A 72,089-nucleotide genomic window follows, 5' to 3' on the forward strand; every position below is an offset into this window, starting at 1 on the left:
TACTGGAGATCAAGCCTGCAGCAACCCGGGCATGTGCCCTGACCAGGAATCGAATCATGACCTCCACTGAGTCACACTGGCTGGCACATTGGCTATATTTTTAAAATACCTCCTTGTCTGGAAAACTCTCGTATATCCATTAAAACCTTTTTGGTTACAAGTAAACCACTTTCCTTCTGTCTCCATTGAAAATAAAATATAAAGATGACCCACCATCTTTTTCATGGCTCTCCCATCTTCCCCAAGCTCTACAATCCCTGTTTTGTTACTATTTCCTGAAAGGAGCTATTTTTCAAGTGTGTAATCACCTGTCTCCCACAAGTGGATTCGCCCCATGTTTCACTCCCTTTCATATTGAGGATCGCCTACCAGGGCCAGGGGATTCTAGGAAAGTGCTAATAACTACCAAGAGCTGGATGTCCATCCAATCCATGGCTCTAAGTTCTCAGTTTTGCTCATCTGTGTTTTATCTATCCTGATATACTAGCATGAGATCATTACCATGATCTCCTTGGTTCTTTCCTAGGTTCAAACCCATATTCTTTTCATGAGTGGACACTGGTTTCCAGTCTGAACCTTTTCTTCACAGGGAGAGTGCTCACCATAATGGGAATGGCATGTCATGGTTCCTCCTGAGACCTCGGCACACCCACCCAACAGGTTTGGGACCTGGTGGGGAGGATGCAAAGAGCTACTCCTGGTCCCTTAAAGACGAGTTCCTCTTCTGTGCCTTGTGTGTGCTATTTCTTTGCTCTGGGCTTTCACCCACAGCCCCTTCTTCTCAATGGGAATCTTCTATTCTTTCTTGGGGACCCAGCTCAAGTGGCATCTCATTAAACCTCTGTGAGGGATGACATACTGCTCTGCACTTTCTATTCCTGCAGATGCCCCAAGTGGAGGTCTGAGAGGGCAAGACAAGGGCTTTATTTAATGTTTTTGTATTTCTACGAGTTAACAGAATACTTGGCTTATAGTAGAATTTCTTAAATGTTTACCGAATTAATTCATTAACCAATTAATTAAATACTGGAGTTTGGAGAGGAGCCAAAATTGAAAGTCACTAACATAGAGTCATTTTATACTGCAAGATGCCACAAGAGTGGCTCAGAGGAGAGAGAGAGAGAGAGAGAGAGAGAGAGAGAGAGAGAGAGAGAGCGCACAAATGGCCAAGAATCCAACCACAACAAACCCACAGTGATGTGTGTGTGCGCATGTGTGTGTGCAGGAAGATGAGCTGGCAAAGGAAGCCATGCCTGGTCAGAGTGCTCAGAGAAGCACCATGATATTGTTATTTTACAGAGGTGAAGAAAGATTTAAAAAATAAAATCCATATCCCATAACAGGTATCTGTGTATGTGAGTCCCTGCCTATTCCTACAACTTAATACCATGCCCCTCTTCCTCACTCACTGGCCTTTTCTTTTCACTCCCAGAAGTATCTGGAGTTCTCTCCAGCCTCACATATTGGGCACGCACTGCACCCCTGCCAGGCCCGACCCCTCCTGCTTCTCTCAGTGACCTCAGTTCTGTCTTCTGAGGCCGTCCCGGAAATGTGCCCCCTCAGAGGCTGTCCTCACCACCCTCCCCAGCATAAGGTCCCACTTTACTCTCCTTTGCAGCCTCCTGCTTATTTCCTTCACAGAACTGACCAGATTCTTAATTATTGTAGTCATGCATACAAATATTTCTTTTTTTTCCTGTCTGCCCCTTGCTTGGAGGCTGAAACCTGGTGAGAGAAAAAGATAGGAAGTAATAATAAAAGAAGGCAGATTTGCATCTAGTTCCCCACCAACGCTGTGTACTTGTTGGCAAGAGGATGTTTCCCTGCTCACTCCACCACCCCTGCCTGTCTCTTGCAGGCCAGGAACTGGTCCCCCTACAGTTCCCGTGATCAGTGGTTTGCACAGGCCACAGTCACCACTTCTCTGACAGGGCAGGGCTCTTCAAATCTGTTAAACAGCGAGAGATGAGGGCTCCTTCCCCAGGTACATGGTTTAACTGTCCCTTTTATATCCAGCTCTTGCTCTTTCAATAAAGCCAAGTGCAGTGCAAAGATCTCAAGGAAGGTCCAGACCCTGGAGATCCCTGTGTGGAGGCGTGGGGGTGGCTCCATTGCTGTTGTGAACTCTGGAAATGGAATCGTGGGTCATGGTGCTCCCCTCAGCTGGTCCGTGGGGGCGCCTGTAAAATCTCTGCGAACAGTCCCTGCGCACTTATAAAACCTCAGATCGCTGACAGTCGCACTGCTCATTTGCTGTGGCCAATTGAGTGCTAATGAGCTGCAACTGGGCCTCGGGGATTTGTCTCCATGGCATGTAAATCCCTGTAGAAAAAAAACGCTCCCCCAAAAGAGACTGCAGCCTAATCGATTTTTTTTCCTTCTCCATTTTTGTACACTGACTTGGAGCCCGTTTTGGAAGCTCTTCCCCATTAGATGAACCACAGCTTCTTTCTTTGTTGGTGTCTGTGTTCCATCTGGGGCTGCCCTCTACCAGGGGCTGCCCTCCCAGGCCCCAGGGGACAGGATGGCCTTTTCAAGAAGCCCCAGAGCCCCAGGTTTCACACTGTCTGGGGAGTGTGGGGCCACCAGTTCTTGCTTTCACATCTGTGCAGCAGATCTGCTGCATGCAGAGAGCTCCGATGGCTGAGGACAGGCCCGGGGCCAGGGTACCCAGGTGGGCCTTCTGCTCCGGTCTCTGAGGCCCGCTGTGGGGCTGCCCCTTGGAGAAGCCCAGCTGAGGCACGCCCACCGCCTCACAGATGGCGGACAGCCGCCCCGACCCCACCCATGCAGGGACGGAGCCTCTGGAAAGCCTGCTCCCTTCCCGTGGCCTCGGTCAGAAGCCACTCCATTTGTGTCTTGATTCCCAGTGACTGGGAGGCAGGCGCCAGGCCCGCGCATCTTCACGCTCACTTCTTCCTCGTGGATCAACCACCAGGCCTAACAGCTCCCCCAGATTTGGAACCAAAAGAAAGGGGCTCTTTTCCTACAAGCATGACTGCCCCTCTCCAGACAGACAATTCCGGTGGATTTAGGGGGCCTCCTAGACGTACTGTGGCTGCAGCTTGCAGCTCCTCTGTAAACAGTGACGTGTCAGTTTGCCCAGAATAAGAAGTCCTGACATTCTGTCCAGCCTCATCAAGGTCCGGGAACACCGAAGAAAAAGCAACATTATACCAGAAATCTGGCCGGTGTCCCCATGGGTGGCTTATGGGGTACAGTCTGCCAAACCCCGTTAGGAATTTGCTCGTACCTTGGAAGTTCTGCCAAGATATCTCTCTAGTTCTGGGCAGAGACACCTTTGGGGCTAAACTGTCCTGAGAGAGAGCAGAGAGTGACTGGGGAGGTGGCTGGGTGGGGAAGGGTGGTGAGGGGTATTGGCCACAGGGTAAGTTACAGCTGCGAGCCCAGCTCCATTTTCTCAGCTCCTCTGTGAGAAATCACCACTTTGCAGCCTGTACTTCATTGTCCAGAAGAGGCGGCTATGGGCCCAAGGGGAGGCCAGTCACTCAGTGGCCAGCAGCTGTGGGCACAGAGGCCAGTCACCCAGGCCCCAGGGTGGCATCTGATATCTGCCCTTCCCGGGTCATGCTGTTCCTCTAATGGGAGGCTGCCAGGAGAATGAAAACAGAATTTTCCTCCTAGAAGGAAAGTTTCATTGTATACATTGTGTGTGTGTGTGTGTGTGTGTGTGTGTGTGTGTGTGTGTGTGTGTGTGTATGTGTTATATGTGTGAAAGAGACAGAGATAGACAAAGAGAAAATGATGGTGTGAGGGTTGCTGGGATTTTTAAACTCAAGCATTTCCCAACCCCCTAAATTTGATGTAAAATATACAGAGTAGGCTGCAATCAAACCATTGGCACTGGACTAACCCTGCCAGGTTCTGGTCTCTGTCTGGCCTGGCTTCAGGCCCTCTCTCACTGCTCACAGTTCTTACCCTCACCCATCGGGCATTACCCCACCCCCCTCCACCTGCTTTCCAAGGCACAAGCTGCCTCCTTCTTCCCTAATGAAAGATAGCATGTACCGTATCCATTTATGCCCATCAAGGGCATGGCTCACATCCTGGCTGCTGCTGAAAGGGAACTGGCAAATAAAACCCACACCTGGTGGCCAGATTCCCCTGGCCGGGTTGCTCTCTCTCTGACCCAGCTGGGAGGCAGGCCCTCGATTGTTGCTAGGTGAATGGAGAGAGCCTGCATGGAGAGGAAGGCGCAGGCCTCCTAGGGGTTCAGGAAACGTTCAGGCTCTGTCCCTCCGGTCTCCAATTGCCAGACTATCTCCACAGGCAGCATGGTCTTGTTTAAGGAGAAACACACGTCCCCTTGGGCAAGAGGTTGGGAGGACTGCATGTTAATTATTAATTCCTTGGCCATTGGCGAGCAGTGGCAGCCAGGTAAACTATTTTCCACATTTATGTTTCAATTTTTCTCCAATTTCTGCTCCGTTCGATCCCCACTCACCCCAGAAAAGTGGTGGCAGCAAACGCTTCCTAATGAGAATGTGATGAAATGGGTTCTGTGGTTGGTGCATTTGGCTTCCCATAAAGGAAATGTGCTGCAAATTCAGATCTCATCACTGGGAGACCATGGCGACAGGTCAATTCTACTGCTGAAAGGGGACACACTTAACAATGCTCACGAGGTGAGGCTTGGCTTCATGAAGGCCCATACTTTTGGACATCCTTGTGGGACACCTGTTTAAAGGGACCACTGACCCACCATGGCAGCCCAGTGTGCAGACACAAAAGAAATGAGGGTGTTTGTTCTGGGAGAGATGAGAGTAAGGCAAGGACTTGTATGTAGGTATATAAGCATTTGAGGGGCTGCTTCTTAGAAGAAAGATTAGCATTGTTCTCAAGTAATCATTGATGAGGAAAAGCTGAAAGAAGCCAAATTAAAAAAAAAATAAAGGAAGACATTTCTAACAATTAGAATTATTCTAGTGTCCAATTCAATTCAAATGAATATGAATTAAACACTGACTAATCAAAGATGAATAAAATCTTGATATCCATGAGTCATAATTCTATGGTTTTCTGTGTGAAACCTAAACCTCACAATAACTATATTTAAATTGCTATCCATCTAACAAGTAGTCTCCATCTTTATTCCTCAAGACACTCTGCTGTCTCCTCTGCCAAAGTTTAATCATTCCCGACTCTCCGTCCATTCCTGTACTCTTGACCAGGAATGCCTGTGCACCTCTGAAATGTGATTTGTAGATTCTGCTTTAAAACTTTGCTTTAACCCTAGTGATGTCCACTTGCTTAATTTCCCTGCGTCACCTCCACAGCCATTCAGTTTGGTGTTGCGTGTACCTGCTTGCCACGTGGGCTGGTTGGCTCCGTTTACTGCATTGAGTGCTGCTGTGGATAGGACATCTGCTCACCCCACCCCGACTCCTCCAGATGTGGCCGGGGCTAAATCCTGTAGGAACTCTGATATCTGAGGTAGAATCTTCAGCCTTCTAGCCGTCAAAGCCATTGCAATATTGTTAGTTTCAGATTTCACAGAGGAAGGTAGGCAACACCAAGACCCCATGCTGGATTTCACCAATTTTGACTAAAACTGTAGAACACTCAGCTACCATTGCAACTTAGAATATTGGCCAAATGAACGGATCGATTTGTATAATACATTTATTACACAAATGACAAAATTGTGTGTAAATAAGTAATTGATGGTATGGTTTTATCCATTTTGATCATTCATTCCACAAATATTAACAGAGTGCTGCTTGTGTCCAATGATCTGGGGCAGATTGAGAGCAACATGAAATGTGGCAGCTGTCTCAAAGAAGGGTGTGTGGTCTTGAGCACTACTGGGATTATTTTGAAGGCAAGATAACCAGGGATATGAAAGCATTTTTAAACTGTGAAGCATCATAAGATACAGCTTTTATTGGTCACTAGGAAATCTAAATAGAAAAGTGTGGTGTTTGTAAGATGTCTGTGTTTCATTAATGGTCATTTAAAGTGGCCTTTGTTTATTCACACATATTTATTGTATATACCACAACCAGGGGCTGGGGCTCCCATTTTTCCTTTCCTAATATCACCAGACCACCTAGAGCATTTAATCTTACCCCTGAGTCTCTCTGAAACTTCTCTCCCATCAGCCTCCCTGTCCCTGCTTATGCAGGTGCAGGCCCAGGTCCCAATCCCTTTCTGCTTTGTGGATTATCATTTTAGACTCTCTTTCTATGTCATTGAAAACTTGGTGTCATTATCCTGTTCCTCTTCCACACACTGTACTTCCACTTACTTCTCTACCTGGAGGGTGTGAGCCGGGTCTCTCCACACAGAATTTAGGGAAAGAAAACTCTGTAAGTAGAACATTAATCAAATTGTTGCCGTGTAGCTCTTAATGGACAATACAGAATAATAACATTAAAACGAAGCTCTACCATAAGATGTTCTGCTATTTTAGCTATAGTGCTGCAATTCATTTTAGGAGTCAGGCCTGGGGTCAGTAAGAATTCCGTCTGTCCTTGAGTGACCTCTGCTGGTGATTCTAGGTTGAAGTTGAGTCTAAACCTTCAGATTGAGAAATAGAAAAATACTAGGGAATTTTGAAATGATGGCCAAAGACACTGGAGGAGGAGCACACGTGTTTGGCCCTGAGTGTGTGTGTGCTCAGGCATCTCACAAATCGTTACTTCTCACACAACGCTGTGCGGGGTTATTGTGAGCCTCTTACAGTGGAGGGAACTGAGGTTGCACAACTTACCTGGGTCACACAGCTATTAATTAGAGGCAGGATTCCAACTTAGGGCCATCCCATCCACAGCCCAGGCTTCCCTGAGCTGGTCTCCTCTACCACCACAGAGAGATGCTGGGATGGTATGGCTGTGCAAACTGGTCCTTCCATGGAGGCTGCTCGTGGAAAAGAGGTTCTGATGGGCATGAGATGTAACTAGCATCTTATTATCTCCACAGTAAAACAGCTCCAATCTCCCCTTGTCTTTCTTCCAGTGTGGCCCAGGAGCTAAGCCCTCCTGTGTGCTAAGTTGTGAACGGTTGTTCTCTTAATTTAGGTCAGGGATTGGGGTTTTATTTCCATGACCAATTTGGCTCAAATTGTTGGCGGATCATGTTGACTGTGAAGCTGTGGGTCTGGAAATGTATTTTCATCCTGGAGATTAACCTCATAAAGACAAATATCCAGCTGCTTTTCTGGGTACAATGATGTTTAGCATCTTGTGCCTGCCTGTCGGGTTTTACAGCTTATGAAGTTAAGTTACAAACAGGGGGGAAGGAGTAGCCCAACCCTAACACTTTCCAGGTGTGGGACAGGTGGTGGGGAAGAGAGGAGATAGAGTCACAAGAAAGGTGGAACTTAAGCCTCCAAGGAGGGGAGTGCTAAGTAAGCAAAGAGGTGGAATGTGCACACAGAGGGGGTGAGATGAGGAAATAGAAGACACCAGCGGCCAGCGGCCCACCTGGGGAGCTGGAAGTAGACCTGGGGGTGCAGGTCATGGAGGCTGGGTGGGGAGGCTGAGTCTGGACTGTAAGGGGGGGTTACTTCACTAAGAGGATGGTAATCCTTTTTCTCATGAATTTAAAGGAAAGGGTGGAAGCATTCTTTCTGGGACAGGATCTGGACCTGACAATATCTTATGGTCCTTGACACCACGATGGGTGTTCATTCGGATGTTCAGAAGGAAGGGAAATAACTCTCAGCTTTCGTAACATCTCCCATTACTGCTTGCTGGGATGTGCCAAGCACTGCGCTAAGCACTTTGCAGGCATTATGTCATGTTACACCTCCAGCTTTCCGGGAAGTAGATACTGTGATCACCCTCATTGTACAGATGAGGAATTTTAAGGTCCCGGAACACACACACGTGCATTAAGCATATAGGTGTCTGCATTGAAAGTCTAAAATGTGGGAGCCCAGCTTCCCTTCACCGCACCCTCTGTGCTTTATGCCTTGGTCATTCACTTCAGACGTGTAGAAAAGCATCGTCTCCAATGTGAGATGAATCTTTATTTTCTCCATTGAGGCAATAGTGCAGGAATTGGGTTAAGTGTCACACTGAGTATTCTTGGGACACTTAGGTAAACCGAACAAGTTCATGTCCAAAGATTAGTGAGCAGTGGGAAAGAGCTCACCTTTGTAAGGAAAAGGAACTGTGACTGCCATTCTGAAAATTTCCAGAGGGTGGCGCTACTTCATCAGTAATTCTACACCCTTTGCTAGTGGTTTTAGGTGGGTTTGGGTGAAATTGAAAGTTCAGGAAACCTTAACAGGCACATATTTTCTAATCTATGATTTCATCAGGATCTATGATTTTTTCATGACTGGATTTCATGAAATGGGAAAAATTAGAATAAATTGGGAACTTTAAAAAATTAAACCCATTTTCAACAATATTCAGATAATTGTTCAGAACTGTACTGAAGCTACTGTTACAATTTAAAAACATCACGGTTCGGGGTGGATTTTCTCTTATTAGAATGAAGTTTCATGTAGAACAAAATTATAATGTTGGAACATAAGAAACAATGCCAAACAAATGACATAAATTAAAGAGGGAGGATATCAACTCCCTCAGGCTAAGTATAAAATAAATTCTAATCTTTTAAAGAGATGAAAACTTTCTTGACAAAATGAAAGCTTTCTCCTCAGATATGCAGCCACAGACTTCACCAAGAGATTCTTCTCTTTGATTTTAGCCTTATCTTTCCCTTGAAAAGACTTCAAAATGGATATTTCAGTAGTTGTATTAGTGAAAGGACCTGATTTTAGTCCCTGCACACGTTTCCAGGCCAAATGGTTAAATATTTGATGTTTTTGTATCACCCTCCTCTGAGGCCCGCATCTCTCCTTTGTTTTATTAGTAATACTAAAGCCAGCATGCCCACTGCCTGGAGAAGGGCAATTGCATTATTTATTCTCTTGGAAGTAGCATTAAAGCTTTATTTCCCTCCTCAAGCAATATTTTCTAAATGTTCTCTCCGATTACGCAAAATTTTTAGTCTGTCCAGCTAAACCGTATATTTTAAGAGACACTTTCAAACAAGTGTGTTCAGGAACCGAAGTGTCCAGCGACAAAATACAGCCCTCCACGCAGCATCTAGAAGTGAAGTTGCCCCCCTAATAAATATACAGTGTGTGTAACGGCAGGCCTGGGAGGTCTGTTCGTATTCATGGGAGTTAACAGCATAAATTCCAAGGGAATTCAGGGAACAGACACTTAAAATAACACCAGTAAAGCCACACTAACTGCAGCTTACTCAACACGGCCTGTTTAATGTGGTGTGACTTTTATTAGGGAATGTGTTGTACGTTATGCCAGAAAACAAAAACAACTAAATAGGCAGAACGTGGGATAATCCTTTTCTAAATGTCTAATGAGAAACAAAGCTGAGAAAACCACTCTTCCGAATTGGATAACAAAGAGATTTTGTGTAGGGCTTCCCCCAGCTGTGCTTGGCGGTCAGATAACTGTTATCAGCAGCCAGGTTTCCAGAATTCCTGTCCACGCTCTAGCCGATGCTCTCTCTTCACGTTCATGAGGGTGGCAGCTGATGCTAGCGGGGCGTTTGCTCTCTTTGCCAGGATCCCCCAGTGGCCCCCTGGGAGCGGTTTATGTTTCGTGGTGAAGGTCATCTTTATTTACCCATGTCGCGGGTCAGCAGAAGAAAACCGAGTGCATGAACATGTCACAGGGCCATGGGCCTCTGTGGTCCTGCAGTGGATCTCATTGAAATCAAATTCAACAGCTGCCAGGCTTCTGGTGAAAGTCGGGGGTGGGCGTGGTGGGCTATTTTGTACTTCCGTCTCTATCAGGAAGATAATTAAACACGGGGACGTGGCCACCTCACTTGCTTTATCAACTAAGTGAAGAAATCCAAAGTGGGTCCGTGAGGAACGTCTGCGGGTATTCTTCTCTTCTACATTCTCCCCATCCCATTCCCCTTCATTAAAAGCAATAGGTAGGCTGAAAATTCCCTTTTATTTATCAGTGAGCATGTGAAACTTTTCCTCTATGAATATTCTGCAGCACAACCATTTATTTCAATGTCCGTTCTGGGATAAACCCTTGTAAGCCTACCTCCCACGTAGAACGTAGACTTAGGACATTGGGATTCGAGCAAAAAAATAAAGATGGCTAACTCTATTTAGGGAGATCCTTATTTGACAATGAAGGACTTGGATATGAGTAAAATATAGCATTTTGTATTCTATTTTTTTTCCCTTTTGGGAAAATACATTCTAGCAGACAGAAAGTACTTCCTGTTCTATCTTCCAGTTAACGCACATTTTCCATAAGTGGAAAGAAGTAATTATTAATGATTTCGTTATGAGCAGTGATGGTGGCAGATACGCTTAGCTGCATTGAATGGAATTTATGATTAGTGAGGTCATTATTTTGTCCTTTCAAAGTGATCATAATAATCTGGTATAATTGCTTAATATGACATTTAAACATGCAACCATGAATTAACTCTGTGTCATCAAAAATATCCATGGTCCCAAAGTATAAAATTAGCGAAATCTCAAGCTTTCTCTTCGTTGTCTGCACTTAAAGTTTACATCAGCTCTCTTAACTGCTGCTGTATTTTTCTCTCCCAGCTTTCACTAAATAACTAGGGGTGGTCATCAGACAATAAATTCTCTTTGAAATCCCTTCCAATTTCCTTCATGCTGGAATGCAGCTTGCCCCTGAGAAATTTAAATGCCTTTGTTTGTTGTGGCTTAAATTACCTCCTGACTTTTTTTTTTCTATGTAGTTGTAGCTGATAATAGTAAGAAAAAAAATGAGATTGCTATAGAGAACATACCATATAATAATATATTTTTACCACCTTAATTCCCTTTCAAAATTATGTTCCTGTTAGTGATTAGAAGAGGAGTTTAAGAGTGGGTGTCATAGTGTCTATAAATAAAGTCGAGAACATGCGTTATAAAGAGCCATATTTTTACAATCTCATCTCCACTAAACAAAACAATATTTTCTGGCACCTGTACACTCAGCGTCTCATGTAGTTCTTATTATGGAATTTCCTTTCTCCTTTTCAGATTGAAGATAATTACTGAATATGATAGAAACTTTATAGCCATTAAAAATAGAACAGAAAAATGTTACCAGACGGCAAGTTGTTAAAAATAAATAGGAAACAGGACTTGAGTCCTATCTCGAACACTGGGTTTGCTTGATTCCAATAGGACATGGGTTTCTTTCTTCTTGATCCTTTTCTTTTTTTAAAAAAAGCCTTTTTAAGAGGTTAGGAAAATGTTACCAAATCATCGCTTACATTATAATTTAGTAGACCATCTGGCTATGTGTAATTGCTGTTTTTTGCTTAAAATGGCCAAATATTAGAATTTTTAAATGGCTTATCCTCTAATTGCCCTTCTCCAATCAGCTTTGGCAGGACTGTTTTGAGATCTGGGTTGGGTTAAGTAGAGAGAATGGCATCCAAAAATATAACGGTAAAAACAGCAGTCCACCGGCCCCTCTGCACCTCCCCATTCATCAAGACGTACTGACTCCTTTATTTTGGGGTGAGAAGAATGAGATTGGAAATGAAATCAGACGCATGGGGGTGCTTGTTCCACTTAAGTTTGCGAACTCTTTCAAAAGTCCTGATCCTCGCGTGTTTGTTACCTTGATTTTGGTGATCGTAACACAAGTGTATACATACATATGTGCAACTGCACAACTTTGCTTACATTATGTGCAGTTTTCTGTATACCAATTAATTATACCTCAATAAAGTTGAAACAAATTCCCCATCCCATTTTCTTAAGGTTACCAAAATGTTCAAATCTTAAAAACGAAACAAAAAGCTGATGGAATATGGTCAATCTTCAGAGATCTTTTGCAATTTTAATCTGAATTTGATCAGCTTTGATCATTTCCAAATTAATTCTTTTTCAGAAATAAGGTCTTTCTTTAAGATCATAATAACACTCATTTTATTTTATTTTATTTTATTTTATTTTATTTTATTTTATTTTATTTTAGTTTAGTTTAGTTTGTTTTATTTTACCAGACTAAATATAGCATAAATCTGCACCCCCCTCTGTGGGATGATAGTTGTCAATTTTAGAATTGCTCTATGAAAATAGAGGCCAGCTTCTGGTCAAGTTTCAGAATGTAAACTGTTCCTTTCCCCAGAGTCAGAAAGACAGTCTGTGAAGTTTCAGATTCATGGAAGGACAAGCTGCCCTTCCCTAGACATGGCGATGTTTTTCTTTTTCTGCTTTTCTTTGCTGGCAGGGTTTGAGCACTTGCTATAGGCTAAAAGTTTGCGGAGCAATTTAAATGCAGTGTGTCAATGTAATCGTTAGAAACTCGGAGTTAGAAACGAGTTGTAACTGTATTTTACACACGAATAAACCGAGGCTTCGGGTGCCCAAGGAACGTGTTCAATATTGCACAGCTAATAAGCAGCTGAAATTTGAACTCAGATCAGGGGCAACATTTCTACCAAATTCTGTTCTAAGTGATTTACAGAAATGACCCTGATGATCCCATTTTACAGATGAGGAAACCTAAGCATATACAGGCGCCACTGTGCAGTTCTAAGCCATGATTTACCAACACATATTCTGCAATAAAAAGAATTTCATGGTCAAATGAACTTAGCAATGCTGCTTATTCTAGCTCCTTAGTGAATATTCACCCTGCTCAGTCGTTCTGAGAAATCCTATAACAATCCTGCTTAATTTCGTTTCACTCAGTGTTCCTCAGATTTACATATCACGGAAACCCTCTCACGTATAAGTGTTCTTCATATGTTGCAGAAACCACTTTGGGAAATAGTCATAAGTCCTCTGCCTCTGCCCTCAGCAGCTAGGCTCCGGGAGGAAGCACACCTCTGTTGGGTTACATGCTGCCTGTTGGCGTGACCTCTCCTGGAACAGGAGGCTCCGCATGGAATCGGGTGAGGCAGGAACCCCGGAGCCTCAGGGGCAACTCGCTGGCCTCCCAGTCAGGTCTCAACTTCCTCAGTCTGGTGGCCAAGGAACAGGAGCTCAGGTTGGGAACAGTGTGAGGATGGATCTAATGCAAGTGTGTTCTTGAGAGTCTGGGCCTGATTTTGCCTGCTGAGAAAGCTCACGGGTCACCCCCCTCCCCCCCCCCCCCCCCCACGGTGGCGGTGGCACCCACAAGGTTGTGAAATTAAAAATGGCCCTGGGAGTTTTGCCGAATGACAGTAGGAGCAGATCCTTGGAAAAGGCAAGACGTGGGAGTGAGGAGTGGGAGGGCGGGGCTGTTCTTTGAGTAATTACAGTGGCTTTCAAGAAGATGTTAGCATTAAGTGAGATAAGCCGTCAGAAAAAGACAAGTACCATATGATTTCACTTATATGTGGAATCTAATGAACAAAATAGACTAACAAACAAGATAGAGACAGATGCAAAGATACAGAGAACAAACTGACAGCTGTCAGAGGGGAGGAGGTTGGGTAAAAAAGGTGGATGGATTATGCAAAATAAACAATAAGCTCATAGACACAGAAAAAAAAAGAGAGAAAATGCTAGCATTTGTCTTACTGCGACATTTGCCTCACTGAAGCTGAGCTGTTTTTCTCTCTCTTTTCAATGAGATATTGAGGGCGTTCTGAGCTTGGTGGCAAAAGTTAACTTTCTAATGAAAAGCCTCGCACACTGTGTCCCAGAGGCAGGGCCTGTGTGGGGCTGCGGAGAGAAGCACGCTAAACGAAGCGCCGCTCAGAATTCCAGGAGGTTAATAGCCAAATCAGCCCAGCAACAGAGACACCAGCTGTAGTTCTTCTCCTCCTTGCTTTTCTTACAATTCAAGGCATCTGGGCACCATCTTAGTGCACAAATATCCCATTTTTCAACTTCTGGGGGGTTTTGAGCTAAAGGAGCCATTTGTTTTTTATTATTATTAATGGCATCCTCTTTTTGACGGACTCCAGACAGCCTTGCCAGTACAGGTCACCAAGGTGAGCTGGGCGGTGGGCGTCGAGCCTGATCCCTCGCCTGACTAAAGCTCCAAGGTCACGTCGCCCCTTCCTTCAGCTTCCTAGTCCAGTGCGAGCATGGGAATGGGATATGGCGGGGATTGAAAAGGCCTAGGGCCGTACTACTTAAGATCTGAAAAATACCGTAAGATGATTGAACCTACAAGCTGAAGTCCTCAGGCTTAGCTACACACCAGGATCACCCAGGAGTTTTCAAAGCACTGCTCCTAGGTCTGCCCCCCTGAGATTCTGACTTAATTAGATGGGGGTGCAGCCCAGGGAAGGAGGTTTCAAAGAGCTCCTCCTGGGGGGTTCCAATGTGCAGCCAAGTTTGAGAACCGCTGGTCTAAGCCAGAGTGAATTCTGCAGTTCCATGGAGGAAAATAGATGTCTTCATCTCCTGAATACCCATTGACTGCCCTCCCCACCTCCCATCGTCCTTCACCAACTCCTACTCCAAAATAAAACCAAAAAGCTCCAGTGATTGGTGGGTTAACAAACTAGGTAAAAGGTATTTTTGCTTAGTTTTATGCTGGCAGGATTTTTCAGATCGTTGAATGCAATAATGCCCATTGTTAATCCCTAACAGTGTTCAGGGCGGGGAGCACATCTCACATCTATTGAATCCCTAATTTCTTGGAAGAACTCGGGGAACTAGGGAACTGGTGGCCTGCAAATCCTCTCCTTGGGAAATGCTGCTTCTAATCTAAAGCAGGGACTGAACAGCTGGGTTCACACCCCTAGGGTGTACCTGGCATTATTGACACATCCAGTGGCTCACTTTGAACACCTCCCTTCTCTACGCAACAATTTTTTCAATAATAAACATGTATATTCATAATCATTTTTTATTTTGTTGATTTTTCTTTAGTTGTAAAATAATTACAAATTTTAAAAGGATAACTTTCCCTTGAAAAATATGATTCAAATTCCATTAAATATTTCATGAATGAACTCAAATCTGCCCTTACCAAGCAAACATTTTACACTTCACAATGCATCCTGTTTCACTCTTGTACATTTTAAACAAATCAAAACGCCAAGGAGTCACATATAATGGCAGAATGGAAGTAGCTGGAGTTCTGTTTTTTGTCTTTATGGTACCTTGCTATTGTTGTTTATTCCAAATCTGCTGTTTAGGGGTCTATGGTATCATGGGGCTGAAGACACAAACTGAATTCATAGCTAACTTGAAGGATTCTAAGTCATTGCAAATTTATTCTGGGAACAAATGCACATAGCATGTAGCTGAGCTCACAAATGTGGGGCCCAGCTCTGTGACTGGGAACTTTTAAAATTGACTTCCATGGAGAAGACAATGTTTATTAAAGATAAGTAATAAAGTGTGCTGCTTTGAAGGATATAGATAAATTTTTATTTGTTTGTTTGTTTGTTTGTTTGTATCAGTTGCTTAGAGCTTAGACCAACAAAAGATAGGAGAGGGAGGAGGAGCATTTTATCACAGACATTGTTGAGCGTGATAATAAAAAGCAGGCTGACTTTAGTCAGTTTTATGATTGTTTGAAATTCTCTACAGGCAATGCACCCCCTTGTTCCTTACCCTCAGGACAGAACTCGCTCCCCACCCTTCACCCTGGTTCATCACTGTAGATCCAAGGGCACCAGGTCCAACAGGGGAAGTTGCAGCTAAAACCCAGGTGTCCTGATTCCCACCTCAGCGCTTTTCTGTGTCCAACACATTTGTGCAGAAAGCATTTGTTTCTGAAAAGGGCTCAGAAACATTCGGGGAAACTTCCAAACCACTCCATAATGAACAGTAACAGCAACGTGATCTGAAGCATAAGCGTCAGCCAAAATGCCTGTTTGGTCCTGTGTGTATTCAGTTTCAAATCATTTCAGCCCAGAAGTCTGGGTGACATGTGTCCCTTTAGAAAATAGAGATTGCTTTCGCTTTAATAAGGAGAAAATTGTTATTTCATTTTATTAACAAGAAGCTTGTATCATCCTGAGAAATTCATTGTCTGCGTGCAGCTTGAATATTGTATTCATTATGTTTCCTAATCTGTGTGATTACTACCTGTGTAATTTGATGTCTGGCATCTGCGATCAGAATTTTTTCGGCCCATTATATTTCCCATCTTTTTTTTGTAATGAAGGGTAAGATTGGGACATGGAAAATTGCAGCAGACTGCCTAAGGCGAATTGTAACAAGCCAGCAGCTGGATGGATCAGCAAAGGATGCGAAGTTACATGGGGAGACTGAGAAAGGTGGCCTCCAGGTCTGCAGTCTGCTGTGACAGCCCCAAGTACGAAATGGAATTGGCCAGTTTTCCAACAAGGCAATGGACCATTCCCAAATTATCTATAATAACTTGGGTTGGAATTATCTGTTCAGTGAAATTATTTGGATAAAATATGTGGGGTGTAAGTGGGTAGTGTACTGCTAACAATTTGTTACCAGAGGTAAAAAGTGGGTGTTGGGACAAAACCAACAAAATTGCAACTAATTATTTTTAGATAAATATTAAGTGCACAGAAACAAATCCCAGAACAAAAAAGAGAATGATTCAAACTACCCTTTGTTTTTCTCTCCATTCTAACTACAAGCAGCCATTTCATTTAATGGAGAAGTCAGGTGGTATACCAGATGTATGTACCTAAGTGTGACTCCTTCGTCTGATCCATAACACGAGCAAATTAGAACCCTTGTATTCTTTATTTACAAGGGGGACTAAGAGAGCTGTTATTAAATGACATATTAAGTCATATATGATTATGTATGTAACATGTCTATTTGGACCATGGATCATCAATGGACCTTAGTAATTGATTAGAACGATTTAATCTTTATGTCCTAGAGGCAAGTGGGATATTGATGCCAGAGCATTTACTTGGTGCTGTGTTGCCTGATCTGTGTTGGATAGACTTGTCCAAAAGTTTCCTGACAAGTATGGCAGTCTAGCCAGGAAACAGCCACTTGAGTCATCCAGATCTAAATTCAGATATTTAGATGAGATACTGAGGAAGCTCTGAACTCTGGCAGCTGTTTACTTTTTAATGAAAACCCTCGCCTGAAAACATCCTGCTTGATGTTTTGTCACAGAAGCTATTACATTGTGAAGCTAGTTCTATCACTCCCCTCAAATCCCTGATGGCCCACAAAGTTTCTCCCATTGTGCCCTCAGGACACCATGCTCTTTGAAGCACCACCAGAATTTCAGTGGGTTAAAAAGTAACATGAGTGGTTTTTTTGGATGAAATTTACCGGGATATACAAAACCATGATATTAAGCACATTTATAGAGTTTTTATTATGCAGTTAGTTACCTTTATTTATTTATTTATTTATTTATTTATTTATTTTTATTTTTATTTTTTTAAAATATATTTTATTGATATTTTACAGAGAGGAAGGGAGAGGGATAGAGAGCTGGAAACATCGATGAGAGAGAAACATCGATCAGCTGCCTCCTGCACACCTCCTACTGGGGATGTGCCCGCAACCAAGGTACATGCCCTTGACCGGAATTGAACCCGGGACCCTTCAGTCCGCAGGCCGACGCTCTATCCACTGAGCCAAACCGGTTTCGGCAAGTTAGTTACCTTTAAAAAATGTAGACGCCCAAGAGTGTGAGGAAGGCTCCTGAAAAATGACATTACAGTTAGGCTCCAACGTAACGGAAGCAGAGCAGAAAATGGCAGAGGTGCTACCTAAGCCTTCGTGCCAACAACACAGCATTTGCCTCCTCAGAGTTGTATTGGACGTCACTTAATGTGACGCTCCCAGATATCTTTTTACACAACTTGTCTCAACATTTCAATATACACTTGGGATATTATCTGGTGATATTATACATGAAAGCTGTCCAATCCAACTTGCTGTCATGGGGAAATTTTCTAGATCTGCACAGTCCGATGCAGTAGCCATCAGCTGTGCATGGCTGCTGAGCACTTGAAATGTGCTCAGTGCAATGGAGGAACTGATTTTTTAATTTTATTTTAATCAATTAAACATGAATAGCTCTGTGTGGTCTAGTGACTATATCATTAGACATCACAGCTGTATATGAACTGTGTGAATTCCCATATGATCTTTTCTTGCAGCAGCAGATTTAGCTGGGTGACCATTGTGGCTATCTCCTTTAGTCCAGGCTAATGTTCCCTTGGCAAACCAGCTTCATCTCATGTTATTTTCTGCTTTGCTTTAGTTATATTGGAGCCTTTCATATTCTTCATATATACTCTGCTATTTCTTTCCTTATTCCATTTGCTCACTTCCCTCCCTGCCTCCTCCTTCCCCTACTCATCCTTGTGATTCAGCTCAGGTCTCTTAAGTTTTCTGCCATTATAGTACTTCTATTTTTTTGCTGTGTGTATCCTCAGTTCTTAGCAGAATGCCTATTTAGTCCCTTCAGTAAAACCGCAATCTATGTATGACAAGCATTTTTTTTGGTGGCACTCTTTGTAGGGTTTTTGTCAAGCATCTTTCTTAGATGAACAGCACTAAAGTATTAGAAATTAGAACAGTCCTCTTCCCCTGCCAGGATTCCTTAGTGCCTCAGAGCAGAAATGCTGTGGCACACACAATATATTAGCTATCTATTGGTCTGTAAAACATTACCCCCACACTTAGCTGGTTAAAATAGCACACCTTTATGATCTCAGTGTCAGTGGCTCAGGAATTTAGGAGCAGCATTACTGGTTCACAGTTTCTTATGAGGTTGCAGGAAGCTATCAGCTGGGGCTGCTATTGTCTAAAGGTTTGACTGGGGAAAGATCCATTTCCAAGCTTGTCCATGAGGTCATGGGAGGGCCTCAGCTTCACACTGGCTGTTGACTACAGAACTCAGTTTCTTGTCATGGGGCCTTTCGTAGGCTACCCTCATAATATGCAAGCTGGCTGCACACACACATACACACACACACACACAGACACACTCACACACAGAGACACACACACACACACACACACAGAGAGAGAGAGAGAGAGAGAGAGAGAGAGAGAGAGAGAGAGAGAAAGGGAACCCAAGATGGAGGCCCAGTCTTCTGTGTCTCAGAAATGACATGCTTTCCCTTTTGCCATATTCTCTTGGACATCCAGACCATGCCTTGTACAATGAGGGAGGGACTACACAAGGCTATGAATGGCAAGCGGTGGGGTTCTTGGGAGCTGGCTGCTATCTACTTTAATGGCACTTTATGCAGTATGATTCTAACGTAAGGGTCTCTGGACCTCAGTAATAGTGCTGGAATCAATGAGTGAGAATGCTCCCTAATGTTTCTTTAGGTGTCAGGCCCCCAGCAACCAACTCTGACTCACAACCTTCTTGAATGTGGACACAGATGAGGAAACTTAGGGGCAGAGGTAGAATTGGGCTCAGGACCCTTGTCTTGTCTTTAGATCTGCATCGTTGTCACCAGATGACACTGCTCAGATAGTATAATTTCTGTCTGGTTTCCCTTGGCCAAAGCCAACACTCTAGCTTTCTTACCTATCAAATGGGTATACTAATACTTCTGGGTTACCCAACTGGCCTGGTGTGTACCCAACAAGAGAATTTAGTAACCCAGAAGGCACTTGACGTGTATGGTGAGACCTTGGTGGGCCTAATATACTAATTATGAACACCTCCCCTCGGTCCTCTTTCTCACCACACCTGCCTTCCCACCATCGTGCTGCTCTCTACATGGCCACACATGGCTCCTCCTTGAACAAGTCCGACCAGACCAGCTGTTTTCTTTTGGTATCTTTTTATTGCAGCTAAAATTCCAAGGGCTTCAGGGGAAAAGCTGCTGAAAACACCACAGGCCCTGGGCCTCACTTCAAAGCAGCTTTCATCATTCTTCACACGCTGTTTTTGGGACCCTCGTCTGTTCTCTCCCGGGAACCAGATTCTCCTGGAGATTTTCCTCAGTGATATCACTATTTACAGAACTCTGGCCCTGGACATCATGTTTATATCTGATTTGTACATGTCCACATGGCCCATAAAGTTTATAGAGGGGTTAGAGAGCTTTTCTTTGTTCATAAATCTTTCCCTATGGCCTCCCTCTAGGAGTGGGAAAGAAGGGAGCGGAACCAGATAGGAAGGGTGTACCAACTTGAAGCGAGAGAATTATTAGAAGCATGAGGCTCCCCTTTTTGAGCTTCTCTCCATTATTTCCCTCCCTTGGGATCAGTTGGACAGCAGAGCAGAGAGGGTATATATGTGAGGCCGTGAAAGCTGCCCACTGTGGGCAGGTCAGATAAATGTTCTAAATCTCTCTTTCATCATATGTTAAATGGAGATTATGATAGGTTGCCCTGAGGATCAAAGAAAGTAAGGAACATCACACATTTAACATGGGCCATAGAAAATAGCAAAAATGCAATGCATTTTAAGTGAGAAAAAGTGTTAGGGGTCTTCTGTGCTATCCATCCACTGCCCTGCTCCTGTCTCCCAGGCATCCAAAAACAGTCACCTAGCTGACTCTGCAGATGTCCTCACCCCAAAAACCTGGCTTCCCAGAATTCCCTGCAATGGGCAAGCTGATACCCGCCCCCCAAAAAACGCACTACACATATGTATTAAAATAAGTCTTTCCAGGCATAAGTTTTGCATTTTTAAAGCTGAGATTTGTTCCATTTCATATTATTGGGTATAACTCCATGGATGTCTATGTAGAAGCTTCTGAATTTTAGGAGGAAGCATTTCAAAATTTAAAAATGAACATTTCATATGTACCTTCCCCTAACTCCCACCCTGTTTGGAATAGGAAATGTCTGCAGGCCAGTGGAGGTACACTGGAAGAATACTAGATCAATAATAATTCACCACTGGTCACACAAATTCCCTTGGCAGTTCCAACCAACTGGGGTTCAGGAAATTCATTACAGGATGTGTCCACCCAGGCAAGGCAAAGAAGAAACGATTGTCAAATTATTTTTTGAATTGCTTCCAACTGTCAAAATAGGTAACCTAAAGTGAAAAAAATTTGATTCCTGAATCATTTACAATTGTCTTGAGGATGTTCTCATCTCTGAAATCTAAGTGCCATCCCCAGCCTCCCAGTTGCCATCATCCTCCATGATGTAGCAAGAGTAATTTTTTTTTAAAGAATGCAAATCTGAGTAGCCAGCCTTGTTTATAAAACCTCAATGACCTCTCATTGCTTTTAGGTTAAAACAGAACAGATGAAAATGGTCTTCCTGACCTGACCTGATGGGGCCATGCCCACCGCCCCAGGCCCACTGGGCAGCTCATCTGAGTTCCTTCTGACTTCCAAGCTCCACATGCCCTTCCCTCTGTCTGCAAAGCCTTCTCCTTCCTCCCTTTGTCTCATTAACTCCTACTCATCCTTTGGATCTTATCCCAAACACCACTTGTTCTGAGAAGCCTCCTTAACACGCCCCAACCCACCGAGACCACCTAGGGATTTTCCAGTAACATGCTGTCTTAAATGTGGTGGCCCTTTCTGCAACCACCATTAAATGATCCATTGTGTTTGCTTGTATACTGTTTGTCTCTCTTGCCAGAATGTGTGTTCACTGAGAATCTGGGCTTTGTCTGTTTTTTCCATCCTCTCAGCACCTTAAACAGTGCTCAGAGCTGACTAGGTGTTTAATGAATAAACATTGCTCCATGAATGTCAGAATTCATGTCCACAGATATTCACCCATTTCTCCATCTTGTAAGGCCTTGATAAATAAAATGTGGCCCACATCAGCATACTATCTGATGGATCCAGAAAGTCCCTAGCTTGCTTAGAGTAATAGAATCAGAACATTCTAGCAATGGAAAGGATGTTGGATTTTATTAGTCCAATCTCTTCATTTTATAGATGAGGAAACTAATGAGCAATAGGGGTAAGGTTGTTCAACTATTTACTATAGAGCCAAGGCCAGATACAGTCTTCAAAATCCCTATCATGCAATCAAGCTAGTAGATGTCCAAAATACCAAATAAATGCATATTTCAGACAAAACTATAATGTGAATTGCTGCCTCCTCTTCTCCCCATCACTTGGCCAGCTCCTGTCCCTGCCTGAGAAGACACAAGCCTTCATTACATGATCACTCTCCCCTATTCTGATACCACCGAGGGCCCTTCCTTTGAACTCTGCGTTGCCGTGGCAACTGCTCCTTCATGAACATCAACATCTCTGTCCACAATTGCCTCTGCTGAGGTGGATGGCTGCCAAGCAAATCATAGGCAATTTTTTTGAGTCAAGAGGGCCGAAAGCCTCAGATCAAGTTCAAATTATTTGGAGGATGTGTGTGTCAGGGACACTTAGCATCAGTTCCGATGGGAACGCAGATAAAAGCCTGATTTAGGACGCGGGTAGGGGAGGCGCAGGGCAGCTCAGCCTGAGAGCTTGGAGAGCTCTTCCCGAAGCTCTTTGATGTGAAGGAGATGTTGGAAGTTGCGTAATTCTTGCAGGCGGTCCAGACACAAAGGCTGCTCAAACAATGCAGAGGGGCCAGCGCACCAAAAGCTTGTTTTGTTTTTCCTTTCTCCCCTGCTCCCCTTCCCCTTCATCTTTCCCAGCAACCCAGGATCCAACACGTAGGTTTCATTCCAAGAAGAGGAACATTAGTGTCGCAGGAGTAAATGTTCAAGGCTCTTGGACTTGGGATGTAACAGGGGCCACGAAAGGTTCTGTATATAAAGAGAGGTGGTCAACACCGGCACAGTGACGAGTGTGGGGGTGAGAGGGTAGCCTAAGGTGACCCCCTAGGAGAGAGAAACAAATGCCTTACAAATTGGTCACATCCCATTTAGCTCATATTAATTTACATCACCACCCCCAGGGCTAACAGGCAGTATTTTTCTTCCTTTGGTTTCTTCTCCCATCCCCCAAGTGACTTCCTTTCTTCTTTTCTCTTTCATCCAATAGTGTTGGCCTGACTGCTTTGAGTTTGCTCAAATTTTATTTTCCTATTTAACTGTTGCGCTTGCCAACCCCCAGATCTTTCACATTGTAAAACCCGTGCTACACATGTCCCCTCGCAGCCTGCTTTCCATCAGCTTTGCCTAAATCAAGTTGCTGGATCAGTCCCGTGTGTTCGCAGGATAATAACTTTCCTTAGCAGGACAGAATGGTGCAGAGCGAGGGCTGCCTTTTCTGCTTCAAAGGCTTGAGAGATGCCTTTAACCACAAAAATGAGAATAGAAGGTAATGGATCTACAAGAGTCCCACGATGGCAATCTCGCTGCTGGAAATGTTCATGAATTACCTGTAATTTACCTCAACATGTACCATATGTTGGACTGCAAGATGCACTTTTCCTTTTTTTTTTTTCTTTCTTTTTTTTTTTTTTTTTTGCTTAAATGGACTGCTATTCAGGAACACTTTTCCCCCCTTGACATGGAAATGGATGTTGGGACTAGGTTGGAGGGAAGTGCCCTGTAAAAGTTTCACAAATTAAAGTAGGCACATGCTATCATCTGAATGCTTTGTACAAGGGAAAGAAGGTGGAATTAGGAGCATGTCCCTCCTTAATACACTGTCAGCCCCACAGGGTCAGGATGAGAAGATTAAAGACACTTTTGGAGGAGAGAAGGCAGTGAACCACCAACTCGCTCATTCCTTCATGCATTTCAAGCAAAGGGACAGACATGACAGGCCTCTCCGTGGCTTGATTTATGAAGTCAGGAGACTTGAGGAGTGGCTCTGCCAAGACAGAGGGAGGCCCATTTTCCAATCTCCTGGAACTCCCCCTTGCTTTCTGCAGTTTCCCGGACACATCTACCCTATGCTCTCTCTCCCATGTAGACAGTGGTGCCTCATTAACGCCTGTTTCTAAGAGTGTCAGAACTTCTACTTTTTCAGATCTTTTGAACACCCTCAGAACCTCAGTTTCCTCATCCCTCTGAAGCCGAACAGATGTAGAGGGGGAAGAGCCGACAATGGCCAACCTTATTTTCTACCCAGAGCCATGGCCTTGTCACTCGCCCTGCCACATCTGCGTTTTTGAAAGGAAATGTCATAATATTGCTAATCAATAGGAAGAGTGACAGGCCCATTTGTCAAGAACAATCCAGCACTGCAGCTGTTGTCCTCCTCTGCATCTTCCTCTGGGGCTTTGCAAAGGGAAGCTCAGAGAAGGGCTGATATGTGTTGGGGGACAATAGGGAGTCACTGGGGGAAACAGTGGACATCTTGCTGATGCTCTGCACAGGTTGGGCCGAATATAATGGCAGGGCTAGGGACAAAGCATGGAGTTCCTACCAGCAGTGTGCAAAAGAGCCAGACACCCCGCAAGCAAAGAGGATCTCCTGTATAAGGAAGTCTATTGACCCTTAATCTGAGAGTGCAACTATTTATATGTTTCTTTTGAGCTGCAGATGTTTCTTGCTGGTCGGCTGGTCAGAGGGAAGAGCAGGTCATCTCAAAGAAGGAATGAAGTGGGAATGATGATTTTCATCTTTTCTCTGGAGGGAAATGTAACCAGAGGTGAACCGTGGTGACAGGGCAGGCTGCCGTCTCTGCCTCACTCCACCGTGCCCCCGTGCTGACATAAACACATATGGGCAGGCTGGCCACGGTAATCAGATCGGTCATGCGTGGGGCCTGGGAGTATGTCGAGGTCACAGGACTAAAGTGCCCTTTCCCACCCTACCAAAATAATTTTTAAATTAGGAAATTAATCTTAATCAACTCTTGTATCTCCAACTTTAGTTAGTCCAGATTATTGTTATGGCTTTTCATGCTTGGGGAATCTCCAAGACCAGTAATTTTGTTAGATTGGTGCAAGGGAGCAAATGCTGACATTAACAAGGAAGACCTTAAAGAAAAATTGATAACTTCTTGGCAATTTGCACCTCTCTCCTTTGCTTCTTCTTGCCTTAAGGAGAGGCGATGCTCTAGAAAATAAACGCCTTTGTTATTAAGGTACACCCAGATTTTGGCATTAGAAAGCAAATAATATCCAATTTAAAGACAAAGGTGGTATTGATAGTTAATTGTCAGATACATATATTTTAGGAAATATGTGAAAGCAAAAAAATATCAGGATGGAATATCTTGCCAATTAATAGTCCAACCCTGAGGTCAGTGAATGTGTTTGCAGGATCCAAAATCCAAAAGCCATTGAAAAAAATTTCTTAATTAAAGGAAGACAATGAGCTTAAAATACTATAACATGTTGTTGTAGATTAAATTGTCCCCCCCCACCCCCGCCTTACCATTTGCCAAATTCACATGCTAAAGGCTTAATACCCAATATGTGAGTGTATCTACAGATAGGGTCTTTAGGGGGTCATTAAGATTAAAGGAGGTAATAAGGGTGGGGCCCTAATGCAGTAGGACTTTGGCCTTATAAGAAGGGGATGAGATTTCCCTCTTTCTCTCTCTCTCTCTCTCTCTCTCTCTCTCTCTCTCTCTCTCTCTCTCTCCTTCTCCCTCTCTCTCTCTCTCTTTCTCTCTCTCTCTCTCACCTGTAAGCACATAGTGCAAAGGTAGCCATCTGCAGTGCAGAGAGTAGTCACTGGAAACTGAATCAGCTGGCACTTGGTCTAGACCTGCAGCCTCCAGAACTGTGAGACATAAATGTCTGTTGTTTAATCCACCCACTCAATGATATTTTATGGCAGCCCAAGCTGATTAATTAAGGTAGATTCTCCATCAAAGTAAAGTACCCTGATAATCACATTCCAGGCATGGCATTCTTGCAGTTCCCCTGGAGGCCTCAGTATAGGGTAATAAGATGGATTTTATGAAACATTAAAGTATCCGTGCAAATGAAAGCAGTTCTCTTCATGGCAGGGTACGCAGAAGACCAGTGTAATCCCAGCGATGACCCCTTTGCTGGGAATCCTGCTGGAGAGTCTCACCATTCAGAGTCAGCAAGTTATCCTGGATAGCTTCAGTAGTGACATGTTCTTGTTTTTAAAGATAATTTAATTTCTTTTTTTTTTTTTTACATGTATAAGTTGTTCAGAGCAATCAGAGCAAGTCTAGGAATCAAGCTAATAATTAGAAGGAGGTTACCATGGTTTGGGTTAACCACAGGGTGTAGAAGTGCAGTGATAAGGCTTATGGGACTTACAGCCATCTCAGAAGGTTATTCTAAAAGGGTAGCCTGGGCCATAATTGGCCAGGGGATCCTCATAGAGCAGGAGGCTGGCCTTCTAGGGGAGTACCTTGCTCTCGGGGGCTTTCACGTTTGTTTTATTTGATCCTTACAAATCTTTGGAGGCAGACTATTTTCATCCACAGGAAGGCAGAGCTTATTTTGTTGAATAAATTCTGGCAAGTTTGTTCAAACAAAGCAAAACAAGAACAAAAGCCTTCTTGATACTGATGTGATGACAAAGCACAGGTTCTGGAGCAAACAGTGAATGTGAGTCTCTGATCTGCCACTTATAGGCTGTGTGATCCTGACTCAGTCACATAAGCTCCATATGGCTCAGTTTTCTCACCTGTAAAATGGGTGGAGGTCAAGCACTTCAAAGTGTCCTGCTCTGACTAAATTAGATGAGATAATGCACGTGAAACACCCATGTAAAATAGCGTTCATGTAGAGCAGACATTCTGTTCAGTTAGTTCCCTTCTCTGTTGCTTTCATATTTGGGGATAAAAGCTGATGTCCAGAGGCAAGGATAAAACAGTAAATAATCACAGTGTCAGCTTGACAATGACCTAGTCGTGGAATGGAAGGTGCTTTTACTCTAACTTTGAGGTACCAAAGGGAAGGACCCTGTAGTTTGTGAAAAGGGCTCTGAATGACTTTCCTTTCCTCATGTGAGAGTTCTGGCTCTGCTTACTTAAAACTGTCACTTGGCAGCTTTTCCACTGATCCCCTTACCACTCTCTCCTCAGGGACGACAACACCAAGGTGCCCTTGCTCTGGATCTCTGCGCCTGGAGAAGGGTTTTCAGGCCAAAGACTTTTTTCCTACAATGTCAAAGCTGACCACGTTATTCTTCAAAGGGACATTTCCAAGACTATGAGGTAAAGAGTGCTGTGAAATAAAGACTTGTTGATCGAGGCAGAATGAATGTCAGGGGACATCCCAGGGTTTCTTTAGGTGTTTGTTTTCTTCTTTGGGTTTTGTCTTCACACAAGGAAAACTTCCTAAATCTTATTTTCTTCTCAATGATCAAATGTAGTAAATCACTCTAACACAATTGAAGGCATCTTCTGGGTTGTCCTTTTGTATGTCCGCTCACCTGGTGCATAGAGCTTCTAGTGATTGACTGCTGAGGACACCATTGCGTATGGAGGTCTTTGTGTGGTAGGGGAGAGCAGTGTCCATGCTGACAAAGGGTCTTTCTAGGACCTGAACAAATATGCCCAAGTGGTGTCTGCAATTCATCATCTCACCCAGTAGAATTCTTACCCACAAGCAAACTCTGCTGATGTGTCAATACACCAACAGAGGAAAGACTTAAGAATTTTCTATGATGTGAAATCTTTCAAATTAGGCAATGAATTAAAGTTGCCAACTTTTTTCATTCCCAACATCCTCACCAAACAACCGGGGAATATCATATTGTCAAGTCCGAGGTCAATCAATGTAGACAAGATCTGGCTTAGGGCAAGAAAGGTGGGGAGTCAAATGTTCTATGTGCTCCCTAATTTAATGAGGAAAATCTTTTGGGGATGAATGCACACACAAATGAACTTGGGAATCAGACAAACCTGGATTTGAATCTCAGCACTACTGTAAGAGAATTCATTAACCTGAGCCTCAGTTTCCCTCTCTATAAAATGAAGAAAATAATACCTACCTATAAATGAGTACCCAGGTTGTCTCTCCATCAGGAGGCTGGGCTGTTATGTTCTATTATTTTGTAATAAGCATCCCTTAGGGATGATTTCCCCTTAGATTGACCAATTTTGCCTTAGGCTGACCAATAAAATTGGGAAATTAATGAGGCTGTATTAAAACAGTAGGTGTAAGTTGGTGGTCTAGTTTCATTTTTTTTTTTTTTTTTGCATGTATCTGTCCAATTTTCCCAACACCATTTATTAAAGAGACTATCTTGACTCCATTGTATGTTCATGCCTCCTTTGTCAAATATTAATTGAGCATAGTGGTTTGGGTCGATTTCTGGGTTCTCTATTCTATTCCATTGATCTATATGTCTGTTCTTGTGCCAGTACCAGGCTGTTTTGAGAACAGTGGCTTTGTAATACAGCTTGATATCTGGTATTGAGATCCCACCTACTTTGTTCTTCTTTCTCAGGATTGCTGCAGCTATTCGGGGTCTTTTTTTATTCCAGATGAATTTTTGGAGAGTTCGTTCTAGTTCTGTGAAATATGCCATTGGTATTTTAATGGGGATTGCATTGAATCTATAGATTGCTTTGGGTAGAATGGACATTTTGATGATGTTGATTCTACCAATCCATGAACACGGTATGTTCTTCCATCTGTTTATATCTTCCTCTATCTCTTTTTTCAGTGTTCTGTAGTTTTTTGCATATAGGTCTTTTACCTCTTTAGTTAAGTTTATTCCTAGGTATCTTAATTTTTTTTGTACGATGGTAAATGGGATTGCTTTTTCAGTCTCTCTTTCTGTAAGTTCACTATTGGTGTATAGAAATGCCATAGATTTCTTGGTGTTAATTTTGTATCCTGCTACCTTGCCAAATTCATTTATTAAGTCTAATAATTTTTTGATGGAGTCTTTAGGGTTTTCTATGTACAGTATCATGTTGTCTGTGAATAAGAATAGTTTTACTTCTTCTTTTCCAATTTGGATGCCTTTTCTTCCTTCTTCTTGTCTGATAGCAATGGCTAGTACTTCCAGTACTATGTCGAACAGGAGTGGTGAGAGAGGGCATCCCTGTCTTGTTCCTGTTCTTAGGGGAAATGGTTTTAGTTTTTGTCCATTGAGTGTGATGCTGGCTCTGGGTTTATCATATATGGCTTTTATGATGTTGAAGTATAATCCTTCTATTCCCACCTTGCTGAGAGTTTTTATCAAGAAAGGGTGTTGGATTTTGTCAAAAGCTTTTGCTGCGTCAATTGATATGACTGTGATTTTTTCCCCTCAATTTGTTTATGTGATGTATCACGTTTATTGATTTGTGGATATTGTACCATCCTTGCATCCCTGGTATAAATCCTGCTTGGTCATGGTGTATGATCCTTCTGACCAACTTACACCATACACAAAAATAAACTCAAAATGGATAAAGGACTTAAACATAAGATGGGAAACCATAAAAATACTAGAGGAATCCACAGGCAGAAAAATCTCAGACATATGCCGAAGGAACTTCTTCACTGATACTGCTCCTAGGGCAATGGAAAATAAAGAGACAATAAACAAATGGGACTACATCAAAATAAAAAGCTTTTGCACAGCAAAAGAAACCATCAACAAAACAATAAGAAAGACCACTACATGGGAGAACATATTTGCCAATATTATCACTGATAAGGGTTTAATCTCCATCATTTACAGGGAACTCATACAACTCAACAAAAGGAAGATAAACAATCCAATCAAGAAATGGGCAACGGACCTAAATAGATAATTTTCGAAAGAAGACAGAAGAAAGGCCAAGAGACATATGAAAACATGCTCAAAGTCACTAATTATCCGAGAGATGCAAATCAAAATGACAATGAAGTACCATCTCACACCTGTCAGAATGGCTATCATCAACAAATCAATAAATGACAAATATTGGCGAGGATACGGAGAAAAAGGAACCCTGGTGCACTGCTGGTGGGAATGCAGACTGGTGCAGCCACTGTGGAGAACAGTATGGCGTTTCCGCAAAAACCTGAAAATGGAACTCCCATTTGACCCAGTAATCCCATTTCTAGGAATATATCCCAAGAAACTAGAAACACCAATCAGAAAGGATACATGCACCCCTATGTTCATAGCAGCACAATGCACCATAGCTAAGATTGGAAACAGCCTAAGTGCTCATCAGCAGATGAGTGGATTAAAACACTGTGGTACATCTACACAATGGAATACTACGCTGCACTAAAAAAGAAGGAATTCCTGCCATTTGCAACAACATGGATGGAACTGGAGAGCATTATGCTAAGTGAAATAAGCCAGTCAGAGAAAGATAAGTATCACATGATCTCACTCATTTGTGGAATTTAATGAACAACATAAACTGATGAACAAAAACAGTTCCAGAGACAGAGAAACATCGATCAGACCATCAAACCTCGGAGGGAAGGTAGGGGAGGGTGGGGGTAAGGGGGAGAGATCAACCAAAGGACTTGTACGCATGCATATGGGCCTAACCAATGGACACAGACAACAGGGGGGTGAGGGCATGAGTGGGGGGGATGGTGGAGTAATGGGGGAAGAAGGACACATATGTAACACCTTAATCAATAAAGAAATTTAAAAAACAAACAAACAAACAAACAAACAAACAAACAGTAGGTGCCAGTTTGCTGAGTCTGAAGAATCTGCTGTTACAAAATTCTTTAAAAAGCTAAGTTAAAAGGAAGTGGGTTTAAACCTGCAGAACTAACAGGTTGGCTTAGAAAGCTTACAGGAATCTGTACTTGTTTTAGTCTTAAGTAGAGAAATTCCCTACTTAGAAATTTCACCAGAGAACTTTTAAAGAATGGAGTTGAACTGGAGACAATGAGCTGGCAAGTGAGAGAAATGTGGGTTTAGCTGCAGGGTCTGCTGATCCTCCTCATGAGGGAAACCAGGGTTTGGTACTATTAAATTGGTTGCTTGGTCTCCCTATTATTCTATCCACATTTGACTCACCCCAAGGGGAATGAAACAGTGACCCTGAGGTCACCTAGAGAGCTAGAGACCTTGTTTAAAGGACATCTACTTTCCTTCAGTCCCTGTTTGTTCTTGAGCTAAGTGATCTCCCAACTGTTGGGTCCCACAGCTGTTCAGATGACCCTGCCCACCACCACCCAGAATCTGACAGTCCAGCTGGGCCCCATGTTCCCCTCTGGCTGTGCAAGTCTAGGAATGATTTGGTGAGAAGGTGAGGAATAAATCCTCAGGTCCAACTTCACCCAAACCTGCCTGTGTCCTTCCTGAGCTGTTGAAAGACTATGACAATGATGTCCAAGCTGCACCTGGGAATTTGTGTGACTTGGGGATCTTTTAAAAGTTCTAATGCCTGGTTATACTTCATACCAACCAAGTCAGATGGTGGGAGCCAGGCATTATTCTTTTTTAAATAGCCCTGGGTGATTTCAGTGTGCAGCAACATTGGGGAACCATTGGACTGAGCTTTGCAAACAAGATACTACCTTAAGGCTCATGAGTGTCTTTAAAGCATCTGAATATCTTTAAAGAATATATCTGTAGGTGTTCAATAAATAATAGCTTCCTTTCCTATTAGTAAGATGATATAATTATTGATAACAATGATGATGATAACAGTAATAATCCTAATAAAAGAGTAATATTCAAATAAACCACCACTCTGCTACACCCACCAGCCACGCCCACCAGCCACACCCACCAGCCAATCAGGAGCAAGTATTCAAATTAACCCAACCAAGATGGCTGCAGCCGTGGAGAGAGCAGGAGGGAAGCTTGGGCATGGAGGAAGCCAAGCTTCCGCACACCCTGGCCGGCCCACTACAGGCTGCTAAGTTTCAATTATAGAAAGTAAATAAATCCCAACAGAAATGGTGGCAGCCACAGAGCTGGAGAGAGCACAAGGCTAGGGTTGCCTGTGGCGATGGAGGAAGCCAAGCTTCTGCAGCTCTGGTCTGCTTTGGCCTCCGCTTAAGGCTACAAAGTTTCAATTATACAAGATAAATAAATCCCAACAGAAATGGCTGCCTCCACGGAGCGAGCAGAAGGCTTGGCTCCACTCCAGGCTACAAAGTTTCAATTGTAGAAGATAAATAAATTCCAGATCCCAGGGCCTCTGCTTGGGTCACCCGGGGGCATGGCTGGCCTGCAAACCACCACAGGCCCCTCGCCCAGGTCACACCACGCCCCAAGGGAACCCCCACCCTGATCTGGGACACCCTTCAGGGAAAACCAGCTGGCCCCCACCCATGCACCAGGCCTCTATCCTATCTAATAAAGGAGTAATATGCAGATTGACCATAACTCCAACACACAAGATGGCTGCCCCCATGTGGTCAAAGATCCTGCCCCCATGTGGACACAAGATGGCCACCACCAGATGGCCAGCAGGGGAGGGCAGTTGGGAGGAACCAGGCCTGTAAGGGAGGGCAGTTGTGGGTGATCAGGTCAGCAGGGGAGGGCAGTTAGGAGGGACCAGGCCTGCAAGGAATGGAAGTTGGGGGTGATCAAGCCTGCTGGGGAGAGCAGTTAGGGGTGTGGCCAGCAGAGGAGGGAAGTTGGGGGTGACTGGGTCTGCAGGGAAGGGAAGTTGGGGGGAACCAGGCCTGCAGTGGAGGGCAGTTAGGGGTGACCAGGACTGCAGGGGAGGGCAGTTAGGCATGACCAGGCCTGCAGGGGAGGGCAGTTAGAGGAAAACAGGCTGGCAGGGGAGCAGTTAGGCATCAATCAGTCTGGCAGGGGAGTGGTTAGGGAGTGATCAGGCTGGCAGGCAGAAGTGGTTAGGGGCAATCAGGAAGGCAGGCAGGTGAGCAGTTGGGAGCTAGCAGTCCTGGATTGTGAGAGGGATGTCCGACTGCCCATTTAGGCCCGATCCCACTGGCAGTCGGACATCTCTCGAGGGGTCCCAGATTGGAGAGGGTGCAGGCTGGGCTAAGGGACATCCTCTAGTAATAATAATAAGCCCTTACACATTTATGGCACTTTACAGTTTACAGTCTTATAGCCATTATTTTTTATCAAACCCTCACCATTCACCCAAGAGATGAACATGAATATTATATTCTCCATCTTTCAGATAAGGAAACTGAGTCTTATTTTTTAAAAAGAGAAAGTGTCCTTCCCAAGCAGAGCCTGGCCTAAAGCAGATTTAAATCCACTTCTGACTCCTACTTTAGTGTTCTTCCCAACATGCAACACTGCCTCTGTGCTTAAGGAGCTTCTACCAGATGGGGGAAGACACATTTGTGCTTATAAATGTACTAGAGGCCTGGTGCACAGATTCATGCACCAGGGGGTCCCTCGGCCTAGCCTGCACCCTCTCATAATCTGGGACCCCTCAGAGGATGTCTATAGCCGGTTTCAGCCCAATCCTTGCAGGCCCTATCCAGACAGGAGGGAGCCCAATCTCTGCAGGCCCCGATCCAGACAGGAGAGAGCCTGATCCTGTGTGTTGAGCGTCCATCCCCTGGTGGTCAGTGCGCATCATAGTGACCAGTCGACCAGTCATTCGGTCATTGGGTCGCTTAGGCTTTTATATATATATACTAGAGGCCCAGTGCACATAATTCGTGCATGGAGGGGGGTGTCCCTCAGCCCAGCCTGCACCCTCTCCAATCTGGGACCCCTAGAGGGATGTCCGACTGCCCGTTTAGGCCCGATCCCACTGGTTTTTAGAAGCATTGGTTTTCATATGATTTTCTCCTTTGTGGGATGAAATGGAATCAAGTAGACATGGTGATGAGAGATAGAATTCTTCTTGGAGCAAGTGCCATATAAATGATATGAGAAGTGGGAACTGTGAGGCTGAAACTGTGAAGAGATAGGGTGTTGTGATCAGGGGGAGGTGCCATAGATGCTGAAGAGTTGACATGGGTCTTGAAGAAGAAACAGGAACTGAACAAATGAAATCTTTGGTGTAATATTTACCAATGCCCTGACCTAGGGTGTGTAGTGACTTTTAGAATCTTAAGGACCGGTTTGAATAAATATGTTATGGCTAATAGACTACTGACTAATCAGGCCAGGCTGAAAGTGCCTTTTTGGGGTTGGTAATGGTAGCCCAGGATCTTAAGGATGTGTGACATGGGTAGGATCTTGCTCAGCTAAGTTGGCTAAATAGTCCTTTTGAGAAATGCTACTTTTTATTTGCTTCTTAAATGTTGACAAGAATTAATGTCACAACTGTGAAGAAAAGGACTTATCATATCACCATGTCCTGGGACAATGTTGACTTAAGCCAGCAAACCCTAGATTTCAAGCCTGGCCCTGACACTTATTATGGGTTTGACCTCAGACATGTGACATGTCCCCTCTAAGGCACACTTTTTTTCCCAGTAACATGAGGATGATAGCAGCACCTATTTCAAAGGGTTTTTATGAGCTTTAAATGAGATACTGAAGGCGTGATGTGAAGAGTTTAGCTCCTGATGTACAGTGCATGCTTTGTAACTGCAGTGGCCGTAATTGCTGTTTATTGTTATTACTGACATCCTGAAATTCAGACTAATGTACAAATGACTCTCAATGGGTTGTCAGAGCCAGACCGCCTAACTGTGGCCAAAAACATGCCTTGTCTTGCTTTTTGTCATCTTTGGGCCTCAGATCTTCCCTTTGACTTCCAGGAGATTGTCACCTTGGATGAGAAGCTGAAGCAGATCTCTTCCCCTCTATTAACATTCCGTCATCTTTCAAGTTCCATTTCAAATTCTGTTTGGGGATGTAAGGAAACACTTTATGGTGGGGCTGCTATTCATCTCTTCCTCTCTGCTCCCGCAGGCCTTTATGATTTTATTATGGCATTTATCATACTCCGTCCAGCATTGCAGTTGCATACCATCTGTCTCTTTCACCACAGTAACTGACCTGAGGGTAGGAATAAGATTCCATTTATCTTGGAATCCTCCAAAGTGATAGTAGAGTACCTGGCACACAGTAGATGCTCAAGAAATATCTGTTGAATTGGAATGATTCAAAAATTTTAAGAGACTGCTTTATAGTCATTCACCTTCTTAGCTGTCCATTAATTATTACAACTGTTAAGGTTAGTTTGGGGGGTTATCTATCATGAAGCAAGCCTAGGCTTCACGAACCAAAGGTAGAATGATTATCATTCTTGAGTTTTTAAACATATATTTTTATTGATTTCAGAGAGGAAGGGAGAGGGGGAGAGAGATAGGAACATCAATTATGAGAGAGAATCATTGATTGGCTGCCTCTTGCCCTCCCCCTACTGGGTATCAAGCTCGCAACTGGGCATGTGCCCTGATTGAGAATTGAACTAGTGACCTCCTAGTTTACTGGTATAGGTCGATGCTCAACCACTGAACCACACTGGCCGGGCTCATTCTTGAGTGTTTGATGCCCTCCCTCGTGGAGATGGATATAAAATATAGAGCAACCAAGTGCTGGAAAAACTACGGGTAACTGGCATGTCTGGGCTCCAACCCTGCTATTGTGCTACAACGTGATCTTGAACAAGCTCGGAACCTCTCTGGGCCTCGGTTTCTCCATCTGTAAAGTGAAAGTGCTCTCTCCCTTTTATTTATCAATTTATGTAATTCCTAGATTCTATATTTAGATATAAAGAGGAATTTTGTCATTGCTCTTTACACCTCTCCCCCCTCAAAACAATGTTGAATAGGTGTTTTTCTTTAATTACTACTATATTCCTAGTACCTATAACAGTGTCTCACACATAGTAGCTGCTCAACAAATACTTATTGAATAAATGAGTAAACAAATAAATACATTGAGACACAATTTAGTAATAATGTGGTATAATACTTAGGAATAGTTCTAGTCCTGGCCCTCCAAGATCCCTGTGCCCTGGGGGACTCACACTCAGGCAAGATGAGCACAGAGGAGGCAGATGGGAATCTATGGATTAACCTTCTGGGTTAAGTCCCTCTATACCCATGTAATTAATATTTTAGATGGGACAATATTTTATTGTGCGCAAATGTCCAGTATGATATAAAACATTTTCTGCCTGGTGTCAGTACAAACCTGTCATTTGTGCCAACCAAAAAATCCACCCCACCCCCACACAAACACATCTGAATGCAGGGCACACGCTCATTGAGGACTGCTGACTTGTCCTGACCAGATTAGAATATAAATGGGAGCACTGCATGTCCTCTCACTTCACTGCAGGAATTTGTAATTTAGTTATGAATTTGTCTTCGTACCAACTCTGGTCCTACCTTGTTGGGATGACTAACCACATGGAAGTTGTAGTCTTGTGGAAAGGTGTGTCCTTTCTTTACTGTGAGGATAAAATCCCTCCTGGGGAACTGGGTCACGCTTCCCGTCCCGTCTTCCAGGAGACAATGGCCAAAACCCAAACTGGAAACTTGTGGAGAAGCTACGGGATGTAGAATTCCATGAATGTGTATTTAATATCTACTTTGAAACCTGAACGACCTGAGTTACAAAAACCTTTATTGGCCGATGTTAAGCCCAAATTTTCCTGGCGCTGAAGAGAACCTTGATTTGAATTCAGGTCCTGGGGCTTCCTCTGCTCATTGGCTGATGTGTCTTGCTTTTGTTTACGTTGGAATGTCTTGTTAGTATTACGCAGATGCTAAACTCTGTCCCGAGACCCCGGTGGTTCTTACCAAGTAGTGCAAGCCATTCTGCAGGGCTCACACCAAAGAAGAAAAGTAAACGTTCAAAGTAGCTTCTAGCACAGAAAAACAGACAGTCCTGGCAAAGGTTTTAACACATGAATTCTTGACCAGCCTGCATGGGAGAATCACATATTTAGAGGTAACAGAAGAGATGACTCAAAACAGGACTCCAGTGAGCCACAGTGCCTGGAACTGCCACCTGACCACATGCCCGTGCGGAAAGAAAAGGAACCGTTAAATCTGTCCTCACACCTTTTTCTCACCCAGAGTGAAAATCGTGTTGCCCTGACCGGTTTGGCTCAGTGGATAGAACGTCGGCCTGCGGACTCAAGGGTCCCAGGTTCGATTCTGGTCAAGGGCATGTACCTTGGTTGCAGGCACATACCCAGTAGAGGGTGTGCAGGAGGCAGCCGATCAATGTTTCTCTCTCATCGATGTTTCTAACTCTCTATCCCTCTCCCTTCCTCTCTGTAAAAAAATCAATAAAATATATTTTTAAAAAAGAAAAAAAGAAAATCGTGTTGCCTAGCCAAAGAGGTGGGCTCCACCAAAGGGCGACACTTCAGATTATGTTTCCTGAAGAATCTAGGTCGTTATAGTGAAATGACGGCTATAACTTGCTGACGATTCCAGTGGAGATCACAGACCCCACTTGTCCCCGAATTCTGCTACTCAGTCACGGAAGTAGTGTGACGAAATGCAGTGTGTGTGGAGAGGCTCGGGTTACTTACATGTGCTAGTAGTAGGGTTATTTTCCCTCTAACTTGGGAAATCTGCAATTTTTACACTGTTGCAGAACAAATAGATCCGTGACTAATGTTACACAATTTATGTAGCTGGTCTCACATAATTTTCATAGTTGGTTCACATTTACGACATGAAAAGTTGTTTTTCCCACTCTGAGATTTATGAGGTGGAATGGGGTTTGCCTACCCACAGTCCTCTGTGTTATATTTACATTCCCAAAGACCCTCTTCTCCACTTCACGCAGTTTACAGATGAGGACACTGAGATTGCCAGTGGTTCAATGACTTGTCTAAGGCCCCCTAGTTGGCATGCAGCAGAGTAACAACCAAAGCTAGGTCCCACAAGTCCTGGTCACAAGCACATTTATTTGGATGGTTAGGATTCTACCTGAAAAAATGATATTCCTGATCCTCTTCTTTTCAAAAGCAATGGAGACGTCTCATTGTACACTACCCATTTTGTCACCGTTGTATACTATCCATTTTGCATCTCAGCTGCCACACAGTGGAGGAGAGAGCTGAGGGAAGTTCGGTTTACTGTCTGCAGACGGATGGTAACCCCTTGTGTCTGTTTCTCGAACTGTCAGCCCATGGGTGGGCTAGATCCTGTCCTAGGGAAGGACAAGGGAGCGTTCAATTGTCTATTTAGTGGATAAAAATAAAATGTTCCCTAGGAGAGTGGGAAAGCAAATAGAAGTGCCTCATAATTTAGTTAGTGTGGCTTTTCTTTGACCCAATTCTCTTAATATTGGATGAATTTCTTTTGCAAATTGAATAATTTTCACAAGTCAATTACATACATTGCCTCAGCCCGTCTGAGTGTAATGAAATAGCTTAATAGAATAAAACAATAACCCCCAAGATGATGATGTTGGCCATTATTAAGTATAACAATAGAAATTAATTATGATAGCAGAAGGGATAATTGATGACTCGGAAAATGGATTCGAAAGCTCTTTTCTATCGTGACTTCAGAGACATCTCAAGAGCAATGTGACTTCCTGAATGCTTTCAAACAGGTTTATTAATAACACTAGGGGCCCAGTACACAAATTCATGCACCTTGAAAGGAACTGTGGGTTGTGAGGCTGTGCTGGGCACAGAGGTGGGTCTTGGCCCATCCTCCACACCCCCACCTGGCCCATCCTGCCATGCCCCCCCATTCCCGTCCCCAGTCTTCCAGCAGCCCTGCTCCCACCACTGCCTCTCCCACAGGCTGATGGCACCAGCCCCTTTCACACCTGCTGACTGTATGATTGGGGCCAGCGCTGTCCGCGGGTGTGAGCAGCAGCTGCTGCCCCGATCACCTCTCAGGAGCAGGGGGAGGTGGAGAAGCCCTCAGGGGCGATCGGGGCCGGCAGCTGCTGCTTGTACCCACTGATGGCGCCGAGTGATCGGGACCGGCGCTGGGTGTCAGCAGCGGGTGCAAGTGGGGCCAGCGCCGGAAGCAGGTGCTAGCATCCAGCAGGACCGTGGCATGCGGAGCAAAGAATTTTCAGTAACCACCAGAGGCTCACCCCAATGACAGTGATCGGCACCCTGCCTTGGTCTGGCGGCCCCACTCACCTGCTCCACCATCCTGCCTCGACCAATACCCGCCATGTTCCGCATGTGCCCCCTGGTGGTCAGCACACGTTATAGCGACCGGTTGTTTGGCTGTTCTGCCGTTTGGTCTATTTGCATATTAGGGTTTAATATATATAGATGTGGTATTTTCCCCTTAATTCCTTACATTTGGTTAGTCCTTTACAAAACACCTTCATTGACAGAATCTTATTTCTAATTTAAACAACACTTAGATAGAGCTTGCTATGTGCCAGGCCCCATTCTGAGCATCTCACACATATTAAGTCACTTGAGACCAGAAGCCGACTCTCTGCTCTGTGATTCTGGGGGCTCTTCACAAATGAGGAAGCTGAAGCTGAGGGGGCGTCGGACATTGACTCCGGGTCCCCCATCTGGGAAGTGGTAGAGTGAGGATTGGGAGCCAATCTGCTTCCTAAGTCCCTGCTCTTGACCACGACACTGTTCCACCTGCTGCTCAGCATTACAATTGCCTTCAAAGTGGGAGTGTTCGGCCCCATTTTCCTGAGGATTAAACATGCCCTAAAACAGAAATTAAATTATTTATCAAAAACGTAGAGCTAGTTGGTAAGTGCCAGAGCTGGAATTCAAATTCTGGCTTATTCCTCTCCAGTCAGTGTACTTCCTGATGTGCATTCATGAAGCAAATTTCTTTTATACAAAGTGGTCTGTAATCTTTCTAGAACTCTGGTGCACTGAGTAAAACATAATATTTCCTTTGGAGAAAAAAAATTTTTGAGGGGCAATGGAAATATATGCAGTTCATTTTAATTAGAAACATTGTTAATTTGGGAGCATAGACTTGTAGAATGCTTAAACTACAAGGGATCCTATGGTCTCCTAGCAATTCTTACATTTACTGTGCATATGCAGTCCTAGGATCCCGCCCAGGAATTCTCATTCAGTAGATCTGAGGTCAATCTCAAGACTCTGAATTTTAACAAACATGCCCAGTTTATTAATTACTTAATGAGATTGGTGCTCATTGCTCAGATTTACCGAGATGCTGGGAGAATCAGGACTCTGAGGTCAAGACTCACTGCGCACTTTCGTTTGTTTGTAAGAGGACATGTTTTATTTATGAAATTCAAAGATTAATTTATTCTCAGAAGAATCACAAACTCACTAATGCAATTTATTCTTGTGTTACATTTTTCTTATAAATGGTGCTAGGAGCCACTGAATTTTAAGGAACTAAATGCTACTGAGGTTTTTCAATTTAATGAATGTAAGTGGCAGCACTTACTTCCCCCCAGAATGTAGTTTAATTAATTTTATCAACATTAGTGCATGAAATAAAATATATGCGAAGTTACGTTACAGAAACAGAGATCTAGAGAGAAATAGACTATAGGCAAGTCAGTGGCATTAGCCCATTTAAGAATGAATAGATTGCTCTGGCTTAGTTAATTGGAGCATTGTCCTATACACCAAAAGGCTGTGGGTTTGATCCCCAGTTGGGGCACGTGTGGGGGAGAACTGATCGATGTTTCTCTCTCACATTGATGTTTCTGTCTCTCTAAAAATGAATAAACATATTCTCCTGTGAGGATAAAATTTTAAAAAAGAAAGGATATATCAACAGAAGGAGGCAGTCTGTGTGAAATATGAAAAGTGGGGATTGGAGAACCAGAAGGGCTGGAACTATCTGGAACTGTGTGCTGAACAGGAAACCTGGGATCTGTTCCTTTCAAGGGTGTGCTCAGGACCCTTCTAGAGAGCCTGCCCAGCCACAGCCCCATTCTCCCGGCCTTCTCCGCCCAGTGACTGGTTGGTTCTGGAAGGCTTACTTGCAGGATACCACCTTGCCCCCAGGCCACCATTGACTGGAGGATCCAGGCACCTGACACAGAACTGGACATTCGATTCTCCATCGCAGAAAATTATAATTAGGATTCAAACGCTCTCATTGGTTTCTTCTAGTTGCTTCAAATATAAACACAGGAATTTCTGGAGCCCAAGTGTAGAAAGAGGTGCCTTAAAGAGAATGCCCAGAGAACATGAGCTATGGCCTCTGCAATCTGGGGGGCCTCAGACCCTGGTTTCTGAATCACGCCTGAGAAGTTAAAGGGCGTGTGCAGGGCTGAAGAGGTATATGGCAGTAGAAGTAAGGGGTATCACTTGGAAAGTATCAGCCTTCCCAGAATTCTTGGGGGGGAAAGGGTGCATGCGTTTTTCTCAGGCCTTTAAAAGATACCACAAACTTGGATGGCTTGCAACAAGAGCAAGTTATTCTCTTACTGGGAGCCAGAGTCCAAACCAAGGTGTTGGCAGGATCACACTCCCTCTGAATCCTGCAGGGAAAGACCCTTTCTTTGCCTCTTCCAGCTTCTGGTAGCTGTCGGCAGCCTCACTCTCATCTCTGCCCCCATCTTCATATGGCCCTTTTCCCTGTGTGCCTCGCTGTCCAGATTGCCCTCTTCCTATAAGAACGCCCGTTCACCAAATCCAGTATGACCCCATCTCCACTTACCTAATTACATCTGCAATTTGGAAATAAGGTCATATTATGAGGTTTAGGACTTCAGTGTATGTTGTGTGTGTGTGTGTGTGTGTGTGTGTGTGTGTGTGTGTGTGTGTGTGTGTGTTTTGTGGGAGGAGGCGGGATAGTTCAACTCCTAACAGGTGCGCAGGTATTGAGGAAGAACTCTCAAGAACAGGCAGAATAGAGACACATGCGTAGACTCGCTGTGGTAGAGTTTTTAGGAATACTTTTGGAGTAGTAGAGCCAATCATCGATCTATGATGAGCATTTATCCTGAATGTAGAAAAACGATTTTCTGTCCACATTTGCTTCCTCTGCACGCACACACACACTCCTTTAGTTCTCCCTTTTGTTTCCTTTCTCCCAGAAAAGATTTCAAAAGGCTGAAAAACTACCTTTGTGCATTTGGATCAATTTTCCATTTGAAAAAGCTCAGCAAACAGCTGACTACACCTGACGGGCCCTTGGAACACTCTCTTCCATGAAATTCCAGATTTAAAAAGGGCTCGCTACAAAGAAAGTGCGAAGGCCTATGTGGATTTTAGGAGAATGAAGACAAAACTGAGGATCTGACATTAAAATAAAATATCCAAGAAACAAAGCCATAGGAAGGAGTTAATAAAGCCAAAGATAACAATGCAACATACAGGAACCAGACAAAAATGATTTTAAAAGGAAGAGTCATTCTCATTGTTTGAATTAGCCCCTATAACTACAGCTGCTCTTATTATGTGTGCAGTAAAATAGGCCTTTAAAAAGAGCTCTCGATATCCCTTATCTTCCTCAGCAGTTTAATGAAAATTGAAGCTTTAGCCAGTTTGGCTCAGTAGATAGAGCGTTGGCCTGGAGACTGAAGGGTCCCGAGTTCAATCCCGGTCAAGGGCACATGCTGGTGTTGCTGGCTCAATCCCCAGTAGGGGGTGTGCAGGAGGCAGCCAATCAATGATGCTCTCTCATCATTGATGTTTCTATCCCTCCCTCTCCCTTCCTCTCTGAAATCAATAAAAATATATTTAAAAAAACAAAAATTAAAAAGATGTCACAGACCCCGTAAGTGAAGTCAGCTGTGTCCTCCTCGCTCTTCTCCCCCACTCGTGGCCAGCTCAGGACATTATTAGGATATCTTATTTGACTGCCTTCTTTCCAGGCAATGCATTATGAACCTATCAAATGATGTTTGGCAATCAATTCTTGATCTCTCCTGGAGGTTAGTCAATGACACCATCTAAACTGTCATCTCATTTCTTTCCTTAAAGAGAATCCATCTATTTCTTTTGAGCACATAGAGATTTCAGACGCAGGTACGATACTAACCCATTCATGAACAAGATGACATTTTTTCTCATCAAGACTGTCAGACGTTGCTTCTGTGGGAAGATGGACTTAGTTATTAAAGGCGTCTCTTTCATTTAAAGTTCCAGTTAATATGCTATTAACTCATCTCACCTCTGCATTGTGAGGTATCTTCATCTCTTACTTTTATTTTGGGGGTGGAGGAAGGATGTTGGGGATTCAGATATGGAGAAACAGAGGTTTAAAGCCAGAATTCTGAGGTTCAAATCAGGGGAAATTATAGACTTTGAATATTCATGAGGTAGACAATATGTAAATGAGGCACATGATGATGTAAATATGTTCGGAGTACTCCCAAGAAGATAAATGGGATAGAGGTAATAGCCCAAAAGTTAATAGGTTAAAACAAGTTCAAAAACCTTGAAATTGTGGCTCAGTGATTGAGGGCATCGTTTAAAAGTTAAAGGCTTGAAAATGTTCCTACTTTTTGTGCTCACACTCTAAGTGTCTTTTTCACGTGCAACGTCCATTTACTGAGAGCACAGTCGGTTGTATGGAGTTTTCCTTCTCCTGCAGGTCCTGAATCTTTCAGAGACAGGCAGAGTGTTCTTTTCGGAGGGTTTGGTGAAAACGCCAACAGCCGGTGCATCTCTCTGAATGCCTGTGCTTCGAGTTGGCTGGGGGCCATTTTTTGGCTTTTCAAATTAATAATTTGAAAAAGATGCAATGCCTATCCATAATGACTTCATCTTGTCTGCAGAAATGATTCAAAACAGCAGTTGCTACACACAAGTTGGTCTCATTAAGTGAGATTTTGATGCAAGAGCACAGGTACGGGTGTCAGCGCTGCTGCTGGGTAACTACTTAACTGTGGAAATAATGGCCGAGCAGAAGGCGGGAGAGAGCATTAACACTGATCGGTATTCTGCTGGGGGTTCAGCGTACTCGATTTTCCCTTTGTTTTCCATTTGGAGCAATGTACTGCACTTAAGCAAAATTCCTTAGGGGGCTGCAAGAAATGTAATTGCATTTTTTTAAAAGAAAGAAATGTGCTATAGAGAACATGCTAAGGTATTTCCAAAAATCTTTGTAGAGACCCTTATTTTATTCTATTGTCAGTTCCATCTCTTTGTTAGAATATACTGCTGAGGGGTTTTGATGTGCAAATAACTAAAAGGAAACAAAACAGTGACATTCCCACAAAATAAACAAAACCTTGTACATTATCTGGGAAGAAACACATTTCTTCGGTGAAACTTTTTGGACTTTATTTAAATGTAGAGCCATGTCTCTTAACCATGTCTTTTTCACATAGCCTATATCCTGTGTCTTTGACCTGATCTTTGAATAGTGATATGCAAAGGCAGCAACAACAAACCTGAGGGGGACAGAAAACTCAGTATCAAAAAGTGGGGTGGAGGGGGGACTTAAGAAACATTTCCATGACCATAGAGACTGTCTTATAAAATGTTGACCAATGCTGAAAGTGAACTTGACTTTTTTAATGTGGAGTTCAGTGGCATTATGTATATTCACCTTGTTGTGCATCTACCACCATCCATCTCCAGGACTTTTTTATCTTCCCCAACTGAAACTCCATCCCCATTAAACCCCAACTCCCCAGTGCCCCCTACCCCCGGCAGCCACCATTCTACTTTCTGTCCCTGTGACACTGGACGCATCTTGACAGTGATGCCAACTCTAAGTATTCCTTGACTTCAGGAACTTTTTTGTTGTTTATTTCTAAAACCCATCAGAAAAAATGCACAGCAGCTGGGGAAGGCAAAAACCCCCAGGGACCCATTTGAGAGACTGATTATGCCAATAACAAGCTCACGCAAGGCGCTATCCTCCCCGAATGAGGCAGGCTCTCGCCCAGGTCGTGCCAAACTGAAGGCAACATTTCTGCTCTGAAATGGCCGGTGACAGAGAGCACATTTATGCTGCAAATGGGAGAGGGATTCAATCACCTGGGCCCAGAAAAACCCGCGCATGGAAATGAATGTCTCCAGGATCTGGCATGCGCTCATGCCTGAGAGAGGGAGCATTTGTTCTGGAGTCAGTGTGATTAAAGTACCGCGGGGCCAATTGGCCCATTTGTCTCGCTTTATCTAATTACCAGACCAAGGTGAAGATTTGGAATTGTTAGCGATGGAGCCTACTCGGCCTTGAGCTGGATGTGGTCCCAGGCCCATGAATAAAATGCTGTTTTCCCCATCCCTCCTTCGCCCTTCCTCCCCAACACCCACACCTCCACCAGCAAAACAAAATGAATTCAAGTTGAAAAACAATTTACACAGGCAAAGTAGAGAGTGGAAAGCAAGACTAACAGGCAATCTGGAAAATTCTGACCCGAAGGAAAATGCTATTCCCTTAGTGGCAGGAAAGGGCCATTTTCCCTGAACTATCTCAATAATTACTTCGATTCACCATTTCCCTTTGCCTATGTGAACACAACCTAACCTTAAATTATGCCTGTAGTCCCAGGATGTCATTCTGGAAAGTCTTGCTTATAATATATACATTTAAAATTTTTAACAAGTGTGTAGCGTTTACATAAGGAGGAGAAATAAGCACATGGGGACATGAACTTCCTGTAAAGAAAAAATAACCTGACCCTAAGAACAATTAGCCCATCAGTCCCACTTAACCATGCAGTAAACCATTTATAGATGCTCTTCAGGGGGAGTTTTCACTGACTACGGGGCATGAGTTCCCAAGTTCATGCCAACTAAAGACAGGATATTAATTTCTGTTCCCACGTGCAATACCGGGAACCTTCTCTCAAGGTTCTAGGGAGGCCTTCTTCAGGACGTGAGAACAGCTATGGTTTCTTTTTACATACGTATATTGCGAAGCACGCGGGGCCATAAAAGGAAAAGAGTACATCATAAAAATGAAAAACGTTGATAGGTTGTTCCACGTCACATATTAAATCATGGTCACAGCAGAATAAATTTCTTTATCAGATTAGCTGGGAATGGAACAATACATGGTTATCCTTTGATGTGGGGAAGGGGTCACTCAGAAGGTCACAGGCATGTAGCCAAAGAGGACAGACATCTTTGGGGGTCTACACTGGGGGCAGTGCTAAAAGTGGAGAAGGGGATATAAAAGGGATAATGGGAGGTGGTGAGGTCTCAGAGAGAAGCCTTGCCCCCCTCCCCACCCCAGGGCTGTGAGACTTTTGGCAGTTCTCTACAACATGATGATAACTGGACTTGTCCAGCAGGACTAATTCCACCAGAAAGGTATATGCTCAGAGAATCTCCCGTGGAGGAAGGTAACAACTGGAAGCAAACCTGGGGATGCGTGGTGGGTAGGCTCTGGCTCTGAGCTCTGGGTGCCTTGGGCACCAGTCATTTTCTCCAGCTCTGAGGTGGGGTTCCCAGCAGTGAGAAGAATTACTAAGCTTCCTTAGGAGGGATGCGGGAGAGGAGAGCCTCTTTTTTCTGCTCTGCAGTGATGTTCCCTAAAGAGAGGGGCTGTGGCCTGGCTGACATGGCTCAGTGGTTAGAGCGTCGGCCGGAGCTGAAGGGTTGTGGGTTCAATTCCCTATCAAGGGCACATACCTGGGTTGCAGGTTCAATCCCTGCCCTAGTTGAGGCAAGTGTGGGAGACAACCAATTGATGTATCTCACATCAATGTCTCCCCCCTTCCTCCCCCACCACTCTTCCACTCTCTCCTTTTAAAAAAATAAAATAAATGGGAAAAATGTCCTTGGATGAGGATTAACAAAGGTGGGGGGGTTTAACATACAAACTGTAATTCATTAGGTTGGTTTGATACCAACCAATTAGAGCAGAAACTTCTTTTGAGAGAGAACATGCCTTGTCCATGTATGGCTGCTTTCTGGCTCACCCATAGTACCCAGGTCAACAGGCCAGAGCTGAGCTGAAGTCCCTGAGGTTTCATCTCCAACAACCTACGCTGAGTGAGTGATAGCCGCTAAGGTGGGAAAAGGTTGGTTTAGGCCACTGTCCTCTAAAAGTGTGGGGTTGGCAGCCTTGAGGCTTACTGGACCCTTGCCTCAGGCCATCTACTTTATGATACGAAAGCAGGACTGTCATGTGACATGTGTGTAAAGAAGATGCACCATGTGTGGGTTGAGAGCACAGACCTGAGTATCAGACCTGGGTTCAGTCCTTGCCTCTACCACTTAGTGTTTGACCTTGGGCAGGAACTGTGTCTCAGTCTCTTCATCTATAAAATGGGAATGATAATTACACTTGTCTCAAGGGATTGTTGTGAGAATTGAATGAGATAATATATGTAAAGCACTTGGTACAGTGCCTGGCCTAAGACCCTGTATGGTAGGTGTTCTTATTATCCTCATTTTATAAAGAAGGAAACGGAAGCTCTGAGAAGATAGTCATTTTTGCCCAGTGGGTACCACATAGGTGTTATTATCCCCCTTTTTAACGGAAGTGCTTAGTGACTTGCTCAAGATCACAACCTCCGGCCTTCAAAACTAGGAAGGTGTATTGGAATGCAACCAGTGAGAGCAGTCTCTTAAAAATTCCCAACCTTCACAAAAAAAAATCCCCAAACCACAGGATTTTCTGCTTTTCTACAAGAAGTTGTTGTGGACATCAAGTCTAGGCCTCCTTGCTCACAGGGAAGAGAAGAGAGGTGGAGACTTCTAGAAAATAGGCCTGATACTCAAGAATAACACAGAGCCCATTGGAGTCTGTGTTTTATACGTGGATTTATTTATTCAACAAGAAATGTTTGTTCTGTACAATAAATGATTAGATGGGCATCACATACATTTAATAATATATAATTCCTCATTCTTTATTGAAACTTCAAACCATTAACTGGTTCCTTTTTCTATTCAAACAAGACAAGTGATTTTGTATTTTTTTTCTTATTGAAGTGACCAATTTTTGTTGTTTAACTGAGTCAATCAATTGTTTCAATGTCTTGAATAAAAGGCCAGGGTTTGAGTTGCCACATGGCTTTCTATCGGCTCTCATGACCTAAGTCCAATTAGTGAAATGGTTGCTCAGATAGAACTTCTCCACTGAATTAGACCCTCCCCCTCCTCATCCAGTTGCCTATTTCTTTCACTGGCTCAACTAAATCAGCAAGTTGTTTTGAATATAATCATTTCCCCCCACATTGTCCATAACCACAAATAATCACCATCTTAATATGTCATGTGTTCTATCAGCAAAACAGGAAAATTGAATCCCTTTTTTCACTTTCTATTTCAAGATAATGTTGGGAGAATTAATGGGATATGTAATGCAATTTTAAAACGATGAATCTATTTCCCTTAATATGTTCCCAGTATTACTATATAATAGACAGGTATTAGTGTGAGGTTTGACAGCGGTACCCAATGCTTATTTGTTCTATTGATTTTCTTCTGCCACAGGTGCATTGAAGTGCAAAGTGTTACATATCCTTGCTGCTTGTTTTTGTGGTCTTTTTGGAAGAGAATCATAGGTAGAACTATTTAATTTTAGGATTGGAAAAAATCTGAAAGGTAATATTGGTGAAATACGAGTGTTTAAGTCTTTTCAGCTTTCTGAACAGGAGACCAAATAAATACAAAACATGTGATTTGTAAATAAACTCTGATATAACAAACATTTTCCAATATTTAGTGTAGTGCCTAACCACATATATACACTGAGTGGCCAGATTATTATGATCTCTGAGCGCATAATAATCTGGCCACTGAGTGTATATTTTATATAATAAAAGGCTAATATGCAAATTGTCCCCTCGACCAGGAGTTCAACCAGCAGGCAGGCCAGCCAACCGCCCATGTCCCCTCCCCCTGGCCAGGCTGGCCAGACCCCACCCATGCACAAATTCATGCACTGGGCTTCTAATACACACATGCACACACACACATACACACACACACACACACACACACACACACACACACACACACTGAGTGGCCAGATTATTATGTGTTCAGAGATCATAATAATCTGGCCACTCAGTGTACTTATTAATTATAAATGTCACACAAAAGAGTCTTGGTTATATGATGCTAGCCATTTATCAAATATTAAATAAGGCACCATTTCCAAGATGGTTTGCTGTACTGAATGACTACTGTCATTTATTTCCTCAATGAAATATGTGTACATTTATATCTCAGAAACAAGATACAGAGAAACCATTTTTTCTCCCAGTTGTATTCTCTGGCAATGCTCTCCTCATCAAAACTGCAACTTGCTAGGAAGTTGTCAAGTAACATTGCACTTCACCCTTTGTCTTGAACACAGTCTTCAGACCTGGGTGTGAGCTGCCCCTCTGAGTCTTCCACACCAAAGTGCTCCCTGTGTCCACGGTCCTTACCCACAACTTCATCTCCACCGTGCTAACTGCTCAAGGCCTATGGACTCCCATTTCTCCAACTAGATTATAATCTCCGTGATGCAAAATAAGCATAAGAAAGGGTTCTGACTCACACTTCACTTTTATCTCTTACTAGAGGTCTGGTGCACAAATTCGTGCACGGGGGGGGGGGGTCTGGCCAGCCCACCCAGATGGGGGCCATCGGGCTGGGCTAGTGATGGGGGGGAGGGGACGCAGGACATTGGCCAGCTGGCCCTGCCCCCAATCAGGATGGGGGTGGCAATGGAGGCGGGGGCCAGCCATGGGGGGCAGGAAGTTGGCCTGCCAGCCCCACCCCCAATCAGGGTAGGGGGGGCAATCGGGGGTGGGGCCGGCTGGGGGGAGGGGGAGGGGGAGGTTGGGGGGGTCGGATCGAGGCCCTGATCAGGCTGGTTGGCTGCCGCAGTGCGCATCATAGTGACCGGTTGTTCCAGTTGTTCCGTCATTCCAGTCGCTTGGCTTATATATATATATATATATATATATATATATATATATATATATATACATATATATATGTATATATGTATATATATATATATATATATATATATATATATATATATAAGCCAAGCGACTGGAATATGTATATATGTATATATATATATATATATATATATATATATGTGTATATATATATATATATAGATGGCTTATAGCATGAAGCCAGGCACATAGGAGGTACCCAGGGAGCAGTTACTCACTAATTGCTCTGTGAAGGACAAAGATAGATCTATTCTTCCTCTGTGAGACATGAGAATTATGTTCTCAGTGACTACATCATGAGTAGCTTTAAGTAGAAATAAAAAAAAGCAGAGATCGGAATCTATAGTTTGTGGTTTAACCTTTCTCCTGGGAAATGTTTAAACATTTTCCCCAAACATTCAAGACTTTAAAAAATTGTGGTTTTCAGTACTTATCCAACATGTAATTCAGGGGGCTGAAGCCTGCTCTTCCTGCCCATCTCCCACTCCTCCTCTCACCTCCGCCCTGGTTCTTACTCAGGGGGACCTTTCTCTCTCTCATGGTCCATCATCCTCAGGCCACCACCTTCCTGATTCTTTGTTTATTCTTGGTTTATTATAGCCACAATCAGTAAGGCTTTCCTCAGAATCCACATAAATGCTGATATTTTAAGGAAAATGAAGAGTTTTCTGAGTATATTATTTTCATTTAGAAAAATTTGAAAGTCACAATTTGGAAGGAAAGAAAATAAAAACATTTATTATCCTACATCCCAGAGATTACTGCTGCTCATAGTTGGTAATACCATTCTATTTCATAGCCTATATGCTAAACATTTTTATGCATTTTATTATTTCACAAAACTGGAATTATTCTGTACATGATATAAAACATTTTCTTACAATGTTACATATTTTTCTACCACAATGACTCAAACAGTTTGCTATGCTTGAGAATCACCCAGAAAGGATGTCCAACTGCCCATTCTTAGTTCTTCTGCCTGGAGACCCTGAATCAGTGGGTCTGGAGGAGTGTCCAGACTCTGTATTTTTGCTGATTCTGATACCATTCTTTCTCAAACCATACTTTAAGAAACATGATTCTACAACCTAATTTTCATAGCTTGCATAGTATTCCATTGTATAGATATATACATACTTCATTATTTATACTATTTTAAAAATTCTCATTTCAGGAGTTGCTCCTATAAGTAGAATGAAATAGAGTGATATGAGGAAAAGAAGGATCTGAGGTCCCCAAAACCTAAAATCTATGTTATATGTTGGTTTAACCTACTCATTGTGTCATTTTATTCAAACTCTCCTTGAATAAATCCTGGAAATGAATAGGTTCTCCCAGTAATTTTAGGGGTGAGTTTGGTTGGCAAAAATTACTTCAGAAAAACTTTACATATATGAAAACCACTGTTACAAAATCCAAGTATAGCCCAAATACCAGTATATTTACACCAAAAATTTCAAGAAAATCCCATTGTCCTAAGCCCTTCCTACATTTTCTGTATCCTAATTCCTCCATGACTTTATGTGCAACGTCTCTGCAGATTTCTCCGAAGGTATATGCTATTGCTGATGTCTTTCCAGAACATTCTTACCCTTAACTGGCTTATAAACCCTTCCCACCATCTTTTCCACCACTATCTGACTATCTCTGTGGGTGCACATCATTGATAACTGTCCAAGGTGTATTTAAAAACCTGACAACATAATACATGGGCCCTTCAGCTAATGCCTGGGTGAAGTGAGGGAGGATGAGATAACACCAGGAGGATCAGGAATCTGGTTTTCATGGTGGATTAGCCAGATAAGCTTTTGTCAACTTTGGAGGCCACACCTGCTTAAAGTCAGTGGTGGCAGAACTCTTGACAATATTGCCTGCCAGGGAGAACCCACTGACTGACTTGACCTCTGCCCCACGTGCAGTTCACTGTTTACATCTGTCTGTTATCATAAGGCTCGTGGAGACATACCTAGGACTGAGGAGAGCGATGGGAGCTGGCAATGCTAATGGGGCAGCAGGTAGCTGGGAGTACTGTTTATACATGATCACCTGATTAGTTTAATCTTTGTTTGAAGCTCTTCATCTTTAAGCAAATGATTTTAAAGAGAAAAAAAGTTTGTCTGGTTTTGATGTGTGCAAAGTATCATCCAGTATAAATATGTTTGTCAAAGAGAAGACTGAGAACACACAAGCCCTGAATGATGGTGATGGTGATGAAGATGGTGATGGTGACGATGATGATGATGATGATAGAAAGTTCCAAAGGTTTGAGATGTTTAGACAGTTTATCTGACAGAAGCTCAGATAATCTCAAAACATTAGCCCTGTAAGTGGCCTGTAAAGAGATACCCGGTTTCAAGTATTCCCGGTTCCCAGTGATGAGAGCTCATATGCATGAGCCTTTCTTACATGACTCCACTGGGAGGCACCGGGTTTGTATCCGAGTTTCTCTGTGGTCAGTGGTGCTGCTGAGGACATTCCTCCACATCCCTCCTGTGCGTGTTTCTTTTTTTTCTTTAATATATTTTATTGATATTTTACAGAGAGGAAGGGAGAGGGATAGAGAGCTAGAAACATCGATGAGAGAGAAACATCGATCAGCTGCCTCCTGCACACCTCCCACTGGGGATGTGCCCGCAACCAAGGTACATGCCCTTGACCGGAATCAAACCCGGGACCCTTCAGTCCGCAGGCCGACGCTCTATCCACTGAGCCAAACCAGTTTTGGCCTGTGCGTGTTTCTTGAGTTACAGGCCTAGAAGTGCCCGCAGGTCTGGAGCCCTGGCTTCCGGCGGGAGGGTTAGACCAGGATCTTGGCCTGTGGATATTCTGCAGAAAAATTGCTGGAGCAGCTTCTCCAGGCAGAGCCACCTGCCCGCCCCTGGGAGGGCGTTTTACTGACCAGCCTCCTGAGAGACGTCCGGAGGAGTCTCAGGCCTGCTCCTTGCCCCCGAGACTCTCAGGCATCTCCTCCAGTGTCACTGCGATTGCTTTTCTTTCCCTGAGACCGGATGGGACTGCTATAAAGCAGCTCTGCCACACACAGAGCCTTCATGCACAGCCTGGCCTGTCTGAGCTCGTCCTCTGCCTCCTCCAGACTCAGAGGGCAGGGGTGGAGCAGGGAGCTCTGGGATCAGAAATCTGGCACCGGATTTGAAGTCAGGCACCCCAGGTTGAAATCTGACACACAGGCAATAGAGTAAACTTGCGGGCGGGGAGGGGGGGGTCACTATTTTTAAATGTCAGAGAACAAATAATAACAGTCCTTTAATTTTAACAGGCTTTCATCTTCCTGTTCCTATCTCTCTTGTTTACTTAAGCACGGAGTCTGATGACAGCTGGCAAGCTCACAAACAGAAAATGAAGATAGACTGGCTCTGGCTGCCCAAGGTTATCTCCTTAATGAAGTCCTGTAAGGAATTCCTAGCTGTCTGTCCCTAGCTGGCCTTTGCTGGAAACAGTTACAAAACCTTCGTATCAACTAACGCCAAGGACCGACGTTGTTCTCCCTCACCAAATCCCAGTTCACCCCTTTCCACCCAAAACCACTTGAAGCATAGACTAGTGATGACAAGCCTGCGTTTCACTACTTACCAGCTATATGACCTTTAGCAACCGATAAGTTCCCCCCCCCATCTATACAATGGGCATACTAATCACTCCTATCACCTAGTAATTATTTGAAGGATTAAATGAGATATCTCCCATGAACATTTAGTAAAGGGGTGGAATGTTTTAAGCACTCAGTAAAGTTTAGCTCAGCGATTCTCAACTGAGGTTAGTTTTGCTCCCAGGGGACATTTGACAGTGTCTAAAATTGTTACACGTTCGGGAGGTGGTGCTGCTGGCATCTAGTGGGTAGATAGAGTCCAGGTATGCTACTAAACATCCTATGATGCACAGGACAGTCCCCTCTCAAAAAAAAAAAAAAAAAAGATTTATCTTCAATAGGGCTGAGGTTGAGTGGATTAGCTTCATGGCAACACAGAACACTATAGATCAGTGGTTCTTAACCTTTCTAATGCCGTGACCCTTTAATACAGTTCCTCATGTTATGGTGACCCCCAACCGTAAAATTATTTTCGTTGCTACTTTATAACTATAATTTTGCTACTGTTAATAAATTGTAATGTAAATATCTGTGTTTTCCGATGGTCTTAGGCTCTACAGTCGTGACCCACAGGTTGAGAACCGCTAGCAGGGTCTCCTAGGACCATCAGAAAACACAGATATTTACATTACGATTCATTAACAGTAGCAAAATTATAGTTATGAAGTAGCAATGAAAATAATTTTACGGTTGGGGGTCATCACAACTTGAGGAACTGTATTAAAGGGTCACGGCATTAAAAAGGTTGAGAACCACTGCTCTAGATGGAAGAGGTATGATAAATGATCAATCCTATAATCAGGTGAATATTTTACCGGAACAGGTGATGCTCATGGCCGAGAGATCAACGTGCAATGTGTACATCGGTTGCTCACAGTTTCCTTGTTATCCTGTAACATGTACTCAGCTTACGAACAAAGAAGAGCCCAGGATATCATGTTCACTTAGCTCCTTTTATTCCTTTGATCCTAAAAGACAAACTGCTGAGTCCTGAGGCTTCACTTATTTAGTTTAATGAATAATTTTTTCCCTTGTAAAAGAAATGCCATATGAACTTGTTGTTTAAAGAATTGCAGCTTACCATTCTTCTTAACTTTGCTCTGAGCCTGATTTCATTCCTAATTAGGGCAGACTCCTTAATTGGTTCAGCTTGGTGAGGCTGCCAACCTCTTGAAAGCTTAGTAATCAATTCACGTTATTGAACAGCATCTATTTGCCCAAACCACGCTGGGTGCTGGAGAGATAGTCACGAATAAGGTGATACATGGTCCCCGTCTAGTGAGAAGGATGGAAACCCCACACACAGTTACCAGTGTGAAAAGTGTTATGAGAGGGGACAGGTGACGCGGAGCTTTAATGGAGTCCTAGAGGTGCAGGAATGCTTGCTGAGAAAGTGACATTTAAGCTTGTCACATGAAGGACTGGTGAGGTAAGGGCCTGTGGAGACTGGAGTTGAAGGAAGACAATTGAAAGGCAGATGATACGGGTATTCTTGTTATAACTGCTCTCGGTTTGAATTTGCCACGTGGTTGTTTAGTTTCAATCATATAAGAGGAAATCTACTCACACACATGGCCAGCTGTGTCCAAGTTTAGGTAACATTTTAAATTCAACAAAAAATCATAATACTTTTAGCTCTTTTTGGAAAAGCAGAATTTTACAACTTAGCAAAACAAGAACTAATTATGCACTCTTCTGCCTTTCCAAGTCCTCAAATTTACACGGCACACATCTTCCCGCTAATGGGTTCCTTATTTTGCTTGTCTTGTTGAGCAGAAGTCAGAGCTAACACAATCTCATGTTGAATAGCTCTCTCTCAAAGTCTGTTGATATTCCAGTTAGTATGAATCATCCTCTATGTCCTCCCTCATGGGCAAGACCCATTGGTCAAGATCTATAAAATGATATTCCCTCTTATGGAGACACCTATCTGGCACTGAGTGCCCTGCCAGGGCAAGCTCTGCCAAAGCTGCAGGCTGATGCACCAGCCCTGCCACTCATCTCTCAGGGTCTCAGAAAGAAACAGATCCCACAGGCCCACCTTCAGCAATAAAGAGCAGTTTATTCCGGTCTGACCTGCAGGTGAGCTTTGCCATGAGTGCAGAGTTGCCAAATTTAAAATCACAATATGACAGATTGTTTTTAGTATAGATATGTCTTATACGTGGAATATAATTGACCAAAAAACTATTTACTATTCATCTGAAAGTCTTTGCTCACGAACCATTAGGAAACAGTAGAAAAACTTTCATTCGTGTATTCACTTTCGGGTCCTTACTCAAATGTAATTTTCTCAGTGCTGCCTCCCCTGACCACCCTATTTAAAACTGTGACCCAGTATTCCTTTCTTGCCTTTGCTTCATCATACATCAAGTTAATTATGCATTTTGATAATTGACTGTCCTTCCCGCAGTGGTTCTCAACCTTTCTAATGCCGCGCCCCTTTAATACAGTTCCTCATGTTGTGGTGACCCTCAACCATAAAATTATTTTCGTTGCTACTTCATAACTGTAATTTTGCTACTGATCATGAATCGTAATGTAAATATCTGTGTTTTCCGATGGTCTTAGGCTCTACAGCAGTGGTTCTCAACCTGTGGGTCGCGACACAGATATTTACATTACGATTCATAACAGTAGCAAAATTACAGTTATGAAGTAGCAATGAAAGTAATTTTATGGTTGGGGGTCACCACAACATGAGGAACTGTATTAAAGGGTCACGGCATTAAAAAGGTTGAGAACCACTGCTCTAGAGTGTAGGCTCTTTTAAGGCATGGATTTTGTTTCATTGTGTTTTTTAATTCACTCCAGTATCCTCAGCACCTAGAACAGGTCCTGACATGTGGTAGGTGCTCAGTAAGTAGCTGTTCAAATAATCATTATGCATTCATTCATTTGTAAACTCTTGTGATTAGAAGCATAGACTCTAGAGACCCATTGACTTGAGTTTGAATTATGGCTTTACAGTATATCTGTTGTAAAGTCAGAGGAGTTTTATTACTTTTAATACCTTAGTTTCATCCTCTGTAAAGTGGATATTAGAACACTACCTCCTGAATGGATGTGATAAGAAAAAGATAATTCCCATGAAGTCCTTAGCACAATGCCTGGAACATTATAAGCATTTAATAAATGGAACTTGTTATGCAGGTAACAAATATTTGTTGAGCATCCTTTCTGTCTCTCAGAGTGTTCTGGGTGTTGGGATGGCCACAATAAGCAATTCATGATCGTGGCCCTCAAAGAGATGAGGACCTAGTGAGGAAATCAGAAGACCGTGTTCATAGGTTATAATAAATGGTGCAGCAAAGTGATGTCTGGGAGCATTAGGAGGACAGCTGACCCAGAGCCGGGTGGGTAAGGGGAGTCAGGAAAGGTTCTATGGAAGAGTTGAGATCTGTCTTGAAATAATATGTGTTGTTAATCAGAAGAAGATGAGATGGGGATGGGGAGGGTAGAGGAAGTATTCCAAGAAGAAGGATCAGTGGATGTCAGAGCCCAGAGGAAAGAGCAAGCACAGGACGTATGTGTTAGAGAAGAGCAAGCTGGTCAGAATGGCTGGATCATGGAGAGAAGCATGAAGAAGGGAGGAAATAAGAGATGAGCCTGGGGACCAATAGGCTAGGATCATGAAAGGGTTTTATAAGCTTTGTCAAGGAGTTTAGACTCCAACCTGGGGGAAAGGAGGGCCTTTATGGGAAAAATTTACATTTGAAGAAGATTTCTCCATCTTTAATATGGAGACAGTAAGGAGGTTTGGACAGTCATCCAGATAAAACAGGATGGGGGGCTGAAGTTCTTGGGAGTGGGAAGATATGCCTAAGTTAGACAACAGGAGAACAGAGAAGTTTTGAGGATTGGTTGTCTAAGAACCTCTACTTCATGTGAATTTATTCTTTTAATGTTGTTGTCTGATTTTGCTAACAGTTTAATGCTGACCTTACAGAATAAGTTGAGAAATATTCCATCACCTTGAATTTACTGGAAGAGTTTGTATAGAATTGGGATTATTGCTCTTGGCAGAATTCGCCAGTGAAGTCATCTGGGCCTGGAGTTTTCTTGTGGAAAGGTGGCTGATAGTGATGTTCTAATATTTTATATACTTGCTAATTTTTTTTGCCTAGCTTTTCTATTATTGAGAGTGGGGTACTGATAGCTCCGACTATTACTGTTGTCTTATCTATTTCTACCTTCAATTCTGTCAGTTCTTGCTTCCTGTGTTTTTAGGCTTTGGTATTAGATCCATTCATGTATAAATTGTTAGTTTCTAATGAATTAACACTTTTATCATTTTAACATGTCCCACTCTGTTTCTAGCATTTTTTGTCTTATACTCTATTTTTTCCTGATTATTAGTATAGCTACTCCAGCTCTGCAGTGGAACATCAAAAATACAATTATTACAACTTCTGTTTCCATAATCTCTGCCATTCCCATAACCGCTGCGAGTGCCCTGTCAGTTTGTGTTGGTTGGTTATCCTCTTCAGCAGGAGTAGTGTTTTTCAGCTTCTTTGCATACCTGGTAATTTTTTATTGGATGCCGGACATTATACATTTTTTTCTTGTTGGGTAGAGGGTATTTTTGTATTCTTATGAATATTCTTGGGCATAGTTCTGGGATGCAGTTAAGTTACTGGATCCTTTTGGATCTTGCTTTTTATTTGATAAGCAGTCCCAAAGCAATGCTTGGTCTAATTATCCCCCACTACTGAGGCAAGATCTTCTTCAATACTTGACCCAACACCCCTTGAGTTATAGGCTCTCCAGTCTGGTTGGTGAGAGCAGGCACTATTCCAAGCCTGGCACGAGCCTTGGTACTCTTCCCTCTTACCCTTTTTGGTAGGGTTTTCTTTCCCCGGCCTCAGGCACTTTCTCTGCACGCATGCACTGACCAGTGGTGACTGCTGCCCCTAAGACTCTTTCTCTGAGCAGCTATCTCATTTGCAGTGCGCTGTTCTGCCAACAACACTCTCCATAGATTCTCAGCTCTGTCTTCTCAGCTGGAGGCCCTTGGACTCCTCTTGGTTTCCATCTTTCCTGTGCCATCACCTAGAAGTATTCTCCATGCAGGAAGCAGTGGCAGTCATGTGACTCTTTCCCCCCATCTCTCAGGGAGGACAGTCCTTTGTTGCCTATGTCTAGTGCTTTAAAGAAAACGCTTCCTATATTTTGTCTTTTTTTGGAGGAGAAGGGATTTCAGGCAGGGGAAATATCTGGCCCCTGTTCCTCTATCTTGGCTGGAAGTGGAATTATTTTGAATCTGAAAAATTATATTATTTTACTCATAAATACTTTAGCTAAGAACATACAACTACAATATGAAAACATACAACTACAATACCTCTATCTCACCTTTTAAGATTGACGTAATCTTAAAATATACATTGTTCAACTATCTCATAAGTGTCACTTTATTTTAACCATTTGTTTGCTTGAATCAAGATCCAAATATGGTCCATACCTTGAGTGTAGTTGATGTGGCTCTTAAATCTCTTTTCATCTGTAGGTTACTCATCCATCTCCTCTCTCTCTCCCCATACCTCACTTTCTATGTTTATTTATCTACTAGTGGCCTGGTGCATGAAATCCGTGCATGGGGGAAGGGGTGTTCCTCAGCCCGGCCTGCACCCTCTCCAATCTGGGACTCTCAGGGGATGTCTGACTACATGGACTATTTGGATTTTGTATTCCACATGGTCCATGTACCATATTTGATTTTACAATTTGAAAAAGTCAAGGACACTGGTCTTCATCCGGAATTTCTGCCTTAACTATACGGTCAATGTCATCTTCTGTTCGTAATTTAGATTCATTATCTAATATCAATAATATGTGAGCATGAGGCAGTCCGCGTTTCTGAAATTCAATGACATGCATTTTAGCTATTACTTTGCCAAATAAATGGAATTTACATATATCATTTAAAAGAGCATTCAGCTTAATATTAAAGACTCTGGCTACCAAGTCAGGTCTGTTTTCAACTTTTTGCCAGCGTTGTAAATTGTTTGTAATATCTGCCTATTTGGGATTGCATGTCATGATTATGAATAAATCGGGCTTGCCATACTTTGCTACAATTGCCATAGCATCCTGATATCGCTACTGCATATTTCTGGGACTACCCTCAAAAGATGATGGAAATACTATCATTTTACCAATCAGCACATTGTCATTTTCAGATCTAGATGTGAGATAATCCATCAAACCACTATATTTTTCAACTTCAACTTAGATTGGTTTACTTTAATGAAATTTATCTGATTGGCCTCCATTTTTTAATATGAATCCACAATGAACTGTTGAATTAATTTTCCTGCATTTAAAATAGGACTGAACATGTCCCACACAGAGAGATGAAATCCATAGTACTGCAATTGTGTGACTCATGTCCTTACATTTTGTCTAGTATCATTGTCGATTACACTGTCGTCTCTGAGTCTTAATGCAATATCTGTTCCCCAGCCTTTTTCACCATGTGGAAAAAGAATAGGATATGTCATTGCATCTAATGTAGGAAACAGGATACTGATTTGTTTCGTTTTAGTGGCATTCAGATTATTGGGATCTGGTTTACAATGAATGAGCAAGTCCCTTTCAAAAGGAGGTTCTCCATCTTCATTTCTGAATATGATGGCAACCTCGGTTACACGGGGAGAATTATACCTACCTGGATCACTGTTACGATCATATTTAATCGCCACTGTTACTTCCGTGGGAGCTATACCTTTTGCTGCTGCTTCAGATTGGGCTTCCTTTTCTACCTCATGTAGCATCTTGCACAATTTTGTTAATTCATTTATTTCATGCATGAGGTTGTTGATGTTGATCATGAGTCTTTCTGAGCAGCCCTGGTTTTCTGACATTGCTAATCTTTTACTTGTCGCTTCAGCCATATCTAAAATATAGAGTTGAGCAAACTTCCGAGAAACACCATCCGAAGGAAGTAAAGTTCCAGTACGGTGATAAACTTGTCCGTGTATTCTAAAACAGGATGGCCCATATCCTGATGGCGATGCAATATTTGCATCCACTGAAGCAAAAGCAAAAGAACTATTTATGGAACGAATATTTTCCATGAAATTTTTACTGTCAGAATCTTCATTTGTCATTAATCTTTTTAAATATGCCGGGTATTCTGGGAAATGTATATCATTTGGACAAACTTTCCCTTTGCTACAACATCCAGTAAATTTTCCGTCAGTTGGTTTTTCATCAGAGAAATTTAGTGATAGGCAAAATTGACATCTAACAGTCATTCCACCACAACTATGTTCGAGAATTGCATCCTCCTGTACTCCACTTTCGCTGAGAAGGCAGTTCCTACCAGTATTGGTAGTTCTTGTTGATGACTGTTCTTTGGACATATTCTGTCATCTTCTTTCGACTTCAGAGGCACGTTGGTCTTTAGACATTTTCTGTTGATGATGCCTGCTTCTTTTGGTTGCAGAGCTATGTTGTGTCAATAGTTGCTCTTTAGACATATTCCCACATCCCTGCTCTCAGGGTCTGGGGTGCAGGTGAATGAGAGTCCTGGCTGTCAGGCTGCAGAGAGCTAGCTGATTCTCTGGGGGATGGGACTCCCTCCTCCCTGCTGTCAGGTTCTGGGCCGGCACCCACGGGACACAGCATCAAGTCCACCTGTGCTGGGAGACCCAGAGTCAAGTCCCTGCCCACTTGCATGTGCCTCAAAATCCTGCGAGATTCAGACTAGCCTGCGCCCATGCAGACGGACTAGCATCAAGCCACATGGAGCCGGAGCCGCCCCCACCGTGCCAGGGGCTGAGGGAACCCTGGTGGAAGCTGCGTGGAGCAGAAGCCGGGACTTGCCCCCCCCTCCCCCCCCCTGGGGCTGAGGGAACTTCGGTCGGTGGCAGGCACGTGGAGCAGCTGGCCCCGCCCCCACTGTGCGCAACGCCATCTTGTGATGGCATTAAGGCGTGAGAGTTAATTTGCATATTACCTCTTTATTATATATGATTTTTTTTTTTAAGGAACCAATCTTTGCCTTATAGAGTTTCCTGCCGTTGTAACTTTTCTGACCCACTCCCATATTTCTCTGTCTCTGTATTTCCTGCAAATTATGAATGGATATAGGAATTTGATTAGGTCCAGGGTCCGTGTCACTTTTTCATGTGCTTTATTAGCTCTTTATATATGAGCTAATTATGATGAAATTCCCGAGAAACCACAGAACAGGATTATTGTAAGTTCTACTACCAGAGGCTCCTCAAAGGCATGCTTTGTGAATCTACTTCTTTATTTACCATATCTAACCTAGGATCATCCCGTCATGTGTGCGAGGAGTCCTTGAATTCCATGAAAAGGTTAATACAGGGAAAGAGATAACCCAGGAAATGTAAAAATATATTGAATTACAATCCTGAGTTGAGTGCCCTAGGAAGGACATAACAAAGAAAACTGACTATTGCTGAATTGACGCTGGTGTGAATTTAATTTCAGATTTTATTATCCTAATTTACACATTCATAAAAATGAAATAGGTCATTATCAAGTGCTTAGTTTTCAATGTAAGTCATAAAAATGTGTACACATACAATCTAGCCTGACTTATAGTTAGGATTTCCATTTTGGTCTCAAGTGATCTGGCACCACAGGATAAGACTGTGGTGAAAAAAATATTTATTCGTCTTATTCCCCCCTTTCTTCATTCATTCACTCACCCACTCATTTCTTCACCTAATTAGTCAGTAAGGTAGTCATACATACACTCGTGAATGAAGGTGGCAGACACAGGGCACACAGTGATGCACAGGAGGGGAACATGGAGGAACAGCACAACCTTGAATGTTATAGGAGAGGGCTGTAAAAATGGGTGTGTGTGTGGCGGGGAGGGGTTCAAAGAATGAAACGACGTTACCTGCCATGCAAACTCAGGAAAACGGGATCTTTCCTCAGCTTTCTGAATTTTGCTACTGAAAGCACATATAATTTTTTATTACCTTCATAAAAGAGCAAAATATTTAATGTTTGCAGTAGATACTCTCTAAGCAACTTTCTAGCCCTAACATGTTCTGAGATTCTGAGCTCTGAGATTTCTGTGCTAGAATTTGTTGGTCATGGTGACAGAATCAGCCCAGGGCTCTATTTGTAGGAATGATTGTGATTTAGGGTCACTGAGAGATGGAAAAATAAGGGAAAGGTCCCAAAGGGCAGGGATGAGAAGCTAACACAGCGTGATCCAGATCTCAAAACCCCATCTGTGAAGTGGACTGGGTTCCAGGAGATACCAGGTCCAAGGGCAAAAATATTAAGACCCATCATCTGTATGCACCCTGAGATCAAAGTCTACACCTGATATGTAGTGACCACTTACTATATGCCATGTGCTGTTTTGTTTTCATTTCTTAAATCCTTACAAAACCCTATGGGATAGCTTTTATTCACCCTGTTTTACAGGCGAGGAAACAGGCACAGGGAGGCTAACTGAATAGGTAGCAGGTGGCAGAGCTGAGATTGAACCGGGAACATCTGATGCAGAGGCTGCTCCCTCATGGGGGAGGACACGTCACAGGAGCGTCAGTCAGCCAGCTGGAGACCCGGGGGAACTGAGGGTGTTGTTCCAGTTGGGTCTGAAGGCCCGAGAACCACGAGAGCCTCTCCCGACTGGGAAAACAAGCCCAAATCAGGAGTGAAGACGCTGTGTGGCTTTATTTCTGTCTTCTAGTCTTGGCTTCTCAGGCTATTTTCTCTTTTCTACTGAGTTCTATTGCTTCTAAGCTGAAAAAAAAAAGAAAAAGAAAAAGAAAAAAAAGCTGACTCTGAAGAGTTCTGATCTAGGCTCTGTCTGTAATTGGATGTGTGACCCCAGACAGGTAACTTGACCTGTCTGGACCTCAGGTTCCTTATCTGTAAAGTGGCCTAGATTTCCAACATCCCCTTCAGCTCTAAAACCTTATGATTCTAAATAAAATCCATAAGGCATTTATAAGAGAGCGTCTCTCTGGCGGGCGCCCACTCCAGACATTCCAGGTGACATTCACTGCATGGCCACCACCACCTGTTCCCCCAGCCCTCCTTCTGGAGCCCTAGGCTCCATGTAAAACCAGAAGTTGCCCTCCCTTTGACAGCTGGGCCATCTGCTTCCTACTTTCCTACTTGCTGCTCCCATTATCACACTCCCTGCTTCTTGAAAATTATTCCATCTTGCCAAACAAATTCCAAGCTCGAGTCCTCTCAAAATCTTGTTTAAGCTCCTCACCAGGTAAAGGTTTTATCTTCTTGAAACTTCCGTAGTATTTTGTTCATGAACTTTTGTCATTCCCAACAAACTCTACGTTATATATATGGTTATGTCCACTTCTCAATTCTAATGTCTCAGAAGGAAGCACATTGCTAACTTACTCCGGTGTGCTGCCATTTTTCCAAACCTCTACCATGTTGTCCTGTGTATGGTGTGTTTGGAACTTAGGAATGGTCCCCTGAAAAAATGAACAAGGAAATGAATGTGCAAACCGGTGAAGGAAAAAGTGAGCAAATGTATAGGAACTTGGTACAATTTTTAAAAATAACATGACATTCTAGGAGAAAACAGAGAGCAGGTTTACAAAAGAAAAGGCCAGGCAGGGAGCGCTGGCTGGTGGATCAGTTGATTGGAGCACCATCCTGTACACCGAAAAGGTTGCAGGTCTGATCCCAAGATGTGTACAAGGTGTGTATGGGAGGCGACAGGTCCATGTTTCTCATATCAATGTTTCTCTCTCTCTCTCCCTCTCCCTTTCTCTTTCTCTACAATCAATTGGTTTATGTCTATATCTACCAGTATATCTATATCTCTATCTAATCTATCAGTATCTCTATCTCTATCTCTATCTCTATCTCTATCTCTATCTCTATCTCTATCTCTATCTCTATCTCTATCTAATCTACCAGTATATCTATATCTTTCTATACCATCTATATCTATATCTATCTGTCTATATCTATCTATCCATCCTTGGATGAGGATTTTAAAAAGCTAGGCAGGGAAAAATAACTTCAGATTCCCAGAGTTATCTTCCTTTATGTGTCAGAGAAACGGGGGGGGGGGGGGGGGGGGGCGGGGCGAGAAGACTGAGACCACACTCATGGCCAGATAGCGGCCAGGTGCCAGTTCCAGGGCAGCTTGCAGTGGGTTAAAGCGACATTTGGTTCTGTCAGGACATCAACAAAACTGTGGAGCGGGTCAAGCTGAACTTTGCTAAGTCATTAATTCCCTCCTTTCATCTTCATGGGTTTAACTGTAAATTATTCCTCATTCCTCTACTCTCTGTTTTCTTTTCTCGAGTTTGTTCCAGTGATTAGAGCCCTGAATAAAAAGCACAAATGCTAAATTTCCCCTTGTGGAGTTAAAAAGGAAAAAAAAAAGACCAAAGACTTGGCATTTACAATAAACCAGCATCCCTGAAAGCCACCTGGCTGTGCTGAGGTTACGGCTGGTAGTGAGTTTATAAATTGCATCTTTAGACGATGCAGAAGGTTAAAAATGCCAATAAATTAACTTCCAAGCGTTTAATTTAAGGGGAGGAAAATAAGGAGTTACATAAACACCTGGATCATTTGTATGCTCTGGTGATCCAAAATAGATAGGACTTGTCTCTGAGACGGTTTTATTTCCCTTGGAAGTTTGGGGACATGTAAATGGGGGGAGGGCAACCTGAGGCTGAAGTCAAAATGCGTTTTTTTTTAGTGCCTGGATGCATATAAGGCAGAGACAGCAACCCATTTCCAGAAGAGAAATCACACCGCATTGGGCACAGCCATCAGTGGTTCCACATAATAGCAACATCACTCACACGGAACTTTGTTTCACTCGCTGATATTAAGAAAAATCGTTGCCTGCCATATGATGCACAGGGCTGTCAAAACCACACATACATGGCCTTTGGTCTGAAAATTATTTTGTTTTTATAGCATCAATTCAGCAGTGCAAAGTTCATAAATTTGTATTAGGACTCTGAGGGCCACATCCCATCGCAAGAAGAAAACAAAACCGTGCCTCCAAGGAAATGTAGGTCCAGCTCCTGACATCGCCATCCAGGTCCACCTCACGTTTTGGAAAGGCGCGATGTCCAAAGGGGCCTGATTCGGTATTTAGGACAAAGGTGATTTCTGAAATCTAGCATGACATTGATTGACACGCCTTCTGACCGATGGTTTTAGGAGGACCAGCCATGAAGGTAAAAACAACCGCAGCAAAGAGAATGCCAAGGAATAGGGGCGGATTTGTACATCAAGTTTCACAGTTTCCAGCTTCGGCTCCAAAACTAAAACTTGCTGCAGGAGGTGTTATTTCTGTTCTCATTTCAATCCAGGGACAGGCAGTCTTTTCGAGGCAGAATTTTGACAAGGGCAGCGGTCTCTAGCATTGGGATTGCGGATTATGATGCTTCGATTATTAGGCTCAGTACCTGGACCCATTAATTCTGGTGTCATGATAGATAGCACATGTATAATAGCAATGAGTGTGGAATTAAAGGACCTTTCTGGATTTATGATAATATCAAGACAGCCCGTATGCCAGTGGCCATAAGTGTTACTTGTAAAATGATCGTTTTCTTTAATGAGCTTGCAGCCTTCTTGTATAAACCGCCACCATTAGACACAGATGTGTCATTTCAGAATTCGAATGCAGTGGTGACTGCTGTGACAGTAGAATGTGACCTCAACAAAGCAGGAAATGAAGGATGAAATAGAAAAAGGGGAGTGTTTTACAGCTAAGAAATTGGCCTCCGTTTGTAAGAATGCACAATGCCAATGCTGCATCATCTGCTCAAGATGGACAATCATTTTAAAAATTGATGTTTTATAATTAAATGTGTTTTCTGTAAAAAAAAAAAAAAAAAAGACAAAGAGCCCTAATTGCATCCATGTGGAAGTTTAATGCTCTTGTGAGAAAGTCAAATTGGCCTGAAGTGGATCGACTCTGCGGTCCTGTTTGGGGAGGTTTTTCTCAGCAAGGGAACTGGGCTATTGCTCAGAAACAGAATGATGGTGGCATCATCAATCTCAGAGAAGCATTGCTTTTAGGGAACATTTGAAAATAAGCCAATAAAGACAAAACTGAAACCTATCATTGGTCTGTAAGAGAAAAATGAGTAGAACTGGGTCTGAACACCAATACCAGTTCAGTCCCTCGGAGGTTACTGTGGGGGGTAGTTTTGGAGATCGGGAGCCATGAGCAGATAAATGGTGACAGTTTCTTGACACTGTCTCTCTGTGGAATGTTTCCTAAAAGCGCTGGAAAGTAGCCGTTTCTTTGGAAGGACCCAGCAAGAGAATATTGACATCTGACTCGATGCTCTGCCTTGAAAAAGTTCTGAAGGCGGCAAATGCAGAACTTTCCTCCCCGGTTTCTCTTTGCTTTCCTTCTCGTTGATTCTCAGCAGCCAAGGGGGAGGAGTGGCTGGTTTTTTCCAGGATCAGCTGCACTTACTAAGAGCTGAATTTTGAAACTTTAAATGGAAAATGGGGGAATCCACAAAGCAGTTGCCCTGGAAGCGGGAAAGTTCTCCAGTGCGTCAGGAGGATGATCCAAACCTGGCATGTCATGCCATGCACAATCACATCAGAGCTCAGGGACCAAAAGGGAGCTGCTATCTACCCTCCCACCCTGCCCAGCCTGGCCTTTCTCTGTGAGGACACAGCCCACAGCACCTGCAGGGCTGGCTGGGGGCACGTTTCCCTGACCATCACTGCGGGTCCTCTGGGGCCACGTTCCTGGGCCACTCCTCCCCGCCCCCATGTATTAGAAACGAAGGGATGCTGGGGACACAGAACAGACTCAAAGCCTTCGTCAATGTGTGGTCTTGTCTCCTGCTTGGTGGGATCCAGCCCGCTTAATACTTGCAATCTGTCCTCAACGTGCTAAGTGACAATGTTGTCTCACAAAGACAAGGTTTGGCTCTGGAAGGTAAAGCTGATGTTGAGCAGCCACCTTCTGGGCCTGCACAGAGCACAGGAGCCCCATGGAGATCAGTGGCCACCAGTAGAGGCTATTTTTCAAAGATATTTTTATTGATTCCAGAGTGGGAGATAGAAACGTCAGTGATAAGAGAAACACCCCACACGGGGGATCGAGTCCACAGCCCAGGATTGTGCCCTGACTGGGAATCTAACCGTGACTTCCTGGTTCATGGGTCAATGCTTAACCACTGAACCGCACCAGCCAGGCTGCAGCATCCGATTTTTGAAAATCACTGACTCCTTTGTTCCTTGGCAGGTAGAGAAATATACTCAGCAGTTAAAATAACTTTTGTTTATGCTACGTTCCATTAACGCAAGTGGCCTTTTTCTTGAAATATTAGCGGCCCCAAAGTTAAAGGGTTTTGTTGAATTCATAACTAGAGAAACGAGAACATTTAGATCGAAACTTGCAAGAATTTTATGCAGAGTAAAGATTGTGGGGGAGGGAGGTAAGAAAGAGAGAGAAAGGTTCTTTGATTCCAAAGAGGGTATGACAGTCCCTGTCTCCACACAACAGTTACCCATTAAACAGTCCAGAGCAGACTGTCCTTATTTACCCGTGTAATGGCATCAAGAGAGAACGGTATGCCTACCCCTCCACTTGATCTTTCATTGGCACCTTTCCCTACACCTTCAGGCTTATCTCCAAAAGGATGATGGATCTACTGAAGTAGATCAGAAACAAGCTCAACTTTGGAGGAGAGAGTAAGAGAGAGGATGAACCACTGGGGAGGGGAAAGCACAGCCCAGACCCCCCACCTGTTGCTGCACCTTCTCTGTGTGTCAGGTGCACCTGGGCCTCCAGGGTTGAGAAAAGGATGAATAGCTCTGGTTTGGGTGTTTCTCCAAAGTGGCGCCAAATGGATTGTGCTGGCCCAATGGAGACTCTAACTCATTTGTTTAAGGCACAGAAGGGAACGCTCAGCTTCCTGGGCCATCAGGGGACAGCTGGGAGGAAGGGGCTGGTGATGTGTGGGGAAAGGAGCCGGAGAACGGGCGGGCCTAGTCCTTTGTGCTCTCTGCCTCCTTTTATGTGCCACATGCAGTTGTTCAAACCTGTTTTTTTTTTATTTGTTTGTTTGTTTGTTTGTTTTTGTTTGGCCTTTGATTCTATAAAGCCATTCTCCCTGAAATCAGGTACAACCCCAAATTGCTGCTTGTGATATGTCAGTGGCTTTATGTGACCCTTACATTGCTTTTGATGTGGCAGCTCTTGCTGGCCTTGTCTATTCTTTGGAGGGACATTCTCTGTTGCTCTTTCACCCCAGTGAGACCGTGATGAATATTAAACACCGAGAGTAACAGAGAGGTGAAGAGAATTGCCCATGACCCACAGAAATGGCGGGCTCCATGAGAATAGGCGTTCTCATCTCACACCTCGACAGCCACAGCAATTCTGGAACATGCCTGCGAACATGGGAGATATGTTTCTTTAAAAGGCAAAGATTCTCTGGGGTGCAAGAGCAGGAGTCCCCAGATAAGAGTATCGTTTCTGGATTCTTGGTAGCACAGCCCATGCTGGGAATACTAATGAGACCTGACACAGCCTTTGTTCACAGTCCACTGCCCGTGATCAGCCCACACTCCAGAATTAAGACATTTCCCTTTTCCTCTGAATGTGTCACTTCCTAAGTGAGGATGAAATACCTTATCTGATTTCCAAAGTGTACGTTCACTCCATAGCAGCAAGAAGGTGTGGAATGGAGCTCACCCTCACCCTGTCACCGGGCTGACCTTCAGACCTCAAGGGACACCTCTTTCTATTGGCACCAAGTCACTGAGACAGGTTTGGCAACTATGCCAGTCAGTCCTCAAGGGCAAAAGGTCTTTTAACCTGATACCCATCACAAGTTATAAAAAATAAATCATAAAACATCACAAAGATGCCAAATCCAGAGGCATCAGTTGATACCTAAGATCACATGTGAGGGGACTGAGTGAGGAACTCAGAGCCAGGCCGGATCAGCCTCGCTGGAGGAAGAGGCATGCCTTCCTGGCAGGGTGAATGGTATGCATAGGAAGACATGCGGGGTTGCTGGGAAGGTTGGTAAATGCAGGGAATGGGACTCCAGATCCACTTGAAAGTGAATATTCAAGGAGTTAACAGCTCTGGGATCATAGTATAACCTCTGTGCCACTTACCAGAGCAGAGCTTTGCTCTTGGGCCAGTAACTTAACCTCGCCAAGACCCATTTTCTTCACCTGTAAAACATGGCTACTCAGCGTACTTACCTCCTGGGCCAGAGGGTACATGCAAATGCACGTGAGACTGTAGGAGGGTGCCTGGCACCGGGGAGTTCCACGTGAATAGTAGCTGTTAGTTTCAGGACTCAGTGCTTGCTTGGTCCTAGAGTCTGTCCCAGTGGACAGAAGCCAGTCACAGAGCTCAAGACTTCTGAAGTTAGGAGTCCCTGGAGGAGCTGGCTGGACAGAAGTACACTGGCGTACTGGCCTGAAGCTAAAGGAGGGTTCCTCAACAGCACTCCTGCTCAGTGTGCAAGAACAGTGGTCGGCAAACTCCTTAGTCAACAGAGCCAACTATCAACAGGACAACGACTGAAATTTCTTTTGAGAGCCAAATTTTTTAAACTTAAACTTCTTCTAACGCCACGTCTTCAAAATAGACTCACCCAGGCCGTGGTATTTTGTGGAAGAGCCACACTCAAGGGGCCAAAGAGCCACATGTGGCTCGCGAGCCTCAGTTTTCCGACCACGGTGCAAGAAGAAAGTTGTTTTCTAAGCCAAGACTCAACAACAAACTTACAAGCAGCCAGTATGGTCTCAGAAATTGTTATTTGTAAAGTTCTGAAAGTTGGTTGATAAGAGCTCCTTTGGAAGGAAGGAATTACGTTGATAAGAAAAGATTATTCACTTGTGTTGTTAGCCTTAGCAAAAAAAAAAAAAAAAAGTGCATAATGTATATTGAATTTGTCATTTGAAAAACTTTAACACACGAGTGTCCTATAGCTAATGAAGAATTTGGCCCATATTGGCCTCTGAGTAATGCTGAATAGTCTCACACAATCTCTTTTCTGGTTTTATAGTGATGCAGGTTGATTATTTCATGTTGTTAAGAACTTTTTATATATAATATACATGTATTATATATTCCATATGATATATTTTTTCTTTGTATACGTGTGGAATAGTCCTGGAAGAATATACAAGGAACCATTAACAGTTACAACTTTTGGCAAGAGGCATGGGGGAATCTAGGGAGGAAGGGAGTGTATTTCTTTTTCTTTTCATACAACTTTGTACTCTTCATTTTTTTCTATATGCAGGATGCAGTGTTCCAATAAAAGAGAATTGACAGAAAGACCTGTATGAAGGACCAGGTCACAAGGAAGCAGGGAGGACAGTTGGGCCATGAGGCCCAAACCCTGCTACTCCTTGTTGCTTATGGATTACAGATGTTGAAACCATGAATAGACACTGTGAGACTTCAGCCCCCTTGATTTCCAGACTCAGGGAACCTTTGGGGCAGCAGATGTCAGTTGCCTTTGGAAACATGAGCCAGCAGGTGTGCAAAACACAGAAGCCATGGGGAAAGGCCCCTGCCTGGCCCATGTGGCTTGTTCCTTTCGCCCCTACGGTTCTCCTTGCTCCTACCACTGGCCAGGCAACCTGTCAGGTCAGAGACACCTGGATGAGAGAGATGGCGCTGCCCCAGTGGCTGCTGAGGCAATTCCAAGGTGTACAAGGTTTGTTGGGAGCGTGGACTTGCTTAGTCTTAGGCAAGATGGCTGGGCAAGGACTGAAGTTGACTCGGTATTCTAAGAAAACACTGAGGCTTCTTTTTCTGGAGCTGGCTGCAGAGGTGGAGCCCAGGGTGTGGAAGCAGTTTGTAAGCCAAGAGCACCGCACAAATGGAAGGGCCTGCTCTTATTATGAGGGCTTAGGGGCTGCAGTGGGAGAGGATCTGGCCCCTATAAAGGATTTTCCCCATGAACATCAAAGAATCAACAAGGGGGGCTTTGGGAGGAGGACAAAGGTAGTCCTTGGAATGTTGGCTCTTCCTCAAAGGCACTTCCTATGCATTTCTCTTTGTTGAGAATCAAATCCAGAGACTCCAATGATAATGATTCTCATTTTTATTACTGTTTTATTATTCAGGGTTGGCTCAGTCTTTCTTCCCCGCCAAAGGCATTTGAATGAAGATAAAAAGTGCCAAGTGAATATCTTGATAGAACCAAGCTCTCTCTCTGTAATCAAAGTCTTGGTGGACAGATGTGGTGCCAGCGCATGTTCAGCTCTGCCTCCAGGTGTCATTGCATCGAGGACTGAGGCTGGCCCGGGCTCGTGGGACCTGGCATGTCTGAATGGACAGGCAATGGAGAAGGCTCTCTTTTTAGTGTTTCCAGCGGCCTGATTCTGGCCGTGCTCAAAATACTTAAGGGGAAGTTTCCAGAGAAGACAATGTAGTAGAGATTTTCACTAAACCCAATGGCATTAACAACACTGTGGTTGATAAGGTTCTTTCCAGGGACAATGGCTAATGTCCATTAGAAGGGACAACTATGGTGTGACACAATATGTCACCACTTGTTGACTGTAAACCCAGACCTGATTCAACTTGAGTATAGAATATGGAACCAAGCAAAGCAAATTAAACAGAGAGCATTAAAAGAAACTAATGTGTTAACAATAATGATAATGATAGTGGTAAATTACCAACAATAATAGCTGCTATCACATCTTTTAGAACAAAGAGGAGAAGCCAATATTTGTTGAATGTGCTTGGTGATAGAACAGAGGCATCCGTCTGACCTATGGTCACACGCTGCTCAACTGCCTGAAAATTTTAGCAAAAATAAAACTGTGGTACATCTACACAATGGAATACTATGCTGAAGTAAAAAAGAAGTTCTTACCATTTGCAACAACATGGATGGAACTGGAGAGCATTATGCTAAGTGAAATAAGCCAGGCAGAGAAAGATAAATATCACATGATCTCACTCTTTTATGGAAAATAATGAACAACATAAACTGATGAACAAAAACAGATCCAGAGACAGAGAAACATCGATCAGAATGTCAAACCTCAGGGAAGGTAGGGGAGGATGGGGTAAGGGGGAGAGATCAACCAAAGGACTTGTATGCATGCATATAAATCTAACTAATGGACACAGACAACAGGGGGGGTAAGGGCATGAATGGGGGGGTGGAGGGGTAATGGGAGAATAAGGATACATGTAATACCTTAATTAATAAAGAAATTTAAAAAAAATCTTGATGTGTTTGTAAGGCCTGCATAACATCTGAGAATGTTGGTCTAAATGTGGAAAAATACCCAGCAGACTGGGT

Source organism: Plecotus auritus, assembly GCF_963455305.1.
Source record: "Plecotus auritus genome assembly, chromosome: 4".
NCBI classification, from domain to species: Eukaryota; Metazoa; Chordata; class Mammalia; order Chiroptera; family Vespertilionidae; genus Plecotus; species Plecotus auritus.